Consider the following 72,089-nt stretch of genomic DNA (forward strand, 5'->3'; position numbering starts at 1 on the left):
GGGGTGCAATTGATGGCAAGCACAACCGCATCACTGCTCCTGCTAAAAGTGGATCCTTGTATTTCAACTACAAGGGATATTTCAGTATAGTTCTTATGGCCATTGTTAATGCGAACTATGAGTTTATATTTGTGGACGTTGGGAAGAATGGCCGGGCATCAGACGGGGTTCCATAAAAGACACTCCATTTTATCAAAGGCTGATGAGTAATCAGTTGAACCTACCTGAAGCAGAAGAATGCACACATGGCCTAAATTTTGTCTTTGTGGCCGACGAGGCTTTTGCTCTTCATGAGCATATCATGAAGCCCTTCCCCCATCGAAACCTCTCTTATGAGAAACGTAGTTTTAACTATCGGCTATCAAGAGTGGTAACGAATTGATAACGCCTAGATATGATTGATAACCCAAACTTATATATATTTACTTTATAACCTTTAAATATAACGGCAACACTGAAATGATTGCACACCCAAACAACCTTGTTATAAAATGTATGACAATGCTTTACTTAAAGAATAGCTTCATTACAGGTATTTGCAAATGCAGAATAACACAAGAAACATAAAATTGATTAGCTAATACTTAAACAGTAATTCTAAATCAAATCAAAATGGAAACCTTTCAAGGACAGTGATCAGCCATGATTAAACCTCCTTCATAGTTACCTCCAGCCCCCCCGTGCTTGCTTGTTCTTCCTCAACTGCCTTACTCTTTCTTCTCTAACTCTGATATTTAAACCTTCATCACATTAATTAATTAATTACTCATAAGCATTGAGTCTTATTGGCAAGCTCTTCTTTCAATCATGATGTCATAATTAACCCAACACCCAACTTCCTTGTTACTAGGCAAGGTTTCAGTGGCATTGGGGTCTACGCATGTGTGGCCCTGTTCCCATATTATTGATAAGTTTGTGGAGTGTAGCTGTCTGTCCTTGCTCCATTATACTGTCACCATCACATTCTTAAGCTTCTAAAATCAAAAACAGTTTTCTATAAGAAATCTCTTTTCCAGCACTGTTCTGTATCTTCAGCCATTTTATAATGTTATTATGCAAGTCATGGTTCATAAAATGGTTGCTGCTTCTAACAAAGACCTGCTGCTTAGCGCAAAGGGTAGGCCTCATAGTGGCTAGTACCTTGTGCAACAAGCTAGCACCACCTGCAGCAACAAATAACAATATTTGAGAAAACAGAGGATAACAAAAGCATAGAGTTATTGATACGTTATTTTTGTTTTAACAGTTCCATCCTCTGAACTTCGTCATATCTCCGATGAAAGTTCATATATCTCGCAAAACGCATCATTAGTCTCTCTCTTAATACATCGGAAAACCTTCTTGAGGATTTCCCTAGTATACAGAAAAATCAATAATATTATCTTGGAAAAAACATTAAACTTCTGCAAAACATTGACTTATGCGAACCAGTTATTGTGGCTCAACCAAATAAACCAACTGTAGGGAATCACATCACTCACCCCTGTTTAATAAAGGAATTTTTAACCCACATAATTTCATCCAACTTTCCTTTTAAAGTCACCATCAGTTTAGTATTTGTGATACTTGTACCATATTTTAATTATGTTCACAAATTCAAATAAAATTTTATAAACTTGGGATAATGTAAATAAATATGTTTCTTTAATATACCATGGGTTACTTTCAAATCTTCATGTTGAATCACCACTGTATTAATTAGTGAAAGTAAAATGTATTACAATAGATCTTGTTTGTAACCATTTAGAAACCTTAAGTTTGTAAATATACTATAATCCTTGTGGTAATGTCCATGGCTTATGAGACAGTACAGTATGTTTGAGAAAACATCATAAGAAAAAATTCCATTTTCTTAATACATGTAAAACTGATTATAATTTGTTAGTTTTTAAACCCGGGGAGAGTCAGTAACCTTATAAGATTTACTTGTGTGAATGGATCCTACATAGAAAGTGAAGTGTTGTGAAGTGTTGTTTAATTTGACTGAGATGGAAGTAGCCATTAACCCAACATTACCGGAGTGATACGGTAGATGATAATATACCCGGCAATCAGTTTACCTTTTCTTTCTATCATCTCATGATGAGCGTTTAAAGAAGAAATGTCAGTTTGCATATAGATATTATGTTTGCACCATTGTTACCATCCTTACTCAGAATGGCTCTTCTTTACTGATACCTCACTAGATGTATTCTATCAATGGTTCTGGTGTGGGAGTTCTTAGTTACGTTTTATGTTGTTACTCATATATTTTTTTTTAAACCTTCTAATTATTTTAACATATTGGCTATCAGTATTTTCTTTACCATCCTCTGATGCATACCGAAACCAGGGAGCATCAGTAGTATGATGTATATATGTGTCTGTTATGATTACTTGTGGGATTAAACTTAAAAACAGAAGTAGAATACACCACCATGACTCTAGCAATACCTCTTTGATAACTATACACACTGTCCTTGCCAGCAACCAATCCCTGGTAACCCTCATTCACTATAAAAAAAGATGAAAACTTAAAAAAAAAAAAAAAATGACTTCTTCAGTTAGTGAGTGTATGGGAAACTTGGTCACTCATGGGAACCCTTCTTTTACACCTTGTCCACAACCCGCAGGGACACCACTAAGGGTATCCCCCGATTCCATGGACCTCTTCTTGCCCACAACCTGCAGGGACACCACTAAGGATGCCCCCCGATTCCGTGGACCTTGTCTCTGTCTGTGTGGGGGCCCTGGACAGGCCCATCATCAAATAAGTTTATTAAGTTAAAATCAAAGTCACAATATTCATCTGCATCAGTATCTTTTTCCCTTCAACTGATATCACCACCAGGTCGGAAACCTTCTTGCAGTGAGATGCATGAATTCAATCGGTTTGTTTCAGAGGGACGGGTCTTGCCTTTGATCTATGAGACATTTAATTGTAAGAAATTTCTCACCATTGCATAGTCTCCTGGCTGGACTTCATAACAATGTCCCTTCACAAGCTTGCTTTCCTGGCCTTTAGATGCTGTGAGATTTAGAGTGACAAGTCTGCTGCTGGATGTTGAATAGGGTTTGCTGGTCTCCAAAAAAATGTATAAATCAATTAAAATAATGATCTTATAAGGGGACAGGTTCAGTGGCTGCCGAGGAGTAGTGTGAATATTATACAAAAACGAAGACAAAACCTCGTCAACTCATGGTAATTTCCACACCCACCCTACATAACGTATTCTCAATGTGCATTTGTTAACATGTTCAATTTTGACTAAAACCTTTTAGTGTGTGGTGAGTTCAACAAACTTTTCATACCCATATATTGACTTATTCCTTAGAATACCTTTCCGGTCAAAATATGTACCTCTATGATGTTTTAATAACACATGGGACAACATATCTGAACACAAATTTCACAAATTTCTCCATAGATTTCTTTGCTGTAAAGGATGCTGTACATGGGACAGCTGGGATGTTCCTTCTAATCAAGATAACATATCAGATACCATTTAAATATAATGACAATTTTGCATGCATATAAATTCAATGAGATGTGAGATGGTTCTATAGGAATAATTTTCCTGATTCATTCTTCTGCAGATACATAAGATGAAATCAACACACATGCCCTCTCTCTCCTTACATGGGTCATCCCATGTGCAGCTTCCACATATGCCAGGAGGAGGGATTTGGGGAGCTGCACTCTGTGCTGCACAAAATGCCCACCGCTCCTTGGCTGCACATGGTAAACAGTGCATGATCAAGCCAGATAGGGATCTTTTATGGGTTTATTTTTTTAAACTGCCATCCTGTCTGCCGCTGCAGTGCCACTCTTACATGAGCCACGTGTTTGTGCCGCACACTTGTGTGGCTTAGCATAGTTATCCAGCTACCTCAGTGCAAACTTTTGCCCTAAAAACAATATTGTGAGGTGTTCAGAATACACTGGAAATGAGTGTAAATGAATGTTATTGAGGTTAATTTAGCGTAGGAGCAAAGAAAACCACCAAATTCTGCGATTTTAGCTGTTTTTATGCTTTTTTAACAAAAAAATCAGAACCCAAAACCCCAAAAAATCCAAACACAAAACACTTAGGAGGTTTTTTGCCAAAACCCATTAGAACCCAAAACCCTCAAGGTAATCAGAACCCAAAACCCAAAACCCGAAAAGTGGCCGGTGCACATCTCTAGTTTCTACTTCCTCACACTCAAGATCTGCAGCCTCTGTAGTCTCGGACGTCTCCACAAACAGCTCTGGAGTAGCATCCTGTAAAATAAAAAAACAAAGTGTTAGGACCATGAATAATGATGACATGTCGCATATCTATATGTGTTCAAACTTACCAGATCCTGGCTCTCCTCCTCTTGCCTAATTGGAGGCACAGGATCCATGTTATTCTGTCCATGCGTTTTCAAATCTTTCTCCAGCAGGAAGTGCATCTGGTCGTAGTACCATAACGTCGGCTTGTACACGTCATCGGCACCGACTCCAGAACTCTGAGATTCAATCACTTTCGCGTGCTCCTTCACAAAGACTGTCCTCAAATTAGCTATCTTCTTCTTCACACATTCCATGGTGGCATCACTTCGGTTGGCTCTAGCATAGGCCAGCAAAGCATTGTAGGCCTGATCCCTTTTCTGCTTGTTTGAAAAGTCTTTTCTGGTAATTTGCCACAGGCATTCATGGGCCTGATAGATGTCAATGAAGAATTTTTTTGAAGAATTTTGCTTTGCCATTTCTGTGTGAATAATATGGTATAACATGTAAATACCTAATTAACATATATGCATCCACCATTATGTACATAAACAGTCCTAACTAGATCAGCTTACAATCTATTGTCCCTACCACATGTACATGCACACACATTCACTGTTGTTTTGTTTTTTGGTATGGAAAGACAATTTACCCCATCAACCGTAGACATGCAAGTAAACAACACATGACTGGCTTTTGCAATGTGCCATCAACCCAGGACATGCAAAAAAACAAAACATGACTGGCTTTTGATATGTGCCATCACCCCAGGATTTGCAAAAAAAAAACCCACATGACTGGCTTTTGCAATGTTCCATCACCCCAGGACATGCAAGTAAACAACACATGACTGGCTTTTGCAATGTGCCATCATCCCAGGACATGCAAGTAAACAACACATGACTGGCTTTTGCAATGTGCCATCACCCCAGGACATGCAAAAAAACAACACATGACTGGCTTTTGATATGTGCCATCACCCCAGGACATGCAAAAACACAACACAAAACAAAACACAAAACAAAACACAACACATGTAATGCCACATACTTGCCTACTTTTGAAAAACAGTTTCAGGGAGATCCCAGGTGCTATGTGCAGTGAGCGGGGGTGTCTAGCTCCGCCCAAAGAGTGTGTCTAGCTCCACCTTCTTATTGCCACTCGAGTGGGGGGGGGGTGTCTGTAGGCTACATGTCCGAATTTCCCTATGAGGCACCATAGCAGGTTCATTAGGCTTTAAACCCTGTTTAGCAGACACAGCCCCCTTTCCCCATATCACACCTAGTGTACATGACCAATGGATGGTATACCAATGGTCAGAAAACTGACAGCGGCATCCTGCTGAACAGAACACTGACAGAGGCTGGGTAAGTATACTTACTATTTCCTCCCTAACTCTCCATTACTGCAGTTTAACCCAAACACTCCCCCCCCTGCCACCAGCCTAAAGGAGCCCATACACGCTCCGTTGTGTGCGCCTCCATTCTATACTATGCGATGGGCCCTCCCGCGCATCACATAGTATGGTACAAAAAGATCGTGCTGCACATACTATTTGTACTAGCTACACATCGCATCGGATCGCATTGCATGCACACTGCATGCGCAAGGCATGCGATGCGTACTATTTCAGTCCCGAACGGATCCGTTAAACAGACCGTGTATGGGGACCTTAACCCACTGCCCTCAGTCACACCTATTGAATATCTACCCCCCCCCCCCCCCGACCTAATGCTACATCACCCACAGCATACTTACCATCAGGATACTGGATGTTGATACTCCGGCCCGGTTTCTTTGCTGGTGTCTGGATTCTGGCCCTGGTGTTCAGGCTGCCAGTCAGGATTCCAGAGCTGGGATTTTGACAGCTTCCCCACACAGCCCGTTATTACATTATACACAGCCCCCCATATTACACACCAGAGCCCCATATTACACTTCAGTATACACAGCCCCATATACATTATACATAGCCACGTTTCTCATATTACACCCAGTAAACAGCACCAGAGTCCACTATAACAGCACACAGCCCCCCTCCACATATTCCACCCAGTATACATAGCAACATACTACAATATACACAGCCCCTCCATATTACACCCAGTATACATAGATAGCACCATCCTAGATTATACACAGCTCCCCTCCCCTTTATTACACCTGGTATACATAGCACATTACACAGCCTTCCCCCACCCCCCATAAGACACCCAGTACACACAGCAGCACTATAAAAAATATACATTGCATTCCCCTCTTCTATCACATTACACACATCCTTTAATCCCCTTTACATACAGCACTCACCCATCTTTGTTGATGATCCTTTCTGGGTGGGAAGTGCAGGTAGCAGGCCTGGGAGTGTGGTGGAGGGAGGCAGCCTCAGCAAGCAGGAAGAGCAGGGCTGAGCTGGACAGGAAGGCCTGGCTGATTCACGGAGGCTGGGGGAGGCAGTCTCAGCAGGCAGCGGAACTTGAAGAGCAACGGCTGGGCTGCTGCACCGGAGGCCACTATCAGTGTGGTGGGTGGAGGCAGCCTCAGCAGGAAGCTGGCAGTGCTGCTGCATGGAGCCCACTATCTCTGTGCGTTGCCAGGCTCACTGAAGGGAGCTTCTGGCAGTAGGCTCCTCACAACAATAATGGCCGGAAGCAGCCTCTCAGTACGCACAGTGACGGTCACAGCTACCCACACAACCCTGCGATGGCCGGCTGTGATGTATCAGCTGCAAGCCCCGCACCTCAGCTTTCCGGAAACACGCATGCGCAATACGATCTTCATAGCAAGGACCCTAAAAACCGGGAGAATGGGTAAGCTTTGCGGGGCAGTGGGAATCTCAGGTAAAAGTGCCTACCCTTAGTCAACGAGGATTCCAAGTTAGGAGCATCCTTACTAAATTGAACATTACAGGCATGTCACAATTGTATGTACCTAAACGGATATTTGTTGGGGAGGGAGAATTCCAGCTTTAGTGACTGGAAGGATCTAAATTCCTCATTCTCATATAGTTGTCCCAGAGCACATATTCCTTTCTCTCCCCAAACTTTCCTAACTTGCAGTTTCTTCAAACCTGTTAATGCTTTAGCGTTATTAAGGGGTGTTTCTGGGCCTATGCCCTGGCTCCCCAGTAATCCTTCCACTTACCTTCAAACTAAGATCATCTGTTTATCTATTGGTGGCCAGCTGCGTTTCATATTAAGGATAAGATTTTAACAATTTCTATAATATTATCGCCTCTAGGCTCCCCTTGGATCAAATTCTTTAAATTAGCTATTTGTACTGTGAGGTAATACAGCTAAAAGTTCGGCGGTGCCAGCCCTCCCTCGCCCTTTGGCCTGGTGAGGGTTTTTAGTTTTAATCTGGATCTCTTATTGGACCACATTAAGGAAGAGGTTAACCCCTCTATCTGCCAAAATATTCGTCGTGGAAGGTAAATGGGGGAGTGCTGTAGCACATAGAGAACCTTTGGCGGTACTTATGTAGTATCTGGGCGTCTGATTTAGAAATCGGATCGCATCGCATGCGACCAGATGGTCAAGATTTTTCCATAGGATTCAATGTTAAAATAGTCTGAGTCCATTTTAACATAGAATTCAATGGGAAAAAGGGGTCCTTTTCCTTTCCCCACTATCCAAGTGGGCATGGAGTTGGATATAAACCTGTGGCGAGCGTAGCGAGCCACCGAGCCCGAAGCGTGGCGAGCGTAGCGAGCCCCGCGAGGGGACACAGAATACTTTTTAAGAAATATGCGTTCGCTCGCCACGCTTCGGGCTCGGTGGCTCTCTGCGCTCGCCACGCTATATAAAATCAACTCTATGCCCACTTGGATAGTGCGGAAATGAACAGGACCTTCTTAACATTGAATCCTATGCAAAATCGCATCGAATCGCATCGCATCGAATCGCATCGCATCTGATTGTATGCCTTAAGGTAAGGCATACAATCACAAAATCGGCAGCCCAGATACTACATAAGTACCTCTTTGGCTGTATAATCATTTTTACAAGATTTACCTTTCCGGTGACTGTAAGCGGGAGTCGGCCCCAAGGTTCTATTTTAGATTTTATATACTCTATTTGTGGAGTTATATTTAATGCTTCAAACTTGGAGGTATCCCTTGCAACCCAGATACCCAAATACAGGAACTCATTAACCCATTTTAAAGGGCCCGGGGTAACCACTACTGGAGGACAAGGGCCCTCTAGGGGTAGAATACCTGACTTATTCCAGTTGATTTTAAGGCCCGAATATCCCCCGAACCTCTCCACCATCTCCACCACCTCCGGCACTGCCTCCAGGTGATTATGCACAAACAAAAGGATATCATCTGCATATAATGCAATCCGGTCTTCCTTTGTTCCGATCTTAATTCCCCTAATTGTTGTGCTCTCCTTTATGAGGCATGCCAGAGTCTCGATGGCCATGGCAAAAAGACCGGGGGACATCGGGCACCCCTGTCACGTACCCGTTTCAATCTCAAACCTAGGGGAAATATAACTATTAACTGAAACTCTTGCAGATGGGGACTGGTATAGCAACTTTGTCCAGTTAATAAATGCTGGGCCAATCCCTATCCAGTCCATAACGTCCCATAGGTAACCCCATTCTATAGTATCGAAAGCTTTAGCCGCATCAAGTGTGATAACAGCCACATCCTTCATACCATCTTGCTGGGCCTGTAGATGTAAAAACAGCCTTCTTAGGTTGGAAGTTGCGGACCTTCCAGGCATAAAGCCGGCCTGATCCCTATGTATCACCTCTTCTATGACCTGATTTAATCTTTTTGATAACACTTTAGCCAAGATTTTGACATCGTTAGTCAATAATGAAATTGGCCTATAGGATTCAACTTCTCTAGGATCTTTATCCTTTTTTAAGATTACTGTTATCAGGGCCTCAGACATTGATGCAGGCAGTTTCTTATATTTATACATATAATTAAATAAGGCCAAAAATTTGCTATGTTTTTTTATACAGTTCCTGGGGAATCCCATCCATACCTGGGGCTTTACCTCCTGGGATAGCCACTATTGCATTTTCAATCTCCTCTATGGTAATAGGAGCATCCAATATCTCCCTTGAGGTTGAAGACAGGGTGGGTTGACTTATAGTGGACAAGTTACTACGAGTTTCTGCCGCTGTATATATTTGGTGAGACCGGTATAGTTGGTAATAAAACTGCCTACATTTTTCGACTATCTCAGGGGTTTGGTATATTGAGCTCCCCCCGCTTACATTGATCTCTGTTATGGTGTTAGCTGATCTATCCTGTCTGACAATGCCTGCAAGGAAGCTTCCAGGTCTATCCCCCTCAAGGTATCTCCTATGGCCTACGTATAGTTCCCGAAACTTCTCTTTTTCAGACAGGCACTGTAGCCATACTTCTTGAGCCTCCCTCCATCTGACTTTATCTTCCTCTTTATTATCCTGGAGGTATTTTATCTCTAGACTATGACAAGTTACTTCTATTTCCCTTTCCTTGGCTCTAAATTATGCCTTAAGCCCAGTTATTTCTCTCATTAAAGTTCCCCTAATGTTGGCTTTAAAGGCGTCCCATATAATTTCTACTGGGGCGGAACCATTATTGGCCATAAGAACTTCAAGCCACCTAGCCTCCCATTTCTCCCCTGACTCAAATTGTGTTAGCCAAAACGTATTTAACTTCCAGAATGAATATCCCTTTTTCTCTCCCAGATCTATTTTGAGTAATAGTGGGGAATAGTTTGATATGCCCCGTGTTAAATAGTTAATTTCCTGAATACTAGGAATCAATTCTTCCATGGCCAAGGACAAATCAATCCTTGAAAAGGAATGAAAGGAACTGGAGAAACAGGAAAATTGTTGCCGTCCGGAAATTTCTCCCTCCAGGCATCCCTCAACCCCATCTCTTTTATCATATCAGCGAAACCAGTTTTCCGCACCGTACCCCCAGTGCTCCCTGCGCTTTTTCCATAAAGTGTTGGTCCATGATATTATTAAAATCCCCCATCATTATAACAGGGATACCGGAATACGATGCAGAAAATTCCGCTGCTGCTTTTAATACATCATAGCAGAACGGTGGGGGTATATATACCGAAATTATCAACAGGGTCCTTGAGCCTAATCGGCACTTTATGAACACATATCTTCCCCACTGGTCCACTACGACTTTATCCGCAGCAAAGGAGACCCCCCTTCGGACCAGCACGGAGACCCCCCTGGAGGCGGAGGTGTGAGTTGAGTGATAGGCCCAGCCTATCCACGATGTCTTTAAGGCTAACACCTTTCCCCCCTACCAGGTGGGTCTCTTGTAGACATATTGGGGGAAATTTACTAATATGAATTCTTAAAAAAATAGGTGTATTCGTAGGCAGAAATACACCTATTTTTTACACATTCGTATTTTCGGGATTTACAGTTATGCCCAAGTACATCGTGGCTGCGTTGCGCATAAAGTGCGCCATGCAAATCGCGCCTGGATCGCGCCTGCTCCTTGCGCTATAGTCCCGTTATAGATCGCGTTAATAACGTAACGTAATCTTGTAAATGTAACCTGCACTTACACTCATTGACCACCAGATGTCACTTTTCCCAAACAGTACAGCGCATGCGTAAAAATCTCTTCTACAAAACAGTGGCCGCCACGACTTTTCACTACGGATTTTGTCCTTACTTTACGGACAGAGTGTTTGTATTTACTCGCAGAAGCAGCTACGTACGGTCATTTATGTAATTGGTACAGAAGCCATGCTAACCTTTGCTATTGCTGGATGACTACTTAAAACATTATTTGAGGACCTACAGTATCATACTTTACACTACGGATTTTGTCCTTACTTTACGGACAGAGTTATTTTATTTTATTCGCAGCCGCAGTGACGTACTGGATGGTCATGAACTGTATTTGATTGGTGCAGAAGCCATGCTAACCATCTGCCAGCAGTAAAATCACAGGCAATAGTGGCCTAGCGGGTAGAGGCACGGCTTCACTATCTCAGTATCAGTAGTTCGATCCTAAGTTGGTTACATTATATTTTTATTTTTTAAACGTTCTTTTTTTTTTTTTTAAACTAATACAGGTACTGTAGTTACAGTAGTTGGTGCTTATCAAATTCTTTCGGACTTTTCCACAAACAAAAATTCACAATGGCAGGCCTCCATGTACAGTACACGATAGTTAATACCCATACATACTGCGCTACAGAGAACGTTTTTTTTCGCAAAATAGATTTAGCTTTTCAGGTAAAACTCCTTGCCTTGAGGACCGTGTTTCGGGATTAAATTCGCTAACCATTGCTAACCAGCCACTTTTCACTACGGATTTTGTCCTTACTTTACGGACAGATTGTTACTACAGTACAGTATTTATTCGCAGAAGCAGCTACGTACGGTCATTTACGTAATTGGTACAGAAGCCATGCTAACCTTTGCTATTGCTGGATGACTACTTAAAACATAATTTGAGGACCTACAGTATCATACTTTACACTACGGATTTTGTCCTTACTTTACGGACAGAGTTATTTTATTTTATTCGCAGCCGCAGTGACGTACTGGATGGTCATGAACTGTATTTGATTGGTGCAGAAGCCATGCTAACCATCTGCCAGCAGTAAAATCACAGGCAATAGTGGCCTAGCGGGTAGAGGCACGGCTTCACTGTCTCAGTATCAGTAGTTCGATCCTCAGTTGGTTACATTATATTTTTATTTTTTAAACATTCTTTTTTTTTTTTTTTAAACTAATACAGGTACTGTAGTTACAGTAGTTGGTGCTTATCAAATTCTTTCTGACTTTTCCACAAACAAAAATTCACAATGGCAGGCCTCCATGTACACGATAGTTAATACCCATACTGTACATACTGTACTGCGCTACAGAGAACGTTTTTTTTTCCGCAACAATAGATTTCTCCAAACTCAGACACAGACCGACACCTCAGACAATAAGATGTTGATTGCAGTCATATGTTAATTGCAGTCTGCCTTTTTGTTTCGCTGGTAATTGTACATAATTCAAATGCACCTATCAGCTTCATGAAGGATTTCCTTTGTCTCTGCCAGCATAAATTCAGCTACAGATATTAAAATTGTCAAACAATCCAGTTTGTTTTTCTGCATCTAAACCGTGTAGAATTGCTACGGATCGTCTCTTCATCTCTTGCCTGTATACAAGCACAAGATTGTACCTGTACACCTGGACTATTCATTCTGCTGAATCCAAAGTCAAGTTGTTGCTGCGTTCGTGTTTCTACCAAGTTTTACCATCATACTGCCTTCCTTCCGCAAGAACAGTACTGTATCTTCTCGCTGGAGCAGTAAGTACACTATACAGTAGTACAGTCATTTGTACATTTCACTGATTGCTGCATTACAGTATACAGTAAGCAGCACTACAAAACGGTCCCTGCGCGGAAGCGCTCGGTTCCCACCCTTCCCTGAATGAAGATGTTTCCCTTCTTTCCCTACTGTTCAAATGCACCCGGTGCAGAATACTGTATACAATCGCCTGCTGTGTATACTGTATTCAGATACTGCAGGCTGCCGCTATGGGTATTGTCCGTAAATACTAGAGTCTGTTTCGCAGACTTACTGTATACAGTATCGAGTAGTGATATCGTGATTTTTGATGTTCAGTGCAGTGCAGTAGAGATAGCGCCATTGAGAATATTGTACAATGTGTTAAAATTGCCTGGTGTGTATGGGCCGCAAATCCCCGACTAGCGATGACAGTACTCTATTAGGGTGGGCTACTGTAGGCTGCTAAATACTAGTTCTCTCCGTAATACCATTGGTGTAATACCGTAAAACACGTATTTTTTCCTCAAACGAGGGGACCGGTGTTTTTCTCATGTTTACAGACTGTTTCGCAGGCTCAGTCAGTAATAGGAGCACATGTGATACAGTATCGTGATTTTCAGCCATGTTGGGAATCGAGATGGCTGCACAGTGCAGTAGAGATAGCTCCATGTGGAATATTGTACAATGTGTTAAAATTGCCTAGTGTGTATGGGACGCAGATCCCCCGCTACATTTGCGAGGGCAGGATCAACTTTCCCTCCCCCTTACTGCACTTCTGCTTCAGGTACTGTACCATACACAGTAAGTACCATAATGAACAGTGCATGATTCTCTTGAGGATCATACACACTAGACGTTTTTCATCTGAAAATTGCCTGGTGTGTATGGTCCAGAGTTCCCCGACTAGCGATGAGAATACTTTATTAGGCTACTGCAGGCTGCCGCTATGGGTATTGTCCGTATAATGTGTAATAAATCCTGGATTGGGGTATTGTCAGTAATATTGTTGTAATACCGTAAATAACGGATCATTTCGCATTTTTTCCCGCATACTGTACTTGTAATTGAAGTAGTCACAGCAATAGGATCACGTGGTATCGTGATTTTCCGCCATTTTAGGGATCAACATGGATGCCACATACAGTACAGTGCAGTGCAGTAGAGATAGCGCCATTTAGAATATTGTACGTGTTAAAATTGCCTGGTGTGTATAGGCCGCAGATCCCCGACTAGCGATGACAATACTCTATTAGGGTGGGCTACTACTGGCAGGCTGCTACTATGGGTATTCTCGTATAATCTGTGCAACTGTAAATACTGTTGGTGTAATACTGTAAATACAGTAACGTGTTTTTTCGCAGGTGGGGGGATTTTTGTGCATATTAATAGACTATTTCGCAGACTCAGTCATACTGTATTTGTGTAAAAAATCCCCTAGCTGTGTACAAAATCCCCTAGCTGTGGGTGTTCGTATTGTAAGTACTGTACAGTAATTACAGTAATACTAGATTACAGGTATCCGGAGAACCAGAATACTGTACCAGTTTATTTTTTGATTTTTTTTTAATTACATTTTTTATTAATTCATTGCATTATTATTATACAGCAGGAACAGCATGTGGTGTCATTGCATTGTTATTATTATACAGAGGGAGCAGCCTGTGGTGTCATGGCATTACTTTTATATTATACAGGGGGAGCAGCCTGTGGTGTCATGGCATTATTATTATACAGAGGGAGCAGCCTGTGGTGTCATGGCATAATGCCATGACACCACAGTCTGCTCCCCCTGTACAATAATAATTATGACACCACAGGTGGGTCCCCCTGTATAATATACAGTAAAAGTAATGCCATGACACCACTGGCTGCTCCCTCTGTATAATAATAATAATGCAATGACACCACATGCTGTTCCTGCTGTATAATAATAATGCAATGACACCACAGGCTACTCCCGCTGTATAATATAACAATAGTAATACCATGACACAAATTATTATACAGGGGAAGCAGCCTGTGGTGTCATTGCATTATTATTATACAGAGGGAGCAGCCTGTGGTGTCATGGCATTACTTTTACAGTATATTATACAGGGGTAGCAGCCTGTGGTGTCATGGCATTATTATTATGCAGAGGGAGCAGCCTGTGGTGTCATGGCATAATGCCATGACACCACAGGCTGCTCCCCCTGTACAATAATAATGACACCACAGGGTGCTCACAAATTATTATACAGGTGGAGCAGCCTGTGGTGTCATTGCATTATTATTAATATACATGAAACAGCACAGCAGATACTGTATGTCGTTTTAGATCATGTTAACTTACTACTGTCCTGTGTTTTATCCTCGACCAGGCTCCTCCTGTCCTGCTGCGGCTCCACAAATTTCTGTTCCCCTCTCTGCGGCCTCCTGAAGCGTCCCCTACGAGTTGCTCTGCGGGCGGCCCCAGCCTTCCTCCAGTCTCTGAGTGCAGACGCGTGGGTGGGAGGCGTCAACGTCATGACGTCCACACCGCACCCAGCGTCTGCCGACTGCCACTGGGGATAAGAGGGAACAGGCTGCCGGCCGGAGCCCTCCTCCACGTAGCCCTGGAGGCCGGCGGCCATGTTCCTGTGGCCGCAGACATCATTTAAAAAACCACAGGAACATGGCCGCCGGCAGTGAAAAAAAAAAACAAACGGCAATGCGGCCTCGGAAACGGGCGCGGCGGCGCGGCCCGCAGCACACCTGCCAGAGCGGCCTGGGGGGCAGATGGCACCCTGCCCCCCGGCCCAGCCCGCCCCTGCCTCCACTCCTCCTAGTCTGTCTCTCTAAGCCCCATCTGTTAACGTACTGTACTTTTGTTTATCGCTTCATCCCTTTTATTGAAAAAAAAAGCTCATGTCTATGCAGTACGGTCACATAATTTTCGGTACTTGTGACTTACAGTATCTGGGCAGCCAATGTTGAAATTGTATGCCAGTACCCTAAGCATGCGATTTGATGCGATTTGATGCGATTTCCCTTGAAATTCCTTTGAAGAGAAAATTGCTGTTGCATTGTATGCTATTGTATTGCATGCGATGCGATTTGATGCGATTTTAATACTGTATGTACAGATGTACCCAGATGCCTGTTTCATACAGTATGTGAAATGGCCCCCCAGACCCCATTTTTAATTGTATTCCCACCCTGATGGCTAAATGCCCCCATTGTTAACGCCACCCCACTATCAACGCCAACCCGAAGCGTGGCGAGCGGCGGCGTTACGCGTCCTCCGACCTTTTCATACCCCCACAATCCACGTCGGCGTGGAGTTGATTTTATATAGTGTGGCGAGCGCAACCAGCCACCGAGCCCGAAGCGCGGCGAGCGGACGTGGATACCTTCACAGCTATACGCGTCCCCTCGCGGGCTTCACAGGTATCCGGGTCCCCTCGCGGGGCTCGCCACGCTTCGGCCTCCCTCGGTGGCTCGCTGCGCTCGCCACACTATATAAAATCTACTCCACGCCGACGTGGATAGTGGGGGTATGAAAAGGTCGGAGGACGCGTAACGCCGCCGCTCGCCACGCTTCGGGTTGGCGTTGATAGTGGGGTGGCGTTAACAATGGGGGCCTTTAGCCATCAGGGTGGGAATACAATAAAAAATGGGGTCAATTGTATGATTGTATGCGATGCAATTTGACGCGATTTTTAGGTGCGATGAAGAAAATCGGGTGCCCAAATAAGTCACAAGTACCTAATTTTCACTACTGTAATACCATAATACAATACTGTATGCTACTGTATTGTACTGTAACTAATGTACTGTACTGTACTGTATGTACTGTATTAACTTGAATCTTATTGTTGTGTATTGTAGAGTGCACTGCCTACTGAAGATGGTGAAAACAAAAAAATTCTATTCTGGAGAACCTACACTTGCATGTCCCAAGAGAATGGCTGCATTAGTGTCAAACATTAAAAATAATATCGTTAAGAAGAAAGCAGGAAAAGAAAATATTCCTGTTGTCAAACTACGGAAAAATGCCAAGGCCAAGAACAAGTCTTTGTTCGCGACTAGAGGAGAATCTCACGATGACTGTCTGGTGCAAGACATTAACACTGATGCACAGCAAGACATTAACACAGTGACAGATGTGTCAGTTCCCGTAGATAATGACTTGCACCCTTTGGAGCTTCACATTACACCTCTTGAACAAAAATCTCAATCACCGTCCCGTAGGAAACTTAACTTTCTGGATCACAACCCACCACAATGTAGCTGCACAGGGCTGGTGAGAGACATTTTGGGCAAGATGACCCGCCTGGAAACCCAAAACAATGGACTGTCTGTACATGTGGATGAACTGAAAGCGGAAATTCATGTACTGACAGGACAAATTAAAGTGCTGTCAGGAGGTCTGAATGACATGCTTGCTCAAGCCAAACAATGGCAAGCTGCTACAGGGCCACCCATTACACCCACAACATCTAATCCAGTACAATCACAATTTGACTGCCCTGATGCATTTGAAACAGAGGATTTTGACTTGGAAATGACCCAACCAACCACATCTTTCCACTTTTCTGATTTGGAGATGACACCAGCTTCATCCAACCGATTGGCCAGCCCTAGCGTGGACACAGAAACTGTTTTACCAAATGAATTGGTGAACATGGACACAACACCAGTGTCATCTCACTGGTTGCCTGCCACACATAATGCTTCAGATACACAACAACGTCAGACCAACTTAACAAGTACCCCACTGACATCTCACTGGTTGGCTGACAGACACAATGCACCATCCCAAGCCTCTAACAACATGGACACTGCAATGGTTGCATCATCCCAATTGTCCCCTGGAAATATGATCGTCGCAACCTTACCTCAACATCAAAGAACATCACCTCTACATGAAAGAACACCTAGAAGCATACCCAAAGAATTGTGCGCTGTGGGGATTTCCTTGCCTGACATGCCACTCAAAGTCATCACAGCTGAGGGTGTCAACACTCTCTTTGAAGCAGCGAAGATGGAAATGCACCGTTATGCACAACAGATTTTCCAAGAGCATGTTTCTTTTGACCTGTATAAGAATTGGTGCAATCGGGTCAATTTTGATGGTCAACGTAATAAATTTGCAATCCCAGAAAATCTGCGCCTCGATATAGTGACACGGCTCATGGGGAAATTTGAGCTTACAAAGGCTGATTGTACAAAGATAAAGGACACTTTAAATGGATTGCTACGGATGCCCAGAGTTACACGCTGGACGTGCTTACTGTAGCACAGCAACTGGAAGCGTCTCTTCAAACTGGCATCTACAGTACTCACAGAACAAAGGACAGGCAATTAAATGGAAAAAAAGTACGTTTATGATCTTACTGTACATTACTGTATCTCTCTCCCTCTCTCCCATCCCCTTCCCCTGCCAACATGTGTCTCCCCCCCCCCGAAACCCTTGTGACCATTCAGTACTAACGTTATTCTTTATTCTTCTCTCCCATTATCCACCATGACACTCTACCATGAGCAAAATCAAGCGTGTTTGGGACAGAGAACAAAGGACAGGCAATGAAATGGAAAAAAAGTAAGTTTATTATCTTACTGTACATTATCTCTCTCCCTCTCTCCCATCCCCTTCCCCTGCCAACATGTCTCCCCCCCCCCCCCCCGAAACCCTTGTGACCATTCAGTACTAATGCTATTCTTTTTTCTTCTCCCCTTATCCACCACATGCCACTCTACAATGAGCAAAATCAAGCGAGTTTGGGACCGAGAACAAAGGACTGGCAATGAAATGGAAAAAAAGTACGTTTATGATCTTACTGTACATTACTGTATCTCTCTCCCTCTCTCCCATCCCCTTCCCCTGCCAACATGTGTCTCCCCCCCCCCCCCCCGAAACCCTTGTGACCATTCAGTACTAACGTTATTCTTTATTCTTCTCTCCCATTATCCACCATGACACTCTACCATGAGCAAAATCAAGCGTGTTTGGGACAGAGAACAAAGGACAGGCAATGAAATGGAAAAAAGTAAGTTTATGATCTTACTGTACATTATCTCTCTCCCTCTCTCCCATCCCCTTCCCCTGCCAACATGTCTCCCCCCCCCCCCGAAACCCTTGTGACCATTCAGTACTAATGCTATTCTTTTTTCTTCTCCCCTTATCCACCACATGCCACTCTACAATGAGCAAAATCAAGCGAGTTTGGGACCGAGAACAAAGGACTGGCAATGAAATGGAAAAAAAGTATGTTTATGATCTTACTGTACATTACTGTATCTCTCTCCCTCTCTCCCATCCCCTTCCCCTGCCAACATGTGTCTCCCCCCCCCCGAAACCCTTGTGACCATTCAGTACTAACGTTATTCTTTATTCTTCTCTCCCATTATCCACCATGACACTCTACCATGAGCAAAATCAAGCGAGTTTGGGACCGAGAACAAAGGACTGGCAATGAAATGGAAAAAAAGTATGTTTATGATCTTACTGTACATTACTGTATCTCTCTCCCTCTCTCCCATCCCCTTCCCCTGCCAACATGTGTCTCCCCCCCCCCCCCCGAAATCCTTGTGACCATTCAGTACTAACGCTATTCTTTTTTCTTCTCCCCTTATCCACCACATGCCACTCTACAATGAACAAAATCAATTGTGTTTTGGATAGAGAACAAAGGACAGCCACGCCTTGCAAAAAGCTTTGTTGTGACCAACAGTACTTTAAATTATTGTACCTAAAATACTGTATGACTTTGTCCTGTTTAAATTAATGTGCTGTGTTTTTTTTATTTTATTTTTTATTATACTGTATTTGAAGTCCCCACAAATGATTCAAATTGTATGGTACTGTGTAAAGAAGTTTTGGAAAGATGTACTGTACTGACACCTGCCCAGTAGACTGTACTGTAATAATTACAAACTGCAAACCATCTTTAATGAAACGTACTGACAGTAATGATTGTTATAAATTTTTTATTAAAAAAAAAAAAATTATATTAATCGTAATAATAAATTGAAAATATGATTTATTATCCCCTGCAGCATTTGCACCACTCTTCTTAATTCTTCTGTGAAAATAAACAAACAAACAATGTACAGTTTTAGAACAGAAATACTGTACATGTTGAATACTGTACTTTACAGTACAGTAAGCATTACTATTACTACAGTATACTGTACTGTACTTTACCTCTATCCATGGGTGGATTTGGATGAGGGGTGGAGGCTGCCTCGTCCTCTTGTACCCTTGGCACTGTGGAAAAATGAGAAAATATACTTTAAAAATAAAGTTTTTATTACTGTAGTATTATTATTATTATTATTACTTGTAATACACTAGTTACTGTATGGTTAATACTGTAAAGTACAGTAAGTGTGCGATATGACGTGCAGCATATGGCAGCAGCTCAAAAGGGAAGGAGGCTGCTGCCAGGGCAATAAGATGTAATCCCTGGCATCGAGCAATAAATCCCTGGCATCAAGCATGTAACATCTAGCAATGAGAATGCACTGTAGGTAAGCCGCAGTTGTGTGGCATAATACTGTACAGTACAGTATGTAATGGGCATTACGGTGTGTGGCATAATGTGTGTCAAATAATGTGTAATGGGCAATACAGTATGTGGCCTAATGTGTAATGGCCATTATAGTGTATAGCATTCTGTGTAATGGCCATTACTGTGTGTACCATTATGTGTGATGGGCATCATGGTGTGTGGCATAATGTGTAATGGGCATCACGGTGTGAGGCTTAATGTTGAATGGGCATCACGGGCTGAGGCATAATGTGTAATGTCTGTGTGACATGTACAGTAATAGGCATTACGAAGTGTGAGGTGTACCATGTAATGGGCATCACAGTGAGGGGCATCACAGTTTGCAGTGCAATGGGCATTACGGTGTGTGGCATAACGTGTAATGGTGTATTGTTGGCTGATTGTATCCTGTGTCTGTTTTTCTTCCCCTAGCAGAGCTTGATTATTATACTCATTGTTAGACTATTGTATTACTTGTTATACCTGTTATTTTCTATTCCTGTAACCCCCTTTTGTCCATTAGGGACTTTAATACATCATTTACGGAGTTTCTATCTCCTTACTTCTATACTGTGGTCTCGTCTGTTATTCGCATATAGCGATAAGGTATATTACGGACACTGTCCTTAAAGGTGTATTCGCAGATTAGAGACAGAGTACTGCGAAGGGATCTATTATTAAGGTATTGGTTCTTTGGTGTATAATACACAATAAAGGTACGCTACGCTGCGCCACGATTTGTTCGCACGTACCTACTGTAGGTATAAAAGGTACGCTGGTTACGGACATAATACGTAACCTAGGCTTTTCACTTATTGTCCTTTGGTCATAATAAATCAACATTAACAATTGGTGGGGGGGCCTGTAGAATGCCCGCAGGGTACCAGCGTGGGCCAATGGCATGCCAAGAAAAGACACAATTACTGTAGGAGAGAAAGAAAAAAAAAACACAAACTCAATAAAGAAATGACAGGACTTACTCTCAGACGGAGCGGCTGAGGCGGTGGGGGCTGTTATGGTGCCCTGGTCTGCAATCGGAGTCACTGTGGGAAAATGTCAAAAATGAGAACAAGTGCTGTTTACTGTTAATAAACTTACCGTACTCTTATTACTGTAAATAGGGCTGGGGTGGCTTTACAAAAAGGCGTGGACTGAATTTTATAAAGTGCTGCGCCCGCCATACTGTACTTTAGAAAATCCACTCTGCTCCAAAGTGGATAGGACACATAATGTACCGCTGCGCATTCCCTGCTTACGGCTGCCCTGGATAGTGGTTGTTTCAAAAGGAGGCATTTGCCAGTGCAGTACCGGATGTACATTAGTACTGCCAGTGGCAATTGCCTCCTTTTGTGCATCAGAGGCATTGGCGCAATGCTCCACCCCCACCCCCCTGACATGGACACAACGCTGACTACGCAGGGCTGCGCTAGGCTGCCATTGGCCCACGCTACCAGCGTGGGCCAATGGCACGCCAAGAAAAGACACAATTACAGTAGGAGAGAAAGAAAAAAAAAAACACAAACTCAATAAAGAAATGACAGGACTTACTCTCAGATGGAGCGGCTGAGGCGGTGGGGGCTGGAAGGGTGCCCTGGTCTTCAATTGGAGTCACTGTGGGAAAATGACAAAAATGAGAACAAGTGCTGTTTACTGTTAATAAACTTACCGTACTCTTATTACTGTAAATAGGGCGGGGGTGGCTTTACAAAAATGACGTGCAGCATATGGCAGCAGCTCAAAAGGGAAGGAGGCTGCTGTGGCTCTGGCATGTGGGAATGCAGTTTAAAAAGGAAGAAGGCTGCGGCTCCGGTAGGTATCTGATACGAAGAGTGCTTAATGCTTTCCGAAAGTGTGTGCAGTGTGCCCCCAAGCAATGAGCATGAAACTTCCACTGTCAATTAGCATTTAACCACCCCCTTCTCAGGTAGCATGGAACCCCTGGTAAAATGCATGTTACCCCTGGAAATGAGCAGTTCACCCCACCCCCCTGGCAATTAGCATTTCACACCCTCTGGCAACGAGCATGAGACACCTGGAATGGAGCATGTAGACCAGGGCAATAAGATGTAATCCCTGGCATCGAGCAATAAATCCCTGGCATCAAGCATGTAACATCTAGCAATGAGAATGCACTGTAGGTAAGCCGCAGTTGTGTGGCATAATACTGTACAGTACAGTATGTTATGGGCATTACGGTGTGTGGCATAATGTGTGTCAAATAATGTGTAATGGGCAATACAGTATGTGGCCTAATGTGTAATGGCCATTATAGTGTATAGCATTCAGTGTAATGGCCATTACTGTGTGTACCATTATGTGTGATGGGCATCATGGTGTGTGGCATAATGTGTAATGGGCATCACGGTGTGAGGCTTAATGTTGAATGGGCATCACGGTCTGAGGCATAATGTGTAATGTCTGTGTGACATGTAATAGGCATTACGAAGTGTGAGGTGTACCATGTAATGGGCATCACAGTGAGGGCATCACAGTTTGCAGTGCAATGGGCATTACGGTGTGTGGCATAACGTGTAATGGGCATTATGGCATGTGGTATACTACAGTATGTATTGGCTGTGTGACATGTAATCGGCATTACGGTGTAAATTTTTGACGTGCACCATTGGAACGCACATTTTCTATTATCCCTGTTTTACAAACATTGGTCAAGCCCTGGCATAATGTGTCATGGGCAGTATGGTGTGTAGCATTATGTAAAATGGTCATTACTGTGTGTAGCATTACAGTATGAGTGTTGGCCATTATGGTGTGTGGCATTATGTGTAATTGGCATTACTGTACTGTATGTTGGGTGGCATTATGTGGAATGGGCATTACTGTGTGTGGCATTATGTGGAATGGACATTACTGTGCATGGCATTACAGTATGTGGAATTGGCATTACTGTGTGTGTAATTACAGTATCTCTAATGGGCATTAAAGTGTGTGGCATTTTGTGTAATAATAGGCGGTGATGGACATGTCCAGTGATTGACATGCCCCTGGAATGGTGCACCCCCTAATAAAATGGGCTACGCACACCTACTATACTGTACAGTATGCGCAGCAATGCTTACCTTCTTCATGGCGGATGGAAGCACAGGGACTGTTATATTCGAAGGGGTAAAGAGGACGAGGAGGGGTGTTCAGCCACATCAAGGGCAGGGTGCCCTGGTCTTCAAGCGGAGGCACTGTGTGAAAATGAGAAAAATGAGAAAGTGTGCTGTTTAAATAAAGTTACTGTACTCATTACTGGGTTTACAAAAAGGCGTGGACTGAATTTTATAAAGTGCTGCGCCCGCCATACTGTACTTTAGAAAATCCACTCTGCTCCAAAGTGGATAGGACACATAATGTAATGTACCACTGCGCATTCCCTGCTTACGGCTGCCCTGGATAGTGGTTGTTTCAAATGGAGTCATTTGCCAGTGCAGTACAGGATTTTGTACTGCCACTGGCAAGTGCCTCCTTTGTTGTGCATCAGAGGCATTGGCGCAACGCTCCACCCCCACCCCCCTGACATGGACACAACGCTGACTACGCAGGGCTGCGCTAGGCTGCCATTGGCCGACGCTGCCAGCGTGGGCCAATGGCACGCCAAGAAAAGACACAATTACAGTAGGAGAGAAAGAAAAAAAAAACACAAACTCAATAAAGAAATGACAGGACTTACTCTCAGACGGAGCGGCTGTTTCGGCCTCCATCGGCAGGGTGCCCTCGTCTTCAAGCTGAGGCACTATGGGAAAATGTTTTTTATTTATCATTTACAGTATTTGTCATAATAAATCAACATTAACAATTGGTGGGGGGGCCTGTAGAATGCCCGCAGGGTACCAGCGTGGGCCAATGGCACGCCAAGAAAAGACACAATTACAGTAGGAGAGAAAGAAAAAAAAAACACAAACTCAATAAAGAAATGACAGGACTTACTCTCAGACGGAGCGGCTGAGGTGGTGGGGGGGCCTGTAGCATGCCCGCAGGGCAGGGTGCCCTGTTCTTCAATCGGAGTCAATGTGGGAAAATGTCAAAAATGAGAACAAGTGCTGTTTACTGTTAATAAACTTACCATACTCTTATTACTGTAAATAGGGCTGGGGTGGCTTAACAAAAAGGCGTGGACTGAATTTTATAAAGTGCTGCGCCCGCCATACTATACTTTAGAAAATCCACTCCGCTCCAAAGTGGATAGGACACATAATGTACTGCTGCGCATTCCCTGCATACGGCTGCCCTGGATAGTGGTTGTTTCAAAAGGAGGCATTTGCCAGTGCAGTACCGGATGTACACTAGTACTGCCAGTGGCAATTGCCTCCTTTTGTGCATCAGAGGCATTGGCGCAAGGCTCCACCCCCACCCCCCTGACATGGACACAACGCTGACTACGCAGGGCTGCGCTAGGCTGCCATTGGCCCACGCTGCCAGCGTGGGCCAATGGCACGCCAAGAAAAGACACAATTACAGTAGGAGAGAAAGAAAAAAAAAACACAAACTCAATAAAGAAATGACAGGACTTACTCTCAGACGGAGCGGCTGAGGTGGTGGGGGGGCCTGTAGCATGCCCGCAGGGCAGGGTGCCCTGTTCTTCAATCGGAGTCACTGTGGGAAAATGTCAAAAATGAGAACAAGTGCTGTTTACTGTTAATAAACTTACCGTACTCTTATTACTGTAAATAGGGCTGGGGTGGCTTTACAAAAAGGCGTGGACTGAATTTTATAAAGTGCTGCGCCCGCCATACTATACTTTAGAAAATCCACTCCGCTCCAAAGTGGATAGGACACATAATGTACCGCTGCGCATTCCCTGCTTACGGCTGCCCTGGATAGTGGTTGTTTCAAAAGGAGGCATTTGCCAGTGCAGTACCGGATGTACACTAGTACTGCCAGTGGCAATTGCCTCCTTTTGTGCATCAGAGGCATTGGCGCAAGGCTCCACCCCCACCCCCTGACATGGACACAACGCTGACTACGCAGGGCTGCGCTAGGCTGCCATTGGCCCACGCTGCCAGCGTGGGCCAATGGCACGCCAAGAAAAGACACAATTACAGTAGGAGAGAAAGAAAAAAAAAACACAAACTCAATAAAGAAATGACAGGACTTACTCTCAGACGGAGCGGCTGAGGTGGTGGGGGGGCCTGTAGCATGCCCGCAGGGCAGGGTGCCCTGTTCTTCAATCGGAGTCACTGTGGGAAAATGTCAAAAATGAGAACAAGTGCTGTTTACTGTTAATAAACTTACCGTACTCTTATTACTGTAAATAGGGCTGGGGTGGCTTTACAAAAAGGCGTGGACTGAATTTTATAAAGTGCTGCGCCCGCCATACTATACTTTAGAAAATCCACTCCGCTCCAAAGTGGATAGGACACATAATGTACTGCTGCGCATTCCCTGCATACGGCTGCCCTGGATAGTGGTTGTTTCAAAAGGAGGCATTTGCCAGTGCAGTACCGGATGTACACTAGTACTGCCAGTGGCAATTGCCTCCTTTTGTGCATCAGAGGCATTGGCGCAAGGCTCCACCCCCACCCCCTGACATGGACACAACGCTGACTACGCAGGGCTGCGCTAGGCTGCCATTGGCCCACGCTGCCAGCGTGGGCCAATGGCACGCCAAGAAAAGACACAATTACAGTAGGAGAGAAAGAAAAAAAAAACACAAACTCAATAAAGAAATGACAGGACTTACTCTCAGACGGAGCGGCTGAGGTGGTGGGGGGGCCTGTAGCATGCCCGCAGGGCAGGGTGCCCTGTTCTTCAATCGGAGTCACTGTGGGAAAATGTCAAAAATGAGAACAAGTGCTGTTTACTGTTAATAAACTTACCGTACTCTTATTACTGTAAATAGGGCTGGGGTGGCTTTACAAAAAGGCGTGGACTGAATTTTATAAAGTGCTGCGCCCGCCATACTATACTTTAGAAAATCCACTCCGCTCCAAAGTGGATAGGACACATAATGTACCGCTGCGCATTCCCTGCTTACGGCTGCCCTGGATAGTGGTTGTTTCAAAAGGAGGCATTTGCCAGTGCAGTACCGGATGTACACTAGTACTGCCAGTGGCAATTGCCTCCTTTTGTGCATCAGAGGCATTGGCGCAACGCTCCACCCCCACCCCCCTGACATGGACACAACGCTGACTACGCAGGGCTGCGCTAGGCTGCCATTGGCCCACGCTGCCAGCGTGGGCCAATGGCACACCAAGAAAAGACACAATTACAGTAGGAGAGAAAAAAAAAAAAAACACAAACTCAATAAAGAAATGACAGGACTTACTCTCAGACGGAGCGGCTGAGGCGGTGGGGGGGCCTGTAGAATGCCCGCAGGGCAGGGTGCCCTGTTCTTCAATCGGAGTCACTGTGGGAAAATGTCGAAAATGAGAACAAGTGCTGTTTACTGTTAATAAACTTACCGTACTCTTATTACTGTAAATAGGGCTGGGGTGGCTTTACAAAAAGGCGTGGACTGAATTTTATAAAGTGCTGCGCCCGCCATACTATACTTTAGAAAATCCACTCCGCTCCAAAGTGGATAGGACACATAATGTACCGCTGCGCATTACCTGCTTACGGCTGCCCTGGATAGTGGTTGTTTCAAAAGGAGGCATTTGCCAGTGCAGTACCGGATGTACACTAGTACTACCAGTGGCAATTGCCTCCTTTTGTGCATCAGAGGCATTGGCGCAACGCTCCACCCCCACCCCCCTGACATGGACACAACGCTGACTACGCAGGGCTGCGCTAGGCTGCCATTGGCCGACGCTGCCAGCGTGGGCCAATGGCACGCCAAGAAAAGACACAATTACAGTAGGAGAGAAAGAAAAAAAAAACACAAACTCAATAAAGAAATGACAGGACTTACTCTCAGACGGAGCGGCTGAGGCGGTGGGGGCTGGAAGGGTGCCCTGGTCTGCAATCGGAGTCACTGTGGGAAAATGTCAAAAATGAGAATAAGGATGGATTGTATGGTCGACCTAAAGATTGTCGACAGTCATAAGGTCGACATACTGCAAGGTCGACAGGTGTCTAGGTCGACATGGGATAAGATCGACAGTCATCAGGTCGACACAAGCATTAGGTCGACATGGTCTAGGTCGACAGTCAAAAGGTCAACATGGGGTTTTTCACTGTTTTTTTTTACCCGAATGTCGACATACTGTAGTTTTAAGTGTCCATGCACTCGGCACACTATTTTATTCTCCCACAATGCCCCAGTGCAGTGATGGCTAACCTTAACACTCCAGCTGTTGTTGAACTACACATCCCAGCATGCCCTGCATCAGTTTTAGCATGGCCAAATAGTAAAACTGTAGCAGGGCATGCTGGGATGTGTAGTTCAATAACAGCTGGAGTGTCAAGGTTAGCCATCACTGCCCTAGTGGATATTAGGGCATGAAATACCGCCTGTCGGCTCTTTAAACAGTGAAAAATCCTATGCCGACCTAATGACTTGTTGACCTTGTCCCATGTGGACCTTGCAGTATGTCGACCTAGTGGTGAGGCCCTAATGACTGTCGACCATCTTTAGGTCGACCAACTGAATGCTGCTGCAGGGGCAGAGGACTGGGGGGAGCACATGGGTGATGCTGCACTTTTATACCGCTACAGTATGTGCGCTTCATCACTGAATATAACTTTTTGACAAAATATTTTGCTAAATAAACCAACCAACATTTTTCAATGCTAACTTTTCATGTCTTTTAATTTTTATTTAAATCATCGAGGGAAGGTTGGCTTCAGTTTCTCACAAATACAGTACAGTATCCTATAAACGACAATACATTAGTGGGGGTTGGTACCAGATAGAAATGCTAATAAGTTAGTGTACTTGGAGTGGGGAGGCTAATAGTGTGATTTTTCCTTTCACAGATACAAGATTCAAATGTAAATGTCCTTTTTAGACAATGCAGTCCAGGTGTACTATAGTGACCCTTAATCAAATTATCTGTCTGCACTTAACACTACAGAAAGGAGGGTGAACTGGCATCTCTAGTATGCAGCTTTGAAAAGGGGAATCCAGTCATCACATTTGAAGAAAACTTTCAGATTTTCACAAATACAGTACAGTACAGGTTGAGTATCCCCTATCCGAAATGCTCAGGACCGCGAGCATTTCGGATAGGGGAATTTTCCGGTTTTGGGAATATTTTTTTTGCAGCCATACTTACCTGTCCCCTGATGGTCCCCGGGCGTCCCTCGGCGTCCGCGCAGTCCCCGGGCGTCCACAGCAGGCCTCCGACATCTTCTCCTGGTCTCCAGCGGTCCCAGGAATGCATTGCGCGAGTGTGCGCGCGCGCCGGTGACGTCACCGGCGCGCGCGCACACTCGCGCAATGCATTCCTGGGACCGCTGGAGACCCTGGAGAAGATGCCGGAGGCCTGCTGTGGACGCCCGGGGACTTGGTAAGTATGAAAAGAGGGTTAGGGGTTAAAATATAAAAAATAGAAAAAAAATTCAAATGATTCCAAAAACCACGGTTTTTGGAATCATTCGGATAAGGGATGTCCGGATACCGGATACTCAACCTGTATACTGTACTGTAGTAGCAAACAAAGATGGGTCATAGGAAAGACAGACATTAGGTCTACAAGCATTAGGTCGACCACTGAATGTTGACGTGCATGAAGGTCGACATGACTGAAGGTCAACATGGGTTAGGGAGACATGGTCATTAGGAAAACTAAATTATTAGGTCGACATGGGTATGGTCAACATTCAAAAAGTTCACCATCGAGTTTTTCACTATTGTTGCCTGAATGTCGACACAGTCAACATGGACACTAGAAAAGTGCATTGCGTCCCCTCAGCCTCGGGCAACGGCACGGCTAGAAAAGACACAAGTTCTAAAGAAGAAAAACACACACATACAGTACTGTACAGTACCTGTACTGTAAACACAATTAAGAAATGGCAGGACTTACTCTCAAACTGGGCAGCGGCTGCGCCTGTTGAGCCGGGTGGGGCAGCTGTAGCGGCCTGCAAACTTTCAAGCGGAGGCACTGTGGGAAAATTAGAAAAATTAGAAAATGTGCTGTTTTCATAAAGTTACTCTACTCTTATTACTGTAAATGGGGAAGGGGTGGGTTTACAAAAAGGCGTGGACTGGATTTTATAAAGTGCTGCGTATGCCATACTGTACGTTATAAAATCCACTCCCCACCAAAGTGGATAGGACACATACCGCTTGCCACGCTTCCACTTGATGACAACAGTGGACGTGCCCTTTCCCTCCTCCTCCTCTGACGTCCTGTGTAAAAATAACATTTACAGTATACTGTAGTGTCCTTTCAAACATTAGTACAGTAAAGTACAAGTACTGTATTTTATTATCCCACCACGCTCTAGTGCATGGGTGTCAAACACAAGGCCCATGGGCCAAATCTGGCCCGCAAGACCTCGACATGTGGCCCACGCAGCCTTCACCTACAGTATTACAGCATTCCCGCCAGACAATGTTTGTACCGTCATGTGATCAGGGACATCATCCATCAGACTTTGGCCTGGGTAATTTGTACCCCCTACCCCTTTCTCTCGGCACCCCTGATAATACCACACAGTAATGCCCCTTACACATGACACATGTTATTAATGTCCTTATAACCATAATGCCCCTTACACATTATGCCAACCTTTATTAATGCCCTTCATACACATAATGACACACACAATGCCCATTACACATACTGTACAGTACAGTATGTTGCACATTATTAATGCCCGTATACACATGACACACATAATGCCTGTTACACATATGTCGCACATTATTAATGCATTTATACTGTACATGACACACATAATGCCCCTTAGACATATGCCGAACACTATGGCACAACCAACCCACCCACAGACAGCACTCGCACAGCCGCTAACACTGTGACCTCTGCCTCTGCTTGGATACAGATGTTTCCTCATATATCTTGACTCAATAAGCCATGCAGCTCCTGGCCAGTTCTGCTAACGTTGGGTGCATTTTTTGCTGAAAATTCATCTTATTTGCATTGTTATGTGACCAGGACACACAAGGAGCTTCCGATGATTAAAATGATATGCAGCATGCCTATATTTTGTGTGCGACTGTGGCTGTACCTGCATACAGAATGCTATGTTACAGTGATTTCCATGATTACACAATTTACAGTATATGCAGATACAGCCTCACTCACACACAGAACATAGGCATGCTGCATATCATTTTAATCAGCAGAAGCTGCTGATGCCCCCAGGCATTCCAAATGCCCTAGGCAATTGCCTAGTTTGCCTATGCCTAAGGCCGGCTCTGACTGTACCATGGGCAAGCCGAATATACAGTACAGTACAGTACCTGTATACTGTAGTAATTTTAAAAAAAATACTGTATACAGTACTGTGTGCTGCATTACCTAATACAGTATTTGCGGATATGCCCTTAAAAATGGTGTTTCGGGGTAATTATTACTGTATCTGCAAATATTGGGGAAGATGTAGAACTGGCCCTTTGAGGGTGACCAAACTGCTGATGTGGCCCCGGATGAATTTGAGTTTGACACCCCTGCCCTAGTGGATGTTAGGGCATGAAATACCGTTTCGCCTGTCAGTACATGGCGGATCCCCAAAACACTGGAAAACACCATGTCGACCTTCTGAATGTTGACATACTGTAATGCTTGTGTCAATCTAACCACATGTCCACCTTGACCCATGTTGGCCTAAACACATGTAGACCTTGCTGTCTGTTAACCTATGGGTGTCGACACAATGCTTGTCAACCTACAGTAGTTGGTGTACGTACTGTAGGTACAGGATCAGTACACAATCTAAATACAGTACAGTATACTGTACAGTAGAGTTCAATGTAAAGTACCTAACAGGAGTAGTGTACAGTACTTACTGGCGACGGAACGGCGCAGGGCCTCCAGCTTCGCAGGCTGCCTTGTGACTAGGTCGCTCCAATTTCTTTGGAGCGACCTAATCCTGCGCAGCCGGCAGTACTTGCGCATTATTATCCTGCGCGCATCCTTATAAGCATTGCGCTTCTCCCGGTTATTGCTCAGAGGCTTGTCCCGGCAGCTAACCAAAATGATCAGCTCACTGTAGCTGTAACGCAGCCTCCGAGCAGAATCCATTTTGGAAGTGAACACTCCCCAGCGCATGACACAAAACGCAGTACACATGGTAGTCAGTAGGCTAAAGTAATCAATCCAGGAGACATACAGTACTATACAGTGAATGAGTTTCTTAACTTTCATAAAATTGTGTCTTCATACCGTACAGTACAGTATATGGGAGGCCTCATACTGTATTAATTTAATTTAATAAACTGTGCGTTGCAGCTGATTTAGTACTCAATATACGATACTACAGCATACTGTACTTTATTTTGTATTTAGTCCTGCGAATTTTTCCGTTTTTAGCGGAGGGCTTCCTTAATCAGTGATTGCAGTTTACTGTAGTAGTCAAGTGTGCTTGGCGCAAATTTGTTCTGCGAATTTTTCCGTTTTTAGTGGAGGGCTTCCGTAAGTAGCACAAATTTGTTCTGCGAATTTTTCCGTTTTTAGTGGAGGGCTTCCGTAAGTAGCACAAATTTGTCCTGCGACTTTTTCCGTTTTTAGTGGAGGGCTTCCGTAAGTAGTACACTAATGTAGGGACAAAAACTTGAATGATGGGACTTGCTGTGTTTGACATGTGACCTGTGTCGACATGTGACATGCGTGGAAGGCGGCCACCATTACAGTATACTGTAGGCAACATGGCGCACAGAAACAGGAACTTCTCTGATGCGGAGCTCCTGATTTTGCTGCGGCATGTGGACAAATCCTTGGCCAGTAATGCCGAGAAGCACAGCGCATACAGGAGCGCAAAGGAGGAGATTGAGGAAGTCCTGCACAGGGATAGGAGTATCCTCTCGCTGCAGAAGAGGTGGAGTGACCTGCTTCGGAGACAGCCAGATAAACTGGCCAAATTGAGGGCCAAGCTGAGCAGAGGTACTGTACAGTACATGACATTAACAAAATTAAAGTACATTAGTACTGTAGTACAGTATTTACTGTTATTATAGCGGGTATGGATAATTGGATAGACACAAACGCAAGGGGACGCGGACACCTGTGAAGCCCGCGTGGGTAAGCGTTTATCTGTACAGGTATCCGTGTCCCCTCGCGGTGCTCGCTGGGCTCGGTGGCTCGCTGCGCTCGCCACACTTTCTGTTCTGAACTCCACGGTGACGTGGATAGTGGGGTTATGAAAAGGTCGTTGGACACGTAACGCCGCCCCTCGTGGGCTCGCTGCGCTCGCCACGCTTCGGGTCGGCGTTGATAGTGGGGGTGGTTTACTGTGAAAAAAGGGAATCGGGACATCGGTCAGAATGAACTTAGGTCTACAGTCATTAGGTCGACCCCACTAGGTCGACTGGCAGGAAGGTCGACATGGGCCAAGGTGGACATGTGATTAGATTGACACAAGCATTACAGTATGTCAACATTCAAAAGGTCGACATGGTATATTCCAGTGTTTTTGGAATCCGCCATGTGCTGACAGGCGAAACTGTATTTCATGCCACTAGGGCAGGGGTGTCAAACTCAAATTCATCCAGGGCCGCATCAGCAGTTTGGTCACCCTCAAAGGGCCGGTTCTACATCTTCCCCAATATTTGCAGATAATAATTACCCCGAAACACAATTTTTAAGGACATATCAGCAAATAATGTACTGTATTAGGTAATGCAGCACACAGTACAGTATATATATTTTTAAAAAAATACTACAGTATACAGGTACTGTACAGTATACTGTATTTGGCTGTATACAGTATTTGGCGCATGTAGGACACTGTCGCAAGTACTGTACAGTACAGTATGTCGCAGCGTCAGGAGATGGCGATGCGGAGATGTCGGAGCCAAGCTGCGATTGCACGTCCCACAGCTCATTGTATTAGGGTTAGTATTGGTGCAAGCCCTCCAGCTCCCCGTGCCACCGTCGTAGCGGCGTAGCGCTCTCACGCGTGGCCAGACTTACTGTATACAGTACAGTATGTACAGTAGCTGTGATGACGTCCCTGATCACATGACGGTACAAACATTGTCTGGCGGGAATGCTGTAATACTGTAGGTGTGTTGACCAAATGAAATGTCGACCTTGACCAAAGTCGACCTAAACCCATGTCGACCTTGCTTTCTGTCGACCTAGTGGTGTTGAGCCAATGCACTAATGTTTGAAAAGACACTACAGTATACTGTAAATGTTATTTTTACACAGGACTTCAGAGGAGGAGGAGGAGGGAAATGCAGGCCGATACAGCCCCCACCGCCTCAACAAGCGGCGCCGCTCCATCTGAGAGTAAGTCCTGTCATTTGTTTATTGAGTTTGTGTATTTTTTCTTCCTTTCCAACTTGTGTCTTTTCTTGGCGTGCCATTGGCCCACGCTGGCAGCGTCGGCCAATGGCAGCCTAGCGCAGCCCTGCGTAGTCAGCGTTGTGTCCATGTCAGGGGGGTGGGGGTGGAGCATTGCGCCAATGCCTCTGATGCACAAAAGGAGGCAATTGCCACTGGCAGTACTAGTGTACATCCGGTACTGCACTGGCAAATGCCTCCTTTTGAAACAACCACTATCCAGGGCAGCCGTAAGCAGGGAATGCACAGCGGTACATTATGTGTCCTATCCACTTTGGAGCAGAGTGGATTTTCTAAAGTACAGTATGGCGGGCGCAGCACTTTATAAAATTCAGTCCACGCCTTTTTGTAAAGCCACCCCCGCCCTATTTACAGTAATAAGAGTACGGTAAGTTTATTAACAGTAAACAGCACTTGTTCTCATTTTTGACATTTTCCCACAGTGACTCCGATTGCAGACCAGGGCACCCTTCCAGCCCCCACCGCCTCAGCCGCTCCATCTGAGAGTAAGTCCTGTCATTTCTTTATTGAGTTTGTGTTTTTTTTTTTCTTTCTCTCCTACTGTAATTGTGTCTTTTCTTGGCGTGCCATTGGCCCACGCTGGCAGCGTCGGCCAATGGCAGCCTAGCGCAGCCCTGCGTAGTCAGCGTTGTGTCCATGTCAGGGGGGTGGGGGTGGAGCGTTGCGCCAATGCCTCTGATGCACAAAAGGAGGCAATTGCCACTGGTAGTACTAGTGTACATCCGGTACTGCACTGGCAAATGCCTCCTTTTGAAACAACCACTATCCAGGGCAGCCGTAAGCAGGTAATGCGCAGCGGTACATTATGTGTCCTATCCACTTTGGAGCGGAGTGGATTTTCTAAAGTATAGTATGGCGGGCGCAGCACTTTATAAAATTCAGTCCACGCCTTTTTGTAAAGCCACCCCAGCCCTATTTACAGTAATAAGAGTACGGTAAGTTTATTAACAGTAAACAGCACTTGTTCTCATTTTCGACATTTTCCCACAGTGACTCCGATTGAAGAACAGGGCACCCTGCCCTGCGGGCATTCTACAGGCCCCCCCACCGCCTCAGCCGCTCCGTCTGAGAGTAAGTCCTGTCATTTCTTTATTGAGTTTGTGTTTTTTTTTCTTTCTCTCCTACTGTAATTGTGTCTTTTCTTGGTGTGCCATTGGCCCACGCTGGCAGCGTGGGCCAATGGCAGCCTAGCGCAGCCCTGCGTAGTCAGCGTTGTGTCCATGTCAGGGGGGTGGGGGTGGAGCGTTGCGCCAATGCCTCTGATGCACAAAAGGAGGCAATTGCCACTGGCAGTACTAGTGTACATCCGGTACTGCACTGGCAAATGCCTCCTTTTGAAACAACCACTATCCAGGGCAGCCGTAAGCAGGGAATGCGCAGCGGTACATTATGTGTCCTATCCACTTTGGAGCGGAGTGGATTTTCTAAAGTATAGTATGGCGGGCGCAGCACTTTATAAAATTCAGTCCACGCCTTTTTGTAAAGCCACCCCAGCCCTATTTACAGTAATAAGAGTACGGTAAGTTTATTAACAGTAAACAGCACTTGTTCTCATTTTTGACATTTTCCCACAGTGACTCCGATTGAAGAACAGGGCACCCTGCCCTGCGGGCATGCTACAGGCCCCCCCACCACCTCAGCCGCTCCGTCTGAGAGTAAGTCCTGTCATTTCTTTATTGAGTTTGTGTTTTTTTTTTTTCTTTCTCTCCTACTGTAATTGTGTCTTTTCTTGGCGTGCCATTGGCCCACGCTGGTAGCGTGGGCCAATGGCAGCCTAGCGCAGCCCTGCGTAGTCAGCGTTGTGTCCATGTCAGGGGGGTGGGGGTGGAGCGTTGCGCCAATGCCTCTGATGCACAAAAGGAGGCAATTGCCACTGGCAGTACTAGTGTACATCCGGTACTGCACTGGCAAATGCCTCCTTTTGAAACAACCACTATCCAGGGCAGCCGTAAGCAGGGAATACGCAGCGGTACATTATGTGTCCTATCCACTTTGGAGCAGAGTGGATTTTCTAAAGTACAGTATGGCGGGCGCAGCACTTTATAAAATTCAGTCCACGCCTTTTTGTAAAGCCACCCCAGCCCTATTTACAGTAATACTGTAAGAGTACGGTAAGTTTATTAACAGTAAACAGCACTTGTTCTCATTTTTGACATTTTCCCACAGTGACTCCGATTGCAGACCAGGGCACCCTTCCAGCCCCCACCGCCTCAGCCGCTCCATCTGAGAGTAAGTCCTGTCATTTCTTTATTGAGTTTGTGTTTTTTTTTTTCTTTCTCTCCTACTGTAATTGTGTCTTTTCTTGGCGTGCCATTGGCCCACGCTGGTAGCGTGGGCCAATGGCAGCCTAGCGCAGCCCTGCGTAGTCAGCGTTGTGTCCATGTCAGGGGGGTGGGGGTGGAGCGTTGCGCCAATGCCTCTGATGCACAAAAGGAGGCAATTGCCACTGGCAGTACTAGTGTACATCCGGTACTGCACTGGCAAATGCCTCCTTTTAAAACAACCACTATCCAGGGCAGCCGTAAGCAGGGAATGCGCAGCGGTACATTATGTGTCCTATCCACTTTGGAGCGGAGTGGATTTTCTAAAGTATAGTATGGCGGGCGCAGCACTTTATAAAATTCAGTCCACGCCTTTTTGTAAAGCCACCCCCGCCCTATTTACAGTAATAAGAGTATGGTAAGTTTATTAACAGTAAACAGCACTTGTTCTCATTTTTGACATTTTCCCACAGTGACTCCGATTGAAGAACAGGGCACCCTGCCCTGCGGGCATGCTACAGGCCCCCCCACCACCTCAGCCGCTCCGTCTGAGAGTAAGTCCTGTCATTTCTTTATTGAGTTTGTGTGTTTTTTTTCTTTCTCTCCTACTGTAATTGTGTCTTTTCTTGGCGTGCCATTGGCCCACGCTAGTAGCGTGGGCCAATGGCAGCCTAGCGCAGCCCTGCGTAGTCAGCGTTGTGTCCATGTCAGGGGGGTGGGGGTGGAGCGTTGCGCCAATGCCTCTGATGCACAAAAGGAGGCAATTGCCACTGGCAGTACTAGTGTACATCCGGTACTGCACTGGCAAATGCCTCCTTTTGAAACAACCACTATCCAGGGCAGCCGTAAGCAGGGAATGCGCAGCGGTACATTATGTGTCCTATCCACTTTGGAGCGGAGTGGATTTTCTAAAGTACAGTATGGCGGGCGCAGCACTTTATAAAATTCAGTCCACGCCTTTTTGTAAAGCCACCCCCGCCCCATTTACAGTAATAAGAGTACGGTAAGTTTATTAACAGTAAACAGCACTTGTTCTCATTTTTGACATTTTCCCACAGTGCCTCCACTTGAAGACCAGGGCACCCTGCCCTGCGGGCATGCTACAGGCCCCCCCTCAAGCATCGCCACGATGCTAAGCAGTAAGTCCTGTCATTTCTTTATTGTGTTTTGTGTTTGTGTGTTTGAACTTGTGTAGTTTTTTGCCGTGCCGTTGGGCGACGCTGTCAGCATCGGCCAACGGCAGCCTAGCACAGTCAGCGTAGTGTCCCCGCGGGAGCCCTGCACAATTACCGTAATGTCCCCGTCAGGTACTGTAGCTCTGCGTCTCGTGCACAAAGGGGGTGGGAGTGGAGGCGTGCGGTACGTCTGATGCACGACGTTTTGACCTAGACATTATTTATCTACAGTATACAGTACTGCAATACTGTATACTCTACCATAACCTCAGTGATCACAGTAGTGTGTGTGAACTAATGTTTCAAAGGACACTACAGTACAGTATACTGTAATGTACTGTAATTATTTTTACACAGGACTTCAGAGGAGGATGGAAAGGGTACTCCCCAGAAGGTCCCCTCAAACTTTGGCAGCCAGTAAGTGTCCTCCCGACCTGTTCATACAGTACCCCCAGTATCCACGTTGACGTGGAGTCTATTTTATCAAGTGTGGTGGGCACAGCACTTTATTGAAAACAGTCCACGGCTTTTTTTTTTTAACACCCCCTCCTCCCCATTTAGAGTAAGAATAATAACTTTACAGTATTTTAACAGCACATTTTATCATTTCCCCACAGTGCCAAGCCTAGAGGAAGACCAGGGCACCCTGCCCTTGCGGGCCGTTACAGCCCCCACCGCCTCAGCCGCTCCGTCTGAGAGTAAGTCCTGTCATTTCTTTATTGAGTTTGTGTTTTTTATTTCTTTCTTTCCTAATTGTGTCTTTTTTTGGCGTGCCATTGGCCGACGCAGGCAGCGTCGGCCAATGACAGCCTAGCGCAGCCCTGCGTAGTCAGCGTTGTGTCCATGTCAGGGGGGTGGGGGTGGAGCGTTGCGCCAATGCCTCTGATGCACAAAAGGAGGCAATTGCCACTGGCAGTACTAGTGTACATCCGGTACTGCACTGGCAAATGCCTCCTTTTGAAACAACCACTATCCAGGGCAGCCGTAAGCAGGGAATGCGCAGCGGTACATTATGTGTCCTATCCACTTTGGAGCGGAATGGATTTTCTAAAGTACAGTATGGCGGGCGCAGCACTTTATAAAATTCAGTCCACGCCTTTTTGTAAAGCCACCCCCGCCCCATTTACAGTAATAAGAGTACGGTAAGTTTATTAACAGTAAACAGCACTTGTTCTCATTTTTGACATTTTCCCACAGTGCCTCCGCTTGAAGAACAGGGCACCCTGCCCTGCGGGCATGCTACAGGCCCCCCCGCCGCCTCAGCCGCTCCGTCTGAGAGTAAGTCCTGTCATTTCTTTATTGAGTTTGTGTTTTTTTTTTCTTTCTCTCCTAATTGTGTCTTTTTTTGGCGTGCCATTGGCCGACGCTGGCAGCGTCGGCCAATGACAGCCTAGCGCAGCCCTGCGTAGTCAGCGTTGTGTCCATGTCAGGGGGGTGGGGGTGGAGCGTTGCGCCAATGCCTCTGATGCACAAAAGGAGGCAATTGCCACTGGCAGTACTAGTGTACATCCGGTACTGCACTGGCAAATGCAACCACTTGAAACAACCGAGTGGATTTTCTAAAGTACAGTATGGCGGTCGCAGCACTTTATAAAATCCAGTCCACGCCTTTTTGTAAAGCCACCCCCGCCCCATTTACAGTAATAAGAGTACGGTAAGTTTATTAACAGTAAACAGCACTTTTTCTCATTTTTGACATTTTTCCACAGTGCCTCCACTTGAAGACGAGGGCACCCTGCCCATGCAGGCCGATATAGCCCCCACCTCCTCAACAAGTCGTTGGAGAGGCCGGATCAGCCCACCCCCTAGTAAGTACAGTACATGTTTTTATTTACTGTATTAGCTCTTAAAGACTGCCCCGTGTACCCCAGCATACATACAGTATTGCACATATAAGCTTGTTACCTTGATGTTCATTCGAACAACGGTTTGTATAAGACTGACCATTATTGCAATTAATCCAAAAGTGTGATAGGTCTCTTATATTACTGTGACAATGACATCTTCATATTGTACAGGATTATGGGAAGCCTATGTAATCTCATACTTTCTAAGGAAGCTCAAAATCTTTGTTTGCTGTCTGTGAAAATCAGAAAATTTTCTTCAAAGTTGATGAAGATTCGGCTTTTCAAAGCTGCGTACAGTAGATGCATACATGTGACAATACTGTATGTATACAAATATAGAATCATGAAGCCAAAATCCCAATCACAATCATACACCCTTTTTGTCTACAAAATGAAGTTATCCCAAACGCATTAATATCTACTATGGATATACAGATATTTATATTTACTGTATGTCTATTTATGTCTGATGTCATTTCTGGACATCATTTCTGAATTTTTTAAACAGGAACTTACTGTATATTATTCATCTGAAGCACAGGGCTGAGCATAGCTGCTTATTTTATATTGTGACAATGAATTTAACTGTTATAGGAATAGAAATTTACTGATTTATTAGTATACAGTATCTAAAAGTATGATTGTTTTTAATACAGTATGGCCTGCATTGCAAGTTCACCCTTGTTTCTGTAGGCAGACAGATAATTGGATTAAGGCTCACTATACAGTACACCTTGACCATTGTCTAAAAAGTACATTTACATTTGAATCTTGTATCTGTCAAAGGCCTCCCCCACTCCAAGTAACACAATAACATTTCTATCTCATAAAGCTCTGGCCCACAACGGAGGACAAAGTAGTTTATCTGATGTTTGTGAGAAACTGAAATATTTCTTCAATGTTGATGAAGATCTAGTTTCTCAAAGCTGGATAAATATATGTGCAAATATATGAAAATAAAAAGTTAGAATTACATTGCTAAAAACGCTACAGTGTTAGGGTACAGTCCTGTGAGAGGACACAATGCACTGATACTGTGCCCATGTCGACATTCTGTCAACAAAAACAAAACATGTTGATTATTAACTGTCAACCTAATGTTTGTGTTGCACATGATTCCTGAGACATACTGTACTGTAAGGATGCATTTATAAAATCACATAATATATTATAATTTATCTGTATTATCCAGACACAGTAATAACATTTATCATATAAAATGTGCTGCAATTTCATACACACACACACACACACACACACACACACACACACACACACACACACACACACACACACATGTGTACAGTATATAATGAAATGTGTATATAATTAATATATACTGTATGTAATGAAACATGTGCATGTCAACCTTTTGACTGTTGACCTCCCTATTGTCGACTGTTGACCTCCCCATCCACTAGGTCAACAAAGAAAAGGTCGACATTTGGATTTTCACTGTTTCTTTTACTCGGATGTCGACAGTGTACCACATCCCCTCGCATCACTCGCCATGCTTCCATCTTGATGGCTCGCTTTGCTAACCACACTAATTATAATCACCTCCACGCCGCAGTGGATGGTAGGGAATGAAATACAGCCTGTCGGCACATGTCAGCTAAAAAAGTAAAAAAATCCCATGTCAACGTAGTGCCTGTCATCCTAATTGCCTTTGTCGACATAATGACTTTTCAACCATGTCCCATGTTTACCTGGACCCATAATACTCCCCATATATATGGGAGAAATTCGATATCGACCACAACTGGCCGATAAATCGAATGATTGCATGCATTTGTAAGCTGACATTTAACGTGATGCGCAGGCACGCCGTCGAATGTCGCATCGATAGATAATATGAGCTGCACATAATATTTATCGATTTGCATGAGCAATCACATGCGATTTTTAACCACATGCGATTGCTCGAATGCAATCAGCGGTGGGTTTGGGGAGTGGGGCCATGATGGGGAAGGAGCGCTGGCGGGGAGCCGGTTCCTTAATGCTGGGGACCAGAGGGACTCAGTAGCAGCAGGGGAGGCATGGCGGCTGTGTAGCGGGAACCAGAGTTGTGGAGCTTTCAGGCTGAGGGACTCGACAGCGGCAGCAGATGACTTTGAAACACTGGACGGCCCTCTGATTGGCTGAGGCCACTGAGGGAGAGCTCTCTCAGGCAATCAGAGGGCTGTACAGTGTTTCAAAGTCAAATGCTGCTGATGATAAGTCCCGCCGCCTACACCACACCTCTTCCAGCACCCAATGTCCATCGCAGGATGGCATGCGACATCGGTTGCTGCACTGGGCCCCACTTGATGCGATCAGATGCAATGTCCCATCGCATCTGATAGCATACAGTAAGTGTATTGGCAGCATAAGTTCAATGTCTGTCCATGCAGTCATATAGTTTCTAAGGACAATTCCAACTTCATTTGCTAATTGTGAAAATCTGAAAGCTTTCTTCAATGTTGATGAAGATCTACTGTAGTTTCTCAAAGCTGGATAAATATACAGTACTGTATGTGCAAATATACTGTATGAAAAAAAAAGTATTTGTTAGTTTGTAAATACAGTAGGGGGACAACTGTCTGAATTGTTTTTCCCTATTTTTTAAAGATTGTGTGCGTCTACAGTATTTCTCTCCATGGGGCCGATTCTGATGTTTTCTCTGTATACAGTATTACAGTATGAATGCAAATGCTACTAATACTGTAGACCCCAACTCCATTCCATCCCCTCTTACGCATGCGCAGAAACACACATGTCTGATTACGCTCAACTCTAAACTACAGTAGTCCCTCTGTGTCTCTTTGCATCCATACAGTAAAATACTGTACTGTACTGTACAGTATATCCTCTATGCTACAGACAAGATTGTTCCCTATTGTACAGTGTACTGTATCACCAAGCTCAAATTGTGGTGTCATTTGTTTTACAGACCTGCAATATAAGGAAGATGGCCAAGACCAGGAGGATGAAGAAAGTGTAGAGGGCGACACGTGGAGCACATCATCCCCAGAGCCACAGGAACACCCCACTAGCCCTACAGAGAGTGAGGTGGCAGTGGCAGAAGCTCTTCCTCCAGCCTCGACCAGAACTCCACCAGGATGTAAGTACCGTACTCAGGGACGGCACCATAAATCTTGGGGCGCCATCCTGTACATTGATCTATCTGGGGCCCCTTCCCTATCAAGCATACAGCAGTTAGTAATGGTGTGGATCATGGGGGGAGTAATACTGTAGTTTCCAGTAGGGAGGTACAGTAGTGTGGGAGTAATAATGCAGAGCAGGGAGGGAGGGTCTGAATAATAGTGTGGTGGATGGTGGGGGTAATACTGTAGTGTGGAGTAGAGAGGGAGGTACAGTAGTAATTGTGCAAAAAAAGGTGGGACGGTGGGAGTAATAGTGTCGGAGCAGGCAGGGAGGGTACAGTAGGAGTAGTAGTGTGGAGCAGGGAGGGAAGGTGGGAGTAATGGTGTTGAACATTGAGGGAGTTGTGGAGTGCACCTGTAAAGCCATACAGTATACTGTACCTACTGTACAGTATGCAGTACAAAATTCCCTCAATAGTACCATTCTGTATACTGTACAGAATGACCCATACTGTATGAAGAATGCCCCCCTTTAGTGCCTACAGTAATTATGCATTCTACCCCCCCCTCCCCCCTATCACCTAATGCACAATGCCCCCTGAATTGTGTAATGCCTTCATTCATCAACACTCCCTGCTGCAACTACTGTACTTCTGCTGCATTGAATACTGGCCTACAGTACAGTATGGATAGCTGTCCTGAGATTCTGTCTCCAGGAGCAGCTGAAATGGGAGCTGCTCCATCTGTACATTACCGTACACAGAAAGTTGTGCTCCACTATGACAATTCTTATGACTTTATTGGTGTTCATACAGTACTGTACAGTACACTAGTGTACAGTACTGTATGTGCTGCAGTATGAGACGCTATTGTTCAGTACTGTACAGTACAGTACAGTACATTATTTGTACAGTACAGTACTGTATGTACAATATGCTGTACTGTATTACTATTGTTTCAGAAAATGAACAAAAATATATTTTTCCACAGTGCATTCCCCTTGGCTACCTTGGCAGTATGACCAAACTCCTCCACAACCATGTAAGTAGTAGTAGTAGCAGTACGTTTATTTACAGTATAAGGTGCCACAATGTGTCCGCAGCGCGTAACATACTGTAGCAAAGAAAAAAACAAATTACAGTACATGGTAACGTACTGTACAGGGTGTGTTGAAAAATACAGCATACTGTAAATAGGGGTATACTGTAGCTGGTAGAAAAAAAATCAGCATCAGTTCAGAAGTACTGTAGGTGTCGAAATTGTCGAGGAGACTGAAGATGAAGTACAGTAGATGAAGGGAAGAACAGGACAGGAGCACAGGAGAGGTAAAGAGGTAAGGTGAGTATGTGAGGAAGGAGGGCCCTACTCATAAGAGTTAACAGACTTACAGTATACAGTAGGAGGACGAACGAAAAACAATAGGATACTGTACTATAAGTACTGTAGGAACAGATGGGAATGGAGGCAGGATAGGAGGATCAAAATACTGTACAGTAGGTTAGGAGGAGGGATAGGCTAGTCGAAAAATTGGGTTTTGAGGGAGCGCTTGAAGGAGGTAAGGGAATCTGAAAGCCTGATGGGTGGCGGGAGGTTGTTCCAGTGCAAGGGGGCAGCGCGGGAGAAGTCTTGGACACGGAGGTGGGAGGAGGTAATTACAGTAGGTGAGAGGTCAGTCGGCGGTCTGCAATGGAGCGAAGAGGATGGGAGGGAGTGTGGATAGAGATCAGTGAAGAGAGGTAAGGAGCGGTGGAGGAGGAGAGAGCCTTGTACAGTAGGTGGTGGTGAGGAGTTTAAAGAGAACTCTGAAAGGAATGGGGAGCCAGTAAACAGATAGACAGAGGTGGGAGGCGGAGGTAGAGTGGCGGGAGAGGAAGATGAGCCTAGCAGCAGCGTTAATAATGGATTGGAGTGGTGCAAGGCGGTTTCGAGGTAGCCCAGAGAGAAGGATGTTGCAGTAGTCAAGGCGGGAGATGACAAGAGAGTGAATGAGTATTTTGGTCGCGTCAGTGGAGAGTAATGGTCTGATGCATGAGATGTTGCGTAGGTGAAAGCGGCATGACTGGGAGAGAGCATGAATGTGGGGGGTGAAAGAGAAGGAGGAGTCAATGATGACACCAAGGCCGCGCGTTTGGTTGGTGGAGGTGATCTCAGTTTCACCAATTCTGATGGAGATAGTGGGAGAAAAGGGTATGTTCGGGGGATGGAAGATTAGAAGTTTAGTTTTAGCCATGTTTAGTTTCAGTAAGCGTTGGGTCATCCAGGCTGACATGGCCGTGAGGCATTCGGAGACCTTGGGCAGGAGTGATGGGATACTGTAGTAGAGATGTACTGTACAGTACTGTAGATTAGGGTATCATCAGCATAAAGGTGGTAATGGAAACCATAGGAGCTGATGAGAGTGCCCAGAGAGGTGGTTTAGAGGGAGAGGAGGAGAGGGCCATGGATTGACCCTTGGGGAACAAGACTGGCTGCGGTGTAGTAGGAGAGGAGGAGCAGCTCGGAGTGGAGATGGAGAAGGGGTGATCAGAGAGGTACTGTACAGTACAGTATGAGGTGAACCAGGAGAAGACCGTACCAGTGATGCCAAAGGAGCAGAGGGTGTTGAGCAGGAGAGGGTGGTCAACAGTGTCAAAGGCAGCCGACAGATCAAGCTGGATAAGGATAGAGAAGAGGCCTTTGGATTTAGCCGATAGTAGATCGTTAGTGAATTTGGTCAGGACAGTTTCAGTGTAATGTAAAGGGCGGAACACGGATTGGAGGGATTGGATTACATTATCTACATTTTAAAAATACAGTATAGTACAGTACAGTACAGGTACAGTATGTACAGTAATACTGTATACAGTACTGGTTGAAATTTCATAAGCACTTTTTGCCTCAAATTTGCACATTTCAAAGGTGCGGTTTTTAGTGAAACTAAAAATCGCATCCAGATGTTTTCGCATGAAAAAGCATAAATACAGTATCAGCTACTGTATGTAAGGGGATGCGATTTTTATCCATTTACAGTATCTGTACTGTACAGTACTGTACAGTACAGTATTTTGTTTTTCACATTGGGTAGAGGTTGATAATTACAGTATTATACTGTAGTAAACTGACAGTGCTTATTTTTTTACAGCAACTCCTGCACCCTCATTCGAGGAGGAAGAAGAAGATCAAGGTACTGTACAGTACAGTACAGTTTTGTACTTAATACTGTAACTTCCAGTATTTTTAAACCTTTTTTTAATTAAGGCTATCACCACTGTTTCTCAACCTTATTCCCCACACGGTGCCTTGTAGTCAACCCATTTCCCAGTGGCTAAGTTTAAACCGTGACTTTCAGCAAATCCCTGCCCCTGGGGCTAAGCCTCTGCTGTGCAACATCATGACGTCAGGCCATCTGCCAGTCATGATTCCTCTTGGCCTTTTTGTGCCTTGCTGAATGCAGGAGCTTATACTGTACTGTATACAGTACAATACTGGACTGTAATGGTGATGGTGGTGGGGGGGGGGGGGCGGCTGGTACATGCACCTTTTGTGTGCCCTCCTTAACCGGGCAGTAGTGTACTCCAGTGAGTGACGTCACAACTGGTTGGACACATGTACAGTTAATGGATGGATACTGTAGTTGTGATACTGTATCAAGCAGGTCTCGTTGGCCACATTCAGTACAGTTATTAGTACTGTATACTGTAGAACTGTAACTGTGTGCACTTACAGTACATTTCAGAATAGAAAATAATGTACTGTACAGGAATGTACTGTAAAACTCACTGCATTTACAGATACAGTAAATACTGTAATTTTTCTCATAAAACAGGTCACAGGCAAGATGGAGGGCAGGTGCCATTGGGCCATGGGCCGCCACCACCCCAGAATAGAGGTACAGTATACAATGACACTGTAATAATCTTTACTGTAAAGTACTCAACTTGTATTACTGTTCTAAAACTGTTCATTGTTTTTTATTTTCACAGATGCCTTACGAACTGAAATAATTAGCCTGATTGGGACTGCTAATCAGCTGTTTGATTTTATTTTAAATAATTTATAAATTAAAAATTTTGTGTTACAGTATTATCCATCTTAGTAGTAGAGTACTTTTTTTTTTGGGTTGATCACCCCGCCCATGGAACTGGAGCCACCAGGGCAATCCCTGGCCCGCCAGCCGGTCGAACCCAGCGCACGTGTCACTTGCCATCTCCCCGGCACTGGCATTTTCCAGGCAACCTACTGTAGCTGCTGCACAGCTGCACTCATTACTCACACACATTTTAAAAAATACACAGATGGAGCTACAGTAATTAGCTCACTTGTGATTCTGTGAGGAGACCTGCAAAACATGCACCGTTGGTACTGTAGCTCTCGAGGACTAGAGTTGGCTATCCCAGCTCTACAGTATACTGTATACTTTACCTCCCCCCCAGCATTATACACACACAAAAGCCAAATACTGTACAGTATGAACCCGCACCCCCTGCCATTATCACCCCACTGGCATCTCCACCCGCGGCCAACACACCCCCCAGCATATCAATGTGCTCCACACCACCCGCCCAGCAGTTTGGCTATCCCCAACTAACCGGATATTCGGACTACCCGCAAATACCCCCCCCCCCCTTCCAACGTCATCACCATCCTCCCTCCCCCAGGATCTCCATTGACCGACTCCAGTTCACACTGCATCTTCACCCACCCCCACCCAGCTGGCCGTGTGTCTATGCGCCCGCCCTCTGCCCAGCATCATCACCTCCTGCCCTCCCCAGGATCTCTATTGCTCCACACCACATATCCACCCACCCCCTGCCGGCCGCGTATCTTTGAGCTCCGTCCACACCCACCAGCCAGCGTCAGCAACATGCACTAACCCACTACTGCCACTTTATTAAGTAATCACGAAACCACCGCACTCGCAGTGCAGCAACCGCACGGCCTGCACACAGCAGCAGCACCCCGGCCTGCACACAGCACCAGCAACCCGCACAGACCCCCCCGGCCTGCACACACCCCCACCCCCCCAGCCTGCATACAGCAGCAAGGTCACCGGTCAGACACACAGGTGTACTCATTACTCACTGACACACTTCCCAGGTCACAACACAGACACACAGGTGTACTAATTACTCACTGACACACTTCTGCAGAGTGCGCACGATGCCTGCTACCCTCTCCAGCCGCGATGTCCAAGCTACAACTCCCCTCACAGCCGCAAAGCCGCCTACTACCTCTGCAGTGCCACTACCCTGACAACCACCACTGCACTCAACTCTCCGCCGCTGCCTGCTACCTCAGCACCTGCAAGGACTACCTGTACTTTATTGACAAAACACAGCATTGACCAAAAATATTGTACAGTACTTCATTTTTCTTAAAACATAGTGTACAGTACAATACAGTGCAGGAGAAATGTTATTTACAGTATGCATGTACAGTACAGTACATTACATTTCATTCAATGACGTCAGGCAAGACCCTGTACAGATGGTTTGCAGTTTGTCTGGGGACTTACAGTAACGTACAGTATAATAATTCAATCAGTCCTAACACAGTATTTTAAGTAAAGTACAGTATTTTACAGTAGGTGACAAGAAAGCTTTTTCCAAGGCAGTGGGTCTCTCTTTTTCTCTGTCCCAAACACGCTTGATTTTGCTCATGGTAGAGTGGTACAGTATGGGGAGAGAAGAAAAAAAGAATAGCGTTAGTACTGAATGGTCACAAGGATTTCAGGGGGGGGGGGGTGGGAGAGAGACACATGTTGGCAGGGGAAGAGGATGGGAGAGAGGGAGAGATATACAGTAATGTACAGTAAGATCATGGGTGACATTTACAGTATTAGAGATCGATGGTGGGTTTTTGGCGATTTTTATCGCAAAAACGGCCGTTTTTTCATTGTTTTCCCAAATCCATTTTTTAATGGGTGGCGATTTGCGGCATACTGTAAATCGCACTTTTCTAAAAGTGCGATTATTTTTAACTCTGGAATTCGCATCCAGATGTTTTCCCCATTGAAAAAGATACAATTCGCATTTTTAATGAGATGCGAATTTGGAAATCGCCCCAAAAAATGGTCTAAAGTTCCAAAAAAAAAATTGACCTGATCCTGACTGGCGGTTTGGTCAGAAACATGGCGATTTTGTCAGAACCATGCACAGATCATTGTGATCTGTGTATGGTTCTTTGTTAAAATACAGTATGTGTAAAAGTAAAAAAAAAATTGTTGTGCATCAGAGGCATTGGCGCAACGCTCCACCCCCACCCCCCCTGACATGGACACTACAGTATGCTGACTACGCAAGGCTGCAGCGGGGACACTACGCTGACTGCGCTAGGCTGCCGTTGGCCGACGCTGACAGCGTCGCCCAACGGCACACCAACAAAAGATACAAGTTCGAAAGAAAAAAAAAACACAAATACAGTACAGTACAATAAAGAAAGGACAGGACTTACTCTCAGAAGGAGCGGCGGCGCTTGAGGTGGTAGGTGGGGCAGCTGTATGGGTCTCCTTGTCTTCAAGCGGAGGCACTGTGGGAAAATGACAAAAATGCGAAAATGTGCTGTTTACTGTAAATAAACTTACTGTACTCTTATTACTGTAAATGAGGCGGGGGTGGGTTTATAAACTACAATACATTAGTGGGGGTTGGTGGTGCAGAGCTTTACCAGATAGAAATGCTAATGAGTTGGGTATGAAGCTGGGTCCAACCCTGGAAACTCCCGTGACGCTGGCAGCGTCGGCCAACGGCACGCCAAGAAAAGACACAAGTTTGAAAGAAAGAAAAAATACACAAACTCAATAAACAAATGACAGGACTTACTCTCAGACGGAGCTGCGCCGCTTGTTGAGGCGGTGGGGGCTGTTTCGGCCTCCATGGGCAGGGTGCCCTCGTCTTCAAGCTGAGGCACTATGGGAAAATGTTTTTTATTTATCATTTACAGTATTTGTACATACAGTACAGTACTGTACAGTATACAGTATTTATCCAGCTTTGAGAAACATTGAAGAAATACATTGAAGAAATACAGTATTTCAGTTTCTCACAAATACAGTATCCTATAAACGACAATACATTAGTGGGGGTTGGTGGTGCAGAGCTGTACCAGATAGAAATGCTAATGAGTTAGTGTACTTGGAGTGGGGAGGCTAATAGTGTTATTTTTCCTTTCACAGATACAAGATTCAAATGTAAATGTCCTTTTAGACAATGCAGTCCAGGTGTATAGTGACCCTTAATCAAATTATCTGTCTGCACTTAACACTACAGAAAGGAGGGTGAACTGGCATCTCTAGTATGCAGCTTTGAAAAGGGGAATCCAGTCATCACATTTGAAGAAAACTTTCAGATTTTCACAAATACAGTATACTGTACTGTAGTAGCAAACAAAGATGGGTCATAGGAAAGACAGACATTAGGTCTACAAGCATTAGGTCGACCACTGAAGGTTGACATGCATGAAGGTCGACATGACTGAAGGTCAACATGGGTTAGGGAGACATGGTCATTAGGAAAACTAAATTATTAGGTCGACATGGGTATGGTCAACATTCAAAAAGTTCACCATCGAGTTTTTCATTATTGTTGCCTGAATGTCGACACAGTGTCGTGTACATGGATGCCTGCCATTGTGAATTTTTGTTTGTGGAAAAGTCCGAAAGAATTTGATAAGCACCAACTACTGTAACTACAGTACCTGTATTAGTTTAAAAAAAAAAAATGAAAGTTGAAAAAATAAAAATACTGTATAATGTAACCAACTGAGGATCGAACTACTGATACTGAGATAGTGAAGCCGTGCCTCTACCCGCTAGGCCACTATTGCCTGTGATTTTACTGCTCGCAGATGGTTAGCATGGCTTCTGCACCAATCAAATACAGTTCATGACCATCCAGTACGTCACTGCGGCTGCGAATAAAATAAAATAACTCTGTCCGTAAAGTAAGGACAAAATCCGTAGTGTAAAGTATGATACTGTAGGTCCTCAAATAATGTTTTAAGTAGTCATCCAGCAATAGCAAAGGTTAGCATGGCTTCTGTACCAATTACATAAATGACCGTACGTAGCTGCTTCTGCGAATAAATACTGTACTGTAGTAACAATCTGTCCGTAAAGTAAGGACAAAATCCGTAGTGAAAAGTGGCTGGTTAGCAATGGTTAGCGAATTTAATCCCGAAACACGGTCCTCAAGGCAAGGAGTTTTACCTGAAAAGCTAAATCTATTTTGCGAAAAAAAACCATTCTCTGTAGCGCAGTATGTATGGGTATTAACTATCGTGTACTGTACATGGAGGCCTGCCATTGTGAATTTTTGTTTGTGGAAAAGTCCGAAAGAATTTGATAAGCACCAACTACTGTAACTACAGTACCTGTATTAGTTTTAAAAAAAAAAAGAACGTTGAAAAAATAAAAATATAATGTAACCAACTGAGGATCGAACTACTGATACTGAGATAGTGAAGCCGTGCCTCTACCCGCTAGGCCACTATTGCCTGTGATTTTACTACTGGCAGATGGTTAGCATGGCTTCTGCACCAATCAAATACAGTTCATGACCATCCAGTACGTCACTGCGGCTGCGAATAAAATAAAATAACTCTGTCCGTAAAGTAAGGACAAAATCCGTAGTGTAAAGTATGATACTGTAGGTCCTCAAATAATGTTTTAAGTAGTCATCCAGCAATAGCAAAGGTTAGCATGGCTTCTGTACCAATTACATAAATGACCGTACGTAGCTGCTTCTGCGAATAAATACAAAACAATCTGTCCGTAAAGTAAGGACAAAATCCGTAGTGAAAAGTGTCTGGTTAGCAAAAATCCGTAGCGTAAAGTCTTAACGTGGAGCATTAGTCACCCAGTGGTTAAACTATGTATTGCATGGCGTGGTACATAACGCAGGACATAACGCGATCTGCAACTCGCGAGTCAGAGCCCTCAAAAGCGCGTTGTAAACCACGATGTACCTGGCCAGAACTGTACTATCCCGAAAATACGGAAATTCGTATTCCTAAAGATGGCATATTCATATTTGTATTTACAAATACGAAGGTCTACACAATCGACAAGAATCACCATTCAAAAGAATGGTGATTCCTGATTTACTAAGCGGCCGTATTAGAAATTCGGCCGCTAATTGGCGTGAAACAGCCACGAAAATACGGCAGGAAAATACACCTTATTTTCCTGTCGTATTTGCTTAAGCCTGCACGGATCAGTTAGATCCGTGCAGGCTGCAGTGTAAAAAAATTGGAAAATTAAATAAATACAGTAAATGAAAAAAAAAATGGTGTGGGGTCCCCCCCCCACAGCCGCAACCAGCACCAGGCTGACAGAGCCGGGGCCGGTAATTAAAAATCAGGAAACCCGACAAATAAGGGTTTCCCAATTTTTAACAACCAGCCCTAGGCTCCAGGTCCGGGGTTCCCAAAATATGGGGGACAAAATGAATAGGGGTCCCCCGTATTTTAAGAACCAGCCCCAGGCCAAACCAGCCAGCAGGGTAATGCCACAGCCGGGGTGAAACTTTTTATACAAGTCCCCCCGGCCAAAGCATTCATCCCTACCAACCAGTCAGCCTGGCCATGGGCCCTGGGGGAGTGGGGACCCCCCAATAAAGGGGTGTCCCCCCCCCTCCAGGACATGCCTGACCAGGCTGAAGCCTGGTGCTGTCCCCGGTGACCCTGTGCAGTGGTCACCGGGCTGATAATATGGTGTAAAAAAAAGAATAAACTATTGTTAAAACTGTGGAACTATGAGTCCCAGCATGCCTCCCCTGCAAGCTGGGATTTGGAGAACCAAAAGTCCCAGCCTGCGGGGCATTAAAGGGCCCGCTGGGTCTTGTAGTTCCACAGTAATAAAAATAGTTAAATAAACACACACTGACACATAAGAAAAATAAAACTTTAATACATACATTACACACATACTGATACTTACCTATCTTGATCCAGTAGGTAGGTCCCAGGGTCTTGGTCCGGTGCCTTGTCCTGGTCCGGATCCATGTTGACATTCGGCTCCATGTCGATGTCCATGTTGGCGTCGTCCGTGTCGTTGTCCGGTCCGGGGTCCGAAGAAACCCATGGGGGACCTGTGGAAGGAAATCCAAATCACCTAGGTCCTCCATGGAAGATCTGAAGTCTTGATCCGACAAAGTCCTGGACTTCTTCCAGCTTCTTCAAGCTACCGGCGACTCCATCGGCTCCCCGCATCGGACTGACAGGCGCAGAGATCTTTCATCTTCCGCGCCTCTCATCAGAATGATTCTATTGGCCGCTTAGCCAATAGAAGAAGCTGGAAGAAGTCCAGGACTACGTCGGATCAAGACTTCAGATCTTCCATGGAGGACCTGGGTGAGTTGAATTTCCTTCCACAGGCTAGACAAATTTGTATTAGCGGCCTTATATACGGCCGTTAATACGAATGGATACGCTATCGGAAGGTCACAAAGCAGTCGTATTTGACTGCTTTGTAAATCCCCCTCCGGACCATGACTTGGCATACGACGTATGCAGTCGTAGCCATTCGTATTAAGAATACGAATGCAACTTTTTACATTCTTATACTTAGTAAATTTCCCCCATTATGTCTGCTGCGTGTTTATGGATATATCTCATAATCAAGGACCTTTTAATTTTGTTGTTCATTCCCCTCACGTTCCACATGAATAGGTTATAGTTTACAGACATCTAGCTTTTCTCTTTTCTTTTTCATCTGGGACTGAACTGCAAATAGTTTTAACAACCTAACCCCCCCCCCCCCCACATTTTCCCTCCTTATCCCTCCTCCCCCTCCCTGCATGTCCCCCTCCCCCCTTGACATGCCTCTTCCTATTCCCACCCTCCCTCCCCCTATCTAATCATATATAAAAAAAGACACAAAAGAAAAAATACATTTAAATCTTGTTACGGGACAATCAATGAATGGCAACCTTTATTAATGCCCTTCATACACATAATGACACATATAATGCCCCTTACACATATGTTGCACATTATTAATGCCCTTATACACATGACACACATAATGCCTGTTACACATACTGTATGTTGCACATTATTAATGCATTTATACATGACACACATAACGGGGCAGATGTATTAAGCCTTAACAAGAGATAAATGCAAGGGTGATAAAGAGAGATAAATGTCCAGCCAATCATCTCCTTACTGACTTTTTTCAAACACAGCCTGTGACATGGCAGGTAGGATGTGATTGGCTGGATGTTTATCTCTCTTTATCACCCTTGCATTTATCTCTTGTTAAGGCTTAATACATCTGCCCCAATGCCCCTTATACATATGCCAAACACTATTTCACAACCAACTCACCCGCAGACAGCACTCGCACAGCCGCTAACATTGTGACCTCTGCCTCTGCTTGGATACTGATGTTTCCTCATACATCTTGCCTCAATAGGCCATGCAGCTCCTGGCCAGTTCTGCTAAGGTTAGGTGCCTTTTTTTTTACTGAAAATGTGTCTTATTTGCATTGTTATGTGACCAGGACACACAGGGAGCTACCGATGAATAAAATGATATGCAGCATACATATATTCTGTGTGCGACTGTGGCTGTACCTGCATACGGAATGCTATGTTACAGTGATTTCCATGAATACACTATTTCATATGCAGATACAGCCTCACTCACACACAGAATATAGGTATGCTGCATATCATATCAATCAGCAGAAGCTGCTGGTGCCCCTAGGCATTCCAAACGCCTTAGGCATTTGCAGTTTGCCTATGCCTAGGGCTGGCTTTGGGATGTGATATTTTATAAATTGATTACTGGTAAAATACAACATTGAGTTCGGGGAAGTGTGTCAACCTCGATTTCAGAACAGTAGATACTTAGGCCTTGATTCCTATAGAGTGATTAATACATTCAATGTATGTCAGCTCCAAAACATCACTGGAGCATACGAGTGATAATTTACATACCAATATGTGAACAATCAATCTATTGGAAAGAAATGGGGTAGTTGGCCCTATAGTGGTCACAATCTAGAAAATACATATTGAATTGATAAAGAATGGCACATATGTCCATAAAATGACAAATAAGGAAAAGATGGCAACAATTCCGTGATTCCTAATCAAGATATATTGAAAAATAACATCCTTGAATCTACTTATAAAAAGGCAGATGTTCTCGAGGCTTCCGGTTCCGGTGTCATGCAAGCAGCAGCGTGAGCACACAGCTCCGCTTACTGACCCGCTCACCGTCAACTATCTGGGCTACCCCCCCCGCTTCAAAGCTGACACCAGAGGCTTCCTAACACTCCCCTGACCTTGATGGAGAAGTTATTAGCCAGCAGCAGCCCCTCTCAGCCGCAAACGCCGAGACAAGAGAAACGCCGCGCTGAATCCAAGATGGCGCCGGCTACAGGCTCAGCGCCGCAACCGCCAGCGTCTAAGAAAACAGCAGGTACCCTGGAAACTCCAGGCAACACTCAGGTACCTCGGGACCCTGATGCGGTGGTGACATACAGAGACATCGTAGATGTCATATCTGCAGCGATGGCCCCGCTGCTTAATAAGGCTGTCACAGAAATCACACAACAGCTCCAACACCTTACTTGGAGGGTTACAGAAAATGAACAGCATATAGAAGTCATATCGCACGACTTACACAACGTGCAGAAAGACATACTGAGGCTCCAGAAAGAAAATTACCAGCTCTGGAATAGAATAGACGACGCTGAAAACAGATCCCGGCGCAACAACATAAGAATAGTAGGACTGCCTGAGTCTGTTAAAGGCCCCGAACTTGAAAAATTTGTTACCACTACTCTGCCTCAACTGCTGGGCATACAAGAGGAATGTAAGTCCCTAACAGTGGAGCGGGTACACAGGGTGGGTCCCCCACCAAAGCCGCATGATAAACGTGCAAGAGCAGTCTTATTCAAGTGCCTCAGCTATGTACATAAGGTCTCATTTTGGAGAGCGTCACGTAAAATACAAAACTTGAAGAGGGAAGGTAACGTCCTGAGAATATTCCAAGACTTTTCAGTAGAGCTATCTAAAGCACGCAGGGCCTTCTCCCCCATCTGCTCTGCATTGGTAGCAGAAAAGCACAGATTCGCCCTGATGTACCCAGCGAGATTAAGAATCTTCCTGAATGACACCCATTACGACTTCTCCACGCCTGATGATGCACGAGAATTCCTCAAAGATCACTTTCACCCAGAGTCAACGGACATCTCGGATCACCTGGAATAACCCTCTTTCCTGAGCGACTGTCCGAGTAACCCCCTCCAGTATAACTTCACACAGACAGTCCAACCCTCTGTTTAAGCTCAAAGACCCCTGCCAGGGTGTCAACCCTGAAGGAAATACCCAGTACCCATTTCGCACCAGCTCTTCTTCTAGCTCTATACTCTCACCAGACTCTTTAGATTACAATCCAGAATGTGAGAGATAAGACACCCAGTCATATGAGCACCAGAGCTATAATCTCCTCACCCCCCCCTCCCCCCCCCTCCCCCCCCCCCCCCCAGTTAGGAAGTCTCTCCTACGTTGTTAGCACTGTTTTACTATATTCAAGCCAAGCTAAGGGAAATGCCCATGACAGTTTTGGGTCACAAGCTTGCAGTGTACCGTTAGCTTATTCTCCTTGAGATTTAAAAGGAACTCAAAATCAGTATTATTTTACTAATTTGAAATGTATCATTGTTACTGCCCCCGGAATGCCCACCGTGGCTCAAAGAAGTACAGTGTGTTGATCATACTAACTTTTTTCTGTTTCACAGGTTCTTTGTCTTGTGTTGTCTTGTCTCCCCTTCCCCTGCTTTCCTCCCCCCTTCCTTCTCCCAGTCCTGACCAAGTAGACTACGACGTAAACCTGATGAAGAGAACCAGATGGATCTTCCTCCCATACCTATATGACTGACCTTAGACTCGGCTCTTTCAACGTCGGAGGATTCCATTCTCCAGCAAAGCGCAGGAAAGTACTTTTATATTTACGCAAGCAAGCTCTAGACATAGTTTGTCTTCAAGAGACCCACCTTCTCCCCCCCGAAATCACAAAATTGCAGATGTTCCAGTGGTCGGTAATAGCCTCGGCACCCTACAACAGCAAAGCTAGGGGCATTGTTATTCTAGCTTCTAAATCACTTCCAATAACAGTTAACACAGTTACCCCAGACCCAGAGGGCAGATATCTAATAATACATTGCACGATCCAAGGCACTAAGTATACTATTTGCTCAATATACGCTCCAAACGTTTACTCCAAACCCTTCTACAAAAAGATAATTAGCCTCCTCATGCCACATGCTTCGACGTCACTAATTCTATGCGGTGACTTTAATCTCACCTCCCACCCTATCCTTGATAGATCTAACTCCTCTAGCCACAACAGAAAACTACCTAATTTAGGCATCCCTTTCATACTTAAATCCTTACAACTAATTGACTCTTGGAGGGCCCTTCATCCGACACTTAAAGAATATACATGTATCTCTGCTGCCCACAAGACCTTTTCTCGTATAGACTTCATCTGCGTATCTGTCTCCCTATTCTCACAACTTAATGATGCTCAAATTCACCCCATCTTATTATCAGACCATGCCCTTATATCGATCGCACTAAAAACTACTAAAGAATCATCCTCCTATAAATCCTGGCGCTTCCCAGTACACCTCATTCACTCCCCTAAGTTTCAGACTCTTCTCTCTGAAACCTGGCAGGATTTTGACGCACACAATTTATATATGTTGTCCGAAAACCCAGCTATTTATTGGATGACTGCTAAGGCGGTTCTCCGTGGTGCTATAATCCAATTTGAATCCTCTCTTAAAAAACAATATACTAAGTCTTATCTCTCCCAACAAGAAGCTCTCACCAATTCCTACTCTAATTACACGACTCACCCTTCCCCAACCCACAAAGCTAAATACCTACAGGATAAAGCACTTTTAGACGAAACTCTACAAAACATGGTAGATAAAATCCAATTCTCAGCTAATTTTAAATACCATAAATTTGGCAACAAGACTAGCAAGCTCCTAACAAATATCCTGAATTCTTCTAGAACCCCCATGTTAGTTCACCCACTTAAACTACCAGACGGCTCACTAACGACTTCGAACACCCAAATCTCTAATATTATGTCCAGTTTCTATTCCTCTATATACAATGAATCTCCCTCCCCATCCATTCCAAAGATCTCTGACTCCTCTACTCCACCCACTCCAGACCACTGGTCAGCTTTGAACTACCCTCATCCCCCCCAACAGCTCTTAGAAAACCTAGTGTCACCCATCACCCTAGCAGAAGTAACAAAAGCGATTAAACACATGAAACCAGCAAAAGCTCCAGGCCCTGATGGGTACACAGGAGACTTTTATCGGTCCCACATAGACAAAATGGCCCCAATACTAACCTCTGTATTTAACTCTATACTACAAAACAATGAAACACCAGCCCATTTTAATTCGGCCACGATAAAGGTATTACCCAAAGCAGGCAGGGACCTATCACACCCGGGATCTTACCGCCCGATATCCCTGCTCAACTGCGACTATAAACTCCTAACAAAAATTCTAGCAGACAGATTAGCCCTCATTCTCCCCCATATCATTCACCCAGATCAAGCAGGCTTCATAACAGGCAGATACCCCGTTAAAAACATAAGAAAGATCCTAGCCGCCATCCAAAATCAAAGCCAACCCTCTGCCCCCCTACCTCTAAATTTAATTCTATCCCTTGACGCCGAAAAGGCATTTGATCTTGTCTCATGGCCACATCTTTTTACCACCATGCAAAAATTTGGTTTCCCCCCCCGTTTTATATCCTTCATTCAGACTCTATATAAATCATCATCATCCCAAAAAGCCTGCAATAGATTCCTATAACCCCCCTTCCCGATTACAAGAGGAACTAGACAAGGCTGCCCCCTCTCCCCTCTCCTTTTTGCAATTGCCCTAGAACCCCTAACAATGGCACTTAGAGAATCCAAAGAATATACTGGAATTGTAGTCAATGAAAATGAATTAAAACTTGCACTCTTCGCAGACGACATGATCTTGCTAGTCTCCAACCCCCTCATATCTATCCCGGTGATCATGGAAATTATCTCATCATTTGGCCCTAGATCAGGTTATAAAATTAATATTACTAAGTCTGAAATCTTACCACTCTTTCCACTTACCCCGGACATAATATCCCACCCAACCCTGTCCCAATTCAAACTACAAAAATCTAGTCTAAGATACCTTGGAGTGCTCATCCCACATAATCTTCACTCCCTGTACAAAATAAACTTCGCACCATTAATATCCTCCATTAAAACACAACTAGAAGGATGGAATAAACTGCCTATATCTCTATTTGGGAGAGCTTCGGTCCTAAAATCCGTCATCTTCCCAAAAATACTGTACCTCATACAACTCCTACCTTGTTCCATCCCTAAAAAAGATATCCTAACGATAAACAGAATCATGTCAAATTTCTTGTGGAATGGCAAAAAGGCCCGCATGGCCCTACATAAACTAATGTTAAATAAATCAGATGGAGGACTGCGAATACCAAACATCCAGCTCTATTCATGGTCAGCCCATTTTCGTATTATTTCAGATTGGTTAGCATCTACCTCAACATACACCAACATAGAACTTGATACAAATTTATTTGCCCCTTTCTCTCCCGCTGCATTACTTCATGCCCCAGGTAAATCTATCCCTCACCACATCAAAGAGCACGTCCTATTCAACGGTATATATGATGCCTGGATTAAGATCAACACCGCCCTACACAGAGATCACTCAATCTCCCCCTTCATCCCATTATGGGGTAATCCCTCCTTTAGACCCTCTCTGCATAATACCCATTACCTATCCTGGAAATGTAAAGGTTTAGACTTGGCCTCCAAGATGTTCGACCCAGGAGGAACTACATTATCCTTTGACTCAATTAAAATCTCTTACGAACTCCCTAACAATCAGTTCTTCATGTTCTTACAGGCCAGGCATTTTGTAAACTCAGTTAAACCTAAAATCATAGCCACCCAAGACACAGACCCTCTCCTGCCGGTTTTTATGCTCTTCCATAACCACCCTATTAAAATGAAACATTTATACGAAATACTACTGTTCCACACAACTCCCACAAACCTAACATACCCGGCTCATGCCTGGACAGCTGACATCCCAAATATCTCTGAACCGCACCGCCTAATATCAGCAATCCCCGCTAAATTATAACTATTACAATCTTCATATTTGCAGGAAGTACACTTTAAAACTATACATAGATTATATATCGCCCCGGCTCAATCCAAACACATGTCCCCAGAAGCCACAGGTCGATGCCCAAAATGTGGCATGATGGATGCTAAACTTTATCATTGCCTTTGGAACTGCACCAAAATTTTGAAATTCTGGAGGAAAATAATGAATTTCATTAACTCCATGCTTTGCTCCCACCTCCCTCTTGCTCCCCAAGTAGCCCTATGTCTATACTTTGACCACTGGAACACTGCACTCAACTACTCCAAATACATCCCTTTACTTACGCTAATATTTACATTAGCAAAAAAGCTTATCCTGACACACTGGATAACCTCAGCTTGACTGAACTTCACTCCAGACTCTATCAAATTCTCTTATTTGACAAACGTTCATCATTAATGTCTAACTCACCCACTCCCAAGTGCTTTCTCGAGAAATGGTCCCCTTATTTAAAGATGATCTCAGATCCCCAGAAGAAGACAGCGCTAAACCTGATTTCTACAGATGAAGATCTCCTTGCTCCCCCCGTCTAATATAACTCCCGAAAACACCAAATGCAAACCCAATATTCACAAAGCGCTTAACCTTCACATCTCTGACAAGAACATATAGTAAATAATGAAATGTTTCTATCTTTATCTCTACTTCTAAGACAACATATACTAGATTGGTCACCCCCCCCCCCCCCTCCCTGCTTTCCTCCCCTCTTATCCTTCTGTCTCATATTGTCTCCCCCCCCCATTTGAATTAGTAATAGACATTAAGTACTATAATTATACATATATTGCTTAGTTATGTTTGTTGTCAAGCAACTGAATATTTTTTGTTAACAAACTATATCAGCCACTGTAATGATTTATGTACAGCGCGGAAAATAGTGATCAACATCTCCCTTAACTAAGGGCTTACTCTGAAGATATCGTCTATGTAAAAATGTAATCCTGCTTACGATGCAGACTTAGATCACTGTAATGTCTCACCTTCGCCTCACTGCGCTGAGGCATCACTCTAAATCTATGTATAATTCATCGATACAATTGATTTCAAAACTCATTTATTGAAAAATAAAAAATTTTAAACCAAAAAAAAAAAAAAAAGGCAGATGTTCTCAATAAATCATCTAGTGTGAAATGTATTTAATACATCAGAGACGGCCCTGCCACAGATATATATAATCAATTAACCATCATGAGGGGTAACCTCAATGTAGATCCCCACAGAGGCACATTTGAAACATTAAAGCTGGCCCTGTTACGGGTGCAGAAATTGACACAAAAATGTCTGTCAGTGATTAAACTTCATATATTCCCAGGTGACATCGATGGAACTTATAATAGGTAGATAGTCTCAAATATGGTACAGACATTTGCTAAAACATATATACATATATATATATATATATGGAAACAAGGGGGGTATCAGAGTGCGCTAAGATACAATCGATAATGTAACGCTATTTTCTTCGATGTATTAGAAGATATTTTTATACAGTGCCTCCACCCCAAGCAGTGTCGGTTGTACCGACTACCAATCACAGTTATATCTATAGTTGGTGATAACGGTACTTGTGAGTTATCCGGGCGTCCGATTTTTAAATCGTGTCGGATCGGGACATCGCATCGCATCGCATGCGACCATCGGATGCGATGCGATGACCCGATTTTTCCATAGGAATCAATGTTAAAATGGACTGAGTCCATTTTAACATGGAATTCAATGGGAAAAAGGGTCCTTTTCATACCCCTACTATCCAAGTGGGCATGGAGTTGGATATAAACCTGTGGCGAGCGTAGCGAGCCACCGAGCCCGAATCGTGGCGAGCGTAGCGAGCCCCGCGAGGGGACACGGAATACCGTCCCCTCGCGGGGCTCGCTTCGCTCGCCACGCTTCGGGCTCGGTGGCTCGCTACGCTCGCCACAGGTTTATATCCAACTCCATGCCCACTTGGATAGTAGGGGTATGAAAAGGACCCCTTTTTCCATAGGAATCATTTTAACATTGATTCCTATGGAAAAATCGGGTCATCGCATCCGATGGTCGCATGCGATGCGATGCGATGCGATGCGATATCGCATCGCATCGCATCTGATTGTATGCCTTAACTTAAGGCATACAATCAAAAAATCGGACGCCCGGATAACTCACAAGTACCGTGATAACTATCTGGGTGAGCTTGGGGAATCACCCGTAATAATGGTCCAGGGGATTGAACAAATGAACAATTTATTTAACCTCTTTAAGTAATACAGACAACAGTGTACATTACACTATACAGGTAGGCATTGGCAATGTATACATACAACAATAGTGATATATCACACACAATACACCGTTTTATTTTACTGGATCTGGAACTGGGTGGTACCGAAATCCTAATTCTCTGGACGAACTCATACAATAAACAGTTACTTGAATTTACTGTATATGGATATAAACCTTAACGTAGATTATCCTATATTGCTTCAATTAATGTATGCTAATAACCTCTGAAATATTATTTGTTACTGAGATTAACATTATTGCGCAATAATCCTAACACTTTTACTTAATATTTCTTATACTTTAACTGAATAAGCGCTTTCTGTCCCTTGTAGGTGATCACCTTAATACCTCAGGCCAAAAAGTCTGCATGCAAGTCACTAATATCCCAACTGCTCTGGAGACTGGTAAGTATGACTTGGTTCCTCGGTGGCGTAGTTAACGGTGCTGCTACAATTGTCTGCCAGCGATTACACTGGCTGTTGCATCCACAGTCAGAATAAAATATATAACTATTGACTTGGTAGGAATAGATCACTTTTCTTCGGGATAGCTCCTATATGGATGCAGTCTTAAAAGAGCGTCCCCTGGCTCTGGGAGAACCGGGTTTAGCTCTGTTAATTAATCCAAAATAGTTACCAGGAATAACTTATTTTCCTATTTCACCGCTGGTATGGTATTTCTCGGGTTCACCTGTTCTACTGCTGTACATCCAGATTATATATTTATGACGTTAAATCATGGAGAGGTGGAAAACTAATTGCCATACATAGCTGTCTCTTCTCTGTCGCCGTGACTACGGCCTCTAGCTTCTTATTCCCTGAGGGTTACTTTAGCAATATGCTCCCGGCACAAATTCTCAGGCCCTGGGGTCATTATAGCAGTACTTATCCTTAAGGAGCTTCCCCAGGCTGGGTCGCCGGTTTTAGCTACTTGTAAGTTGAGATGTAGCCTAAAAAGTACACAGTTTGTCAATACTGTTGCTCCCTTGCTTGGATGTGTCAGTGAGGTGTCCCCTGGCTCCTAAGCCGGGTTTAACTCTCACCTGGTCCTTGGCTTTGCTATGTAAGAGGAAGGTATACTAATGTAATTTAACACCTTCAGTGTAATACAATCTATTTAGAGATCAGCACTCTGAGGTATCAGTTAGGCTGCTGAAGTACTCTGACGGGGGTGTCAGCTAGTTGGCTTGCTGGAGTACTAGGAATGTGGGGTCAGATATGCTACTTGAGTTCCCTAGCAATAACTTCTCACTAGCTAGGTGAGTGGGGTGTAAGGTCTCTTCACTCACCGCCTCTATTGCCGGACTGTCACTTCTCCCCCGGCAGCGCTGGAGTATCAGCCCCTTTTTTGTCTTTTTTTTTTGGTGACGGCCTGTCACTGAAACCGCACCATCTCCGCTGATGCAGGCTGGGGCACTGACGTCTCTCAGGGCGCCTCCCCTGTGAATATATCCGACCCGCCTCCTCGATGACGCGGCCACTCGATCACCGTGCCGCCTAGTTCTTCAATGCCGCACCGCCGGAGAATACACCGCCAGCCGCAGAAGACCTGGATCCAGTCCCGGGGACACTGGTAATTATTAGTGCGCACCCCCAGCACCGCTGTCCGTCCTGCCTGCTGCGTAGCTCTGCAAATCAGTGTTCCTCCCTCTTCAACCGCTCTCCCCTCTCCCTTATATACATTTCAGTTTAGCGGGCAACTGCTACCAGGGCACACGCGCACCCCAACTTTATTTATCCCTTAAAAAAGTCCCTTCCCAGTCTCATCCCCGATGTGCAGGGACCTTGGTACCTTCCACCACAGTTGGCCATAGATTATACCAGTGGGAATAACCTACTCCCTCCGTTTTGAGGGGTGTCTGACGTCATCAGGCTCTCTTAGTAATATTTTACATGATTAATCCGTTTCTGGGACAAACATACACATATGTTCCTCTGATAACGTCCATAATAAAGCATCCACATAATATACTGTACATTCACCCCAACTATACACTGAAGGGGTATTACAGTTCTCCCCCTGGCGATCAAGGTGGCACTTTCCAGTACAAAGGGCCACTTGATCTCCATTTACAAGTAATACTTTATTAATCTTCACTTATTAGACTCTACTCCAATGTTGAATATAACCACAGTTTACCTCAAGACCTCCAAAATAGGGCCATGAATATACAATGCTCGGGTGTACCACTCTATCTACCACTATAGATTGGTCATACGTTAACATTCTTGGCGGTCTATGCACTCTAGCTGGTAAAGGAGGTTCACTTGAATATTCATTAAAAGCATTTTCACTCCCCCAACTATTTTCTGGGAACACATTGTGCTCAATGACTTCTGTATCACCGGGTATTCCCAAAGATGTTTCGGCATCTGTCCATTGGTTAACGTCCAATTCCCACTGGACTGCTGGTTCTGTATTTCCGTCTTTGTAGAAATACCCCATTTCCTGTTCGATCTCATCCTCTCTAACTTCTTCAACGACAGGACACTCAGAAGAGGTAAGTTTCTTTTTAGTTGATACCAGAGTTGTATCCAATTCATTACTCTCTTTATTATCTCTGGATGGAAACACAATGTCCTGAGTAATGGGTAATAAATGTTGGCGATGATAGGTAAGTATAGGTCCTGTATCATTTTCAGGGACAATCTGGTACACAGGTATATCAGGCAACTTCTTTAACACTAGATAGGGAATGTCTTTCCATCGATTAGAAAATTTCTGCTTGCGAGGACAACCCAGCCTCTTGAGAAGTACTCGATCTCCTGGTAGTAATACTTGTTCTTTTACTTTTCGGTTATACAGGGCTTGATTCTTTTCATTTTGTTTTCGAGCAGAGTCTTGGGCTAACGAGTAAGCATTATTAAGTTCTTTTCTCAATTTGGCAACATACTTGGAATGCGAAGGAGCCTTGACAGTAGTAGGAGAGGTGCCCAAGCTAATATCAATAGGGAGTCTTGCTTCTCGACCAAACATTAGTAAATAGGGGGAAAAACCTGTTGCTTCATTTCGGGTACAGTTGTACGCATGTACTAGGTGACAAATGTATTTGTTCCACTGGATTTTCTGTTTTTGATCTAAGGTTCCCAACATGTTTAGTAGAGTTCGGTTGAACCGCTCCGGCTGAGGGTCTCCTTGGGGATGATAGGGAGTGGTGCGGGATTTTCTTATTCCACACAGTTCGCATAGCTCCTTGATGAGATGACTCTCGAAATCTGGTCCCGATCGGAGTGAATGCGAGCGGGTAAGCCATAATGTACAAAGAATTTTTCCCAAAGGGTCTTGGCCACCGTGATCGACTTCTGATCAGGTGTCACGAATGCTTGGGCATATCTAGTAAAATGGTCGGTTACTACAAGAATGTTAGTATCTTTTCCATTAGGACTCTCGAATGAAAGAAAATCTATACAGACTAAGTCCATAGGCCCAGAACTTTGGAGACTGACTAGATTTGCAGCATGTTGGGGTAAAGTTTTCCTTAGAATGCAGTTTCTGCACTTACGACAATACTCCTCAATGTCTTGATTCATCAAGGGCCAATACACTCGTTCAGTTATTAAATGTTGAGTTTTGTCATATCCTAGGTGTCCATGTTGATCATGGAGAGCACTCAACACCACAGGCCTTAGATCAGCAGGTAGTACTAACTGTTCTTTGGTTATACCATTGGGAGGTTTAGTTCTTCGATACAACAGTCCTTGTTTTACCACCAAGTTCTTTCTTTGACGACACAATATCCTATACCTTAAAGTCCCTGGATCCGATATTATAGCCTTGGATGGATGTTGAAATTGCTGCAGCATAGCGCCTATCTCAAGGTCATCGTTTTGGGCTTTACGTAACTGTTCCTTGGACCATTTAGGTACATTTCTCATCTCATTGTTTGTAATCCAACAATACATCAAAGGTAAGGATGTTCCCGAAGCTCCCAGTGCACTAACCCTTTCAGGCATTTGATGCTGTATTATAGCCACTTGATGACATAACCCTTGTAGATCAGGTGCTGGTACCTCTATCCATTCATCATTTTCACTACTATTGCTGGCATGAGGTATTCGAGACAAGGCATCGGCATCAGTATTATTGATTCCTGGCTTATATTTCAAAGTAAAGTTGTAGTTGGAAAGAGCCGCCAACCATCGGTGCCCAGTAGCATCCAGCTTTGCAGTAAAATGGATGTAAGTTAGGGGATTGTTGTCAGTATGGACTGTGAAACTCACTCCATATAAATAATCATGGAACTTGTCCACCACCGCCCACTTGAGAGCCAGAAATTCCAATTTATGTACTGCATAGTTCTTTTCACTATTGGACAGGCTTCGACTAATATAGGCTATCGGGCGGAGAGCCTTTTCTTGCCATTGATGAAGAACCCCTCCTATCCCATCCATGGATGCATCAATATGAACTTCATAGGGTAATTCTGGGTTGGCGTAGGCTAACACAGGGGTGTGAGTCAGAAGATGCTTTAATTGTTGAAAAGCTTTGTCACACTCATCCGTCCAACGGTGCCCAAATTCTTCTTGTGGCTTATAATACTTTCCAATAGTAGTTCGAGGAGTCCCCACCGGGGGATACCCTTTGGTTAGTTCAGTGAGGGGTCTAGCAATTTGGGAATATTGCGGTACAAATCGTCTCTAGTAACCACTGAATCCCAAAAATGACCTTGAATCTTTCAATTTCAGGGGTTTAGGCCACTCTTTTATTGCCTATATCTTGTCAGGGTCAGTAGATACTCCATCCCTGCTGACTACATGGCCCAAGTATTTTACGGTGGTCTGACATAGCCGACATTTATCAATGGACAGTTTCAATCCCTTTTTATGTAATCTTTCCAGTACTTTTATTAACCGACGGTTGGGTTCTTCTAATGTCTTTCCGAACACTATTACATCGTCAAGGTATACTAGTACTTCGCGATAGCACATGTCCCCAATTACTTTCTCCATTGTTCTTTGAAAAGTGGCCGGGGCCCCTTTTATGCCCTGTGGCATTTTGAGAAACGCAAAGAACCCGATCGGACAAATAAAGGCAGTCTTTGCACAATCATCTGGATGCATGGGTATTTGGTAGTATCCTGATCTTAAATCCAGTACGGAGAACCATTTGCTCCCCTGAAGACAGTCTAAAGCTTCTTCCACTTTAGGTACGGTATACTGGTCTTCAAGCGTTCGATTATTGAGAGTTCGGTAATCTATACACAATCTTATGTCTCTGTTCTTTTTACGGGCTACTACGATGGGTGATGCATAGGGACTTTGAGATTCAGCTATGACTCGATTCTCAAGTAGGAATTTTAAATGAAGGCGCACATCGTCAAAATCGGCTGGGGCCAATGTTCTTGATCTCTCTCTGAACGGCGTGTCGTCCGTCAATCTAATTCGATGTTCTACCCCAGTGGCCGTTCCTAAATCCCAATCACTTAATGAATATACTGCTTCAATTTTTTTTCATATCCAGGATTAGTTTCTCTCGTTCGTCATCGGAGATGTCGCTGTCTTTAAAACATTCAAGTATCCGTGTGCTGAAAGAGGGATGTTCAACCGCATCATTTCTAGGGTGTGCCATATTCCTCGGGGATGCAAAGGAATTTAGAGACTTTGTCTCTTGGTCAGAATACTGGGACATTATGTGATCTTGGTTTTGGCACCATTCAGACAAGGTTTTGAATAAATTTGAATTAGTCTCCACAATTACAGAGACGACTTCTTGTCCAGAAGGAGGATCAGGACATACCAGGGCTAAAAAGGGCAACGGGGTTGGATAATCTGCTGTATGGTCCATGAACTGCAGGTGAGTAGTAACATATCCCAAATAGGGGTCCTTTTGATGACTCAATCCCCAGATCACCAGTCCATCAAGGGGGTTCAACGGTACATCCGCCATATGTTGTTGATACCAGCTCTCAAAAATGATTGAAACTTGTGACCCACTGTCCAACAGCACCTTACAATACTGGCCATTTATTAACGCTGGAACCATTGGTGTGTCTCCAACTATACCATGGTGCATCAAACTAGACCAGGGGGTGCTCCCCATTGAATTTACATCGATGAGTTGGGAGTCGATGCGGGGTTCATCGGCGTCCCTCGTGAGTTTCCCGACAGTGCAGAATCCCTAGAGTCAGGTTGATTTACTCTTCTGCTGTATCCTCCACGTTGAGGGCATTCAAAATTGCGATGGCCCAGTTGACCACAACTATAACAGGTATAGTTCCCTCAATCATCAGATCGTCAATTATACCCTCTCCCCCGACTCATAGGTGGAACTCTGGGCATTTCTTGGGGCCGAGGAGCTTGTATGGCAATAAGCTGATCTAATTTTTTATTCTGTTCTTCCATTAACTTGTATAGCTTATCAGCTGGAAGTGGTACTTCAGGAGCTGGTAAAATAACTTTCACTCTCTTTAAACTTTTGTCTCGATTCTCAATTTGAACTTCTTCCAGCTTTACCTCTTTGATCAGTTCACCAAGAGTTGGGGCTGGCACCTTAGACATACTGCACCGCAGCCGCTGTGCCACAGGATTAGTGGTCAATGCTCCCCTCAGCACGTACTTCATTCGTTTTTCATCTACCTCTGCCCCTTGAATTCCCCCTTTTTCCAACAACTTGTACAGAATTTTGTCAATGCGATATATATAGGTGGTCAGAGTTTTGCTTGGTTCCTGATAAGTATGATTTAACCGGGATAGTATGTCTCCCACATCTTCCAATGTTCCAAAGGAGTAGTCCAATGCATCGAAATAGTCTTTTAGAGTTGCATTACTGTTGCTTCTCCTGGTAGCTTGAATAATGCCCATTGCCGGCCCACGAAGACTTTCAACAATGCGTTGCTTCTTCACATGCTCAGGACATCTCCATTCTTCTGAATGCTGTGATGCCGCTTCTCTCCAGGCCTCATAACTCTCTTCTCCGGAGGGTACAAGAATTATACCAGAAAAGATTTGCAACCTTCTGTAACCCCCCTCATAATGCCACCTCTCGAAGTGGCTGACCACCCGATCCATTACATTATCCATCGAGGGATCCGCCACCGGCTCACGATTAGTATCAGTTCCAGAAGGATGGATGGGGCTTGGCTCACGGTCAGTTGTCCCATCACCGGCGTGGGTTCGTTGTGGTTCTATGGGGTTTAGATTCACTCCCTGATCCTCTGGAAGACATTCCGGCCAGACTAGTTTCCATCTTTGAGTGGGTAACTGTGAAGTTATAATCTGGGCGGGAATTAGGTTAGAATCTAATTTACTCAAATTAGTGATTAACACCGCCCACACTTCTTCGCCCCCAGCTCGGGTCCTCTTGTCAATTAACTTGGGTCTATTGACTCCATATAATTTGTCCACTTCCTCCATAATTTCATCATCGGACAAGTGGTCAAACTTTCCTTCAATCTCAAAACTGCAGTCTAGATCAAGCCCATGTTTCTGAATCCACTCCAGTATATCCTGTTTATTTAAACTTTCCATCTTGTGTTGATTGGATCTCAGCAGTGCCTCCATGTGTAACGCTATTTTCTTCGATGTATTAGAAGATATTTTTATACAGTGCCTCCACCCCAAGCAGTGTCGGTTGTACCGACTACCAATCACAGTTATATCTATAGTTGGTGACAACTATCTGGGTGAGCTTGGGGAATCACCCGTAATAATGGTCCAGGGGATTGAACAAATGAACAATTTATTTAACCTCTTTAAGTAATACAGACAACAGTGTACATTACACTATACAGGTAGGCGTTGGCAATGTATACATACAACAATAGTGATATATCACACACAATACACCGTTTTATTTTACTGGATCTGGAACTGGGTGGTACCGAAATCCTAATTCTCTGGACGAACTCATACAATAAACAATTACTTGAATTTACCGTATATGGATATAAACCTTAACGTAGATTATCCTATATTGCTTCAATTAATGTATGCTAATAACCTCTGAAATATTATTTGTTACTGAGATTAACATTATTGCGCAATAATCCTAACACTTTTACTTAATATTTCTTATACTTTAACTGAATAAGCGCTTTCTGTCCCTTGTAGGTGATCACCTTAATACCTCAGGCCAAAAAGTCTGCATGCAAGTCACTAATAACCCAACTGCTCTGGCGACTGGTAAGTATGACTTGGTTCCTCGGTGGCGTAGTTAACGGTGCTGCTACAATTGTCTGCCAGCGATTACACTGGCTGTTGCATCCACAGTCAGAATAAAATATATAACTATTGACTTGGTAGGAATAGATCACTTTTCTTCGGGATAGCTCCTATATGGATGCAGTCTTAAAAGAGCGTCCCCTGGCTCTGGGAGAACCGGGTTTAGCTCTGTTAATTAATCCAAAATAGTTACCAGGAATAACTTATTTTCCTATTTCACCGCTGGTATGGTATTTCTCGGGTTCACCTGTTCTACTGCTGTACATCCAGATTATATATTTATGACGTTAAATCATGGAGAGGTGGAAAACTAATTGCCATACATAGCTGTCTCTTCTCTGTCACCGTGACTACGGCCTCTAGCTTCTTATTCCCTGAGGGTTACTTAAGCAATATGCTCCCGGCACAAATTCTCAGGCCCCGGGGTCATTATAGCAGTACTTCTCCTTAAGGAGCTTCCCCAGGCTGGGTCGCCGGGTTTAGCTACTTGTAAGTTGAGATGTAGCCTAAAAAGTACACGGTTTGTCAATACTGTTGCTCCCTTGCTTGGATGTGTCAGTGAGGTGTCCCCTGGCTCCTAAGCCGGGTTTAACTCTCACCTGGTCCTTGGCTTTGCTATGTAAGAGGAAGGTATACTAATGTAATTTAACACCTTCAGTGTAATACAATCTAATTAGAGATCAGCACTCGGAGGTATCAGTTAGGCTGCTGAAGTACTCTGACGGGGGTGTCAGCTAGTTGGCTTGCTGGAGTACTAGGAATGTGGGGTCAGATATGCTACTTGAGTTCCCTAGCAATAACTTCTCACTAGCTAGGTGAGTGGGGTGTAAGGTCTCTTCACTCACCGCCTCTATTGCCGGACTGTCACTTCTCCCCCGGCAGCGCTGGAGTATCAGCCCCTTTTTTGTCTTTTTTTTGGTGACGGCCTGTCACTGAAACCGCACCATCTCCGCTCATGCAGGCTGGGCACTGACGTCTCTCAGGGCGCCTCCCCTGTGAATATATCCGACCCGCCTCCTCGATGACGCGGCCACTCGATCACCGTGCTGCCTAGCTCTTCAATGCCGCACCGCCGGAGAATACACCGCCAGCCGCAGAAGACCTGGATCCAGTCCCGGGGACACTGGTAATTATTAGTGCGCACCCCCAGCACCGCTGTCCGTCCTGCCTGCTGCGTAGCTCTGCAAATCAGTGTTCCTCCCTCTTCAACCGCTCTCCCCTCTCCCTTATATACATTTCAGTTGAGCGGGCAACTGCTACCAGGGCACACGCGCACCCCAACTTTATTTATCCCTAACAAAGTCCCTTCCCAGTCTCATCCCCGATGTGCAGGGTCCTTGGTACCTTCCACCACAGTTGGCCATAGATTATACCAGTGGGAATAACCTACTCCCTCCATTTTGAGGGGTGTCTGACGTCATCAGGCTCTCTTTTTAGTAATAGTAATAGTAAGCTCTCTTTTTAGTAATTAGTAATATTTTAGATGATTAATCCGTTTCTGGGACGAACATCCACATATGTTCCTCTGATAATGTCCATAATAAAGCATCCACATCATATACTGTACATTCACCCCAACTATACACTGAAGGGGTATTACAATAACGATTTAAACATTTGATATTTAATATAAAATATAAAAAGTACAAGAATAATATGAGCGCTTTTTTAGGGTATCACAGATATACAATTGGTGAACATGAATAATTGCTGTTCAATTCAGGAAATCTTGATCACAGTTAACCCAACGCGTTTCGTCATATCATGACTTCATCAGGGGCGGACATTGCAATCAGCATTGACCGTGTGTGTCCTATATACAATTTGCAGCTTGATGCCTCAGAATCAATCCGGTGCAATTTCAGCAATCGTAAAGGAACAAGGAGTATCTATGTATGTCCTATATACAATTTGTAGCTTGATGCCTCAGAATCAATCCGGTGCAATTTCAGCAATCGTAAAGGAACATGGGATGATCCTAGTATAATGCAAACTGTCAAGCTTTTGCCAGATGTACAGAATTAGTAGAGAGATCTGGAGCAACAACCTGCAGCACGATGTACACAAACACAGTGCGGCTCAGCTGTTCGCTTGGTTCGCGTTCTCGGTTTGTTTTTTTTGCAAAGACCCCTTCCCTGGACTACGTCGCCCTGGGACAGGTGAGTATAGTTTCCTTCCACAGCTTCCTCCATGGATTTCGTCGGACCCGGACACCGACAGCGACGACGACATGGACAGCGACGTCGACATGGAGCCAGAAGATAGGTAAGTATTAGTATGTAAGGGCTTTAGATGTATTAAAGTTTTATTTTAAGTGTGTGTCAGTGTGTTTTATTTAACTATTTTTTTTTACTGTTGAACTACAAGACCCAGCGGGCCCTTTAATGCCCCGCAGGTTGGGACTTGTGGTTCCCCAAGTCCCTGCTTGCGGGTGAGGCTTGCTGGGACTCATAGTTCACCAGTATTAAACAATAGTTTATTCTTTTTTTTTACACCAAGATCAGCCCGGTGACCACAGCCCAGGGTCACCGGGGACAACACCAGGCTTCAGCCTGGTCAGGTAAGTCCTGGAGGGGGGGACCCCTTCATTGGGGGTGTCCCCACTCCCCCAGGGCCCCTGGCCAGGCTGACTGGTTAATGTTTTGGCCGCGGGACCTTATATCATAAGTGTCCCCCGG

General features: G+C 44.5%; 2 protein-coding genes and 2 long non-coding RNA genes across 4 annotated transcripts; 3 read left to right on the forward strand and 1 right to left on the reverse strand.

The window, feature by feature from the left end:
• The first annotated feature begins 12,081 nt into the window (after nt 1-12,081).
• LOC146026280 (uncharacterized) lies at nt 12,082-18,055 on the forward strand. The gene is made up of 2 exons (XM_083156813.1): nt 12,082-12,533; nt 16,366-18,055. The coding sequence occupies exon 2, from the start codon at nt 16,385-16,387 to the stop codon at nt 17,774-17,776; it is 1,392 nt and encodes a 463-aa protein (XP_083012939.1). The 5' UTR covers nt 12,082-12,533; nt 16,366-16,384; the 3' UTR covers nt 17,777-18,055.
• Nucleotides 18,056-19,518: 1,463 nt separating this feature from the next.
• LOC146026282 (uncharacterized) lies at nt 19,519-23,145 on the reverse strand. The gene is made up of 5 exons (XR_014454417.1): nt 23,108-23,145; nt 21,579-21,641; nt 21,011-21,073; nt 19,685-19,747; nt 19,519-19,562 (listed from the first exon to the last, which is right to left on the reverse strand). It is a non-coding gene; the product is annotated as an uncharacterized LOC146026282 (long non-coding RNA).
• Nucleotides 23,146-36,739: 13,594 nt separating this feature from the next.
• Nucleotides 36,740-37,524, forward strand: LOC146026284 (uncharacterized). The gene is made up of 3 exons (XR_014454419.1): nt 36,740-36,809; nt 37,203-37,262; nt 37,463-37,524. It is a non-coding gene; the product is annotated as an uncharacterized LOC146026284 (long non-coding RNA).
• Nucleotides 37,525-38,560: 1,036 nt separating this feature from the next.
• On the forward strand, nt 38,561-45,837 carry LOC146026281 (uncharacterized). Its single transcript, XM_083156814.1, has 6 exons — nt 38,561-38,653; nt 41,625-41,795; nt 42,769-42,819; nt 44,900-44,941; nt 45,584-45,646; nt 45,741-45,837. The coding sequence occupies exons 1-6, from the start codon at nt 38,587-38,589 to the stop codon at nt 45,815-45,817; spliced, it is 471 nt and encodes a 156-aa protein (XP_083012940.1). The 5' UTR covers nt 38,561-38,586; the 3' UTR covers nt 45,818-45,837.
• The last annotated feature ends 26,252 nt before the right edge of the window (nt 45,838-72,089 follow it).

Source organism: Crinia signifera, chromosome 8 (genome assembly GCF_055691185.1).
Source record: "Crinia signifera chromosome 8, ASM5569118v1, whole genome shotgun sequence".
Classification (NCBI taxonomy): domain Eukaryota; kingdom Metazoa; phylum Chordata; class Amphibia; order Anura; family Myobatrachidae; genus Crinia; species Crinia signifera.

Coding starts and splice junctions, on each gene's coding strand:
- LOC146026280 (XM_083156813.1), top strand. CDS start 16,385: ATGGTGAAAACAAAAAAATTCTATTCTGGAGAACCTACACTTGCATGT.
- LOC146026281 (XM_083156814.1), top strand. CDS start 38,587: ATGCAGGCCGATATAGCCCCCACCTCCTCAACAAGTCGTTGGAGAGGC. Junction 38,654..41,624: donor CCGGATCAGCCCACCCCCTA/GTAAGTACAGTA, acceptor TTTGTTTTACAG/ACCTGCAATATAAGGAAGAT. Junction 45,647..45,740: donor GCCACCACCCCAGAATAGAG/GTACAGTATACA, acceptor TTATTTTCACAG/ATGCCTTACGAACTGAAATA.